The 72,089-nt window shown below is 37.0% G+C and overlaps 4 protein-coding genes across 8 annotated transcripts; 3 read left to right on the plus strand and 1 right to left on the minus strand.

Moving 5' to 3' along the window:
- The first annotated feature begins 5,650 nt into the window (after window positions 1-5,650).
- Window positions 5,651-6,724, plus strand: LOC131022891 (uncharacterized). The gene is made up of 2 exons (XM_057952435.1): window positions 5,651-5,777; window positions 6,111-6,724. Exons 1-2 carry the CDS (start codon window positions 5,651-5,653, stop codon window positions 6,722-6,724), a joined length of 741 nt encoding a protein of 246 aa, XP_057808418.1.
- Window positions 6,725-25,737: 19,013 nt separating this feature from the next.
- LOC131022369 (protein kinase STUNTED-like) lies at window positions 25,738-29,646 on the plus strand. Its single transcript, XM_057951820.1, has 9 exons — window positions 25,738-26,101; window positions 26,367-26,446; window positions 26,949-27,714; window positions 27,794-28,042; window positions 28,134-28,300; window positions 28,380-28,459; window positions 28,538-28,685; window positions 28,895-29,044; window positions 29,123-29,646. Exons 1-9 carry the CDS (start codon window positions 25,885-25,887, stop codon window positions 29,360-29,362), a joined length of 2,097 nt encoding a protein of 698 aa, XP_057807803.1. The 5' UTR covers window positions 25,738-25,884; the 3' UTR covers window positions 29,363-29,646.
- A 1,861-nt stretch (window positions 29,647-31,507) lies between these two features.
- On the minus strand, window positions 31,508-41,720 carry LOC131022370 (protein CHROMATIN REMODELING 24). Its single transcript, XM_057951821.1, has 25 exons — window positions 41,495-41,720; window positions 41,295-41,396; window positions 41,089-41,187; window positions 40,522-40,602; window positions 40,269-40,382; window positions 39,281-40,167; window positions 39,062-39,192; window positions 38,901-38,955; window positions 38,290-38,418; window positions 38,074-38,181; window positions 37,904-37,959; window positions 37,720-37,810; window positions 36,955-37,077; window positions 36,787-36,864; window positions 35,998-36,204; window positions 35,845-35,916; window positions 34,909-34,989; window positions 34,714-34,832; window positions 34,081-34,192; window positions 33,571-33,639; window positions 33,093-33,187; window positions 32,834-32,962; window positions 32,531-32,596; window positions 32,305-32,434; window positions 31,508-31,900 (listed from the first exon to the last, which is right to left on the minus strand). The coding sequence occupies exons 1-25, from the start codon at window positions 41,586-41,588 to the stop codon at window positions 31,775-31,777; spliced, it is 3,354 nt and encodes a 1,117-aa protein (XP_057807804.1). The 5' UTR covers window positions 41,589-41,720; the 3' UTR covers window positions 31,508-31,774.
- A 12,671-nt stretch (window positions 41,721-54,391) lies between these two features.
- LOC131022371 (probable folate-biopterin transporter 7) lies at window positions 54,392-59,367 on the plus strand. Of its 5 annotated transcripts, none has more exons than XR_009101248.1 (4): window positions 54,395-55,049; window positions 56,930-58,004; window positions 58,341-58,447; window positions 58,728-59,367. XR_009101248.1 is itself a non-coding variant. In XM_057951824.1 (3 exons), exons 1-2 carry the CDS (start codon window positions 54,794-54,796, stop codon window positions 57,985-57,987), a joined length of 1,314 nt encoding a protein of 437 aa, XP_057807807.1. In that variant the 5' UTR covers window positions 54,395-54,793; the 3' UTR covers window positions 57,988-58,004; window positions 58,728-59,367. The 5 variants fall into 5 exon arrangements, 3 of the variants coding, with proteins under 3 accessions (XP_057807805.1, XP_057807807.1, XP_057807806.1); XR_009101249.1 differs by having other exon boundaries at window positions 58,731-59,367; XM_057951824.1 differs by lacking the exon at window positions 58,341-58,447.
- The last annotated feature ends 12,722 nt before the right edge of the window (window positions 59,368-72,089 follow it).

Raw genomic sequence — 72,089 nt, forward strand, 5'->3', positions numbered from 1 at the left:
TAGCCAAAATGGATCATAAAATACAAATTATGGCCACTCATTGAAAAAACATAAATTTTGACCATTTTTATAGCTTTGGGACGTTTTTGCCCTTAATTGGGCGGACTGGGTAGGGTCAGGAGCGCGGGTCGCGTGCCGGGTAGGATCAGACACGCGGGTCGGGTTAGGCACTTATGACACTATTAGTGCCATAAGTGCCAACGAATTTTTTTTTTACTCCCCCTGCCCTGTCTACCCCCCAGACCCCCGACCCCATCCACCCCCAAGCCAAAAACAAAAAACAATTTACTCCCACTAGATAAAAATAAATCAAATTTTACTTTTGTTATTTTATTTTATGGCACTAATAGTGCCATAAGTGCCAACGAAAATCCAAAATAAAATAAAGTAAAATGGTCTTTTTAGCACTTATGGCACTATTAGTGTCATAAGTGCCAAACATGCAGAACAAATATAGAAACAACAGCATCATCTAAACCCTAAATGGAATATTTAAACCCTAAATGGATAATCTAAACCCTAAATGGAATATCTAAACCCTAGGGAAAGTGTTTAAAAAGTTTCTTTTGGCTTAGGGGTGGGTGGGGTCGAGGGTCTGGGGGGTAGACAGGGCAGGGGGAGTAAAAAAAAATTTCGTTGGCACTTATGGCACTAATAGTGCCATAAGTGCCTAACCCGACCCGTGTGCCTGATCCTACCTGGCACGCGACCCGCGCTCCTGACCCTACCCAGTTAGCCCAATTAGGGGTATATTAGGCATATTGCCTAATTAATGACCATAATTTGTGTTTTTTCAATTAGTGGCCAAATATTGTGTTTGCATGTTCAATGTGGTCATTTGACACCATTGTTTCTAATTATAATTATAGTAAGTACTCACCGTGCTATAAATTTTTGAAGATATCGATCAAAATCCAGCACTAGTAAAAGAAATTAATAAAATTTAGGACGACATAACATTAATTTAAATAATAAATATATATATTAATCTTTAATTATTGAATAGGTACTCGCAGGAACATGTATGCATGTTACAATTAATGGATTAACAGTCTCCAATTTAACACTCAAACAATATTATTGCTACCCAAATTTATTTTATGAAATATTTGTTTTATTCCTCAAAATTCATTGGCTCATGAGCTCCTCCTCCGTACTTAACGGATTTTCCTTCACAATGAAACCTGCATATTTAGAAATTTAATCGTCAGTCATCATATAACACAAAATTGTAAATAAAAATAAAATAGTTAACTGTGTGGTAGCATATATGATTATGAAATATATGTATGTATATATATATATATATATATATATGTAATTAATAAAATAAAATAAATATCGAGACTAACTTCCGCATTTGGAGTCAACTGGGAGAGGGCTATTGCAAGTTTTGGCGACGCGAGCGACATTAGTAGGACTAAATACTTTCTCACTATTAGTATTTGGTATAAAAAAAGTTTTGCAAAATTGTAAAACATCCACTTTTTTAAGACTTGTGCAACATTTTTCATTGGGTTTCAGCATTTTTGGTGAGCTTATATGCATATATAGAGCGCAATCCTTTATGAAACCGAGCATGTCGCTAAAGGCGTCCCCCGCCGCCACCGGCGGCAATGCTCGCCGCGGCACCGCCGCCGCAGCCGGCTCAGCTATGATTCCGGCGATCATGAGGGTCGTTGCCACCGCTATAAGGGGAATATTGGCCATTTGTGATATTTGATTTAATTAATTTGTTGCTTTCTTAGGGTTTTTAATTTATAGAGTCGGATTAGATATATGCATTTGTGTTTTGGCAATAATCAATATGTCAAATTTTCATATGAGTGAACTCAAGTAAATAGAATTTAAGTGGGCTTTCTTGAAAATCGTTGGATATATATTTGAGTAATTTTAGTAGAAGGATCGAAGCAATTACGATCTCGTTCGTGTACGGTAAATTTTGTATACGTAAAAACGTAGATTAATAATTTAATATGATTATTAATTCTAGCTGTTTCTATATGGTGGATAATTTAAGTGGAAACTAAAGTGGATAAAAATCAAACGCTCTATTTCTCAAAAATAAAAATAAAAAAATCAAACGTTCTAACCATGATATATATATATAAGAGTTATTGCTTATAGCCCATTAATTTATTTTTATTTTATTTAGAAAATAATAATCGGACATATTGACTAAATACTCACAATTATAATGTATAATGTTAATTATAATAAGTGCCAAATTTCAAAATTTAGTTCCATTTGTTATTTTTAGGAGTCGAATTTTAAACCTATATTCATGAAATTTATTTTGGAGTCTGTTCTTTAAGAGGTGGTCTTGGGTACATCCGGGTTGACCCGTATCCAGATCATGACTCGTATCCTGATTCAAACTCGCATCCTGATTCAAATCATGTAAATGACGCTATTCGGTTATACAAATGACATTGTCTGTAATTGACATGTTATACAAATAACACTACGTATAAATAACACTATAACATTGTAAATGACATTGTGTCTAATTGACACTATTCAGAAATATAAATGACATTTTCTGTAATTTACACTATAAAATTATAATGACACTATAATATTTTAAATAAGACTATAAGATTGAAAATGACAATATAACATTTTAAAATGTTACAGTGTCATTTATATAATTGAATAATGTCAGTTATAATCAATGTCATTTGTATATATAACTGAATAGTGTCATTTACACGATTTGGGTCATGATGCGAGTTTGGATTAGCATGCGGGTCAGGATGTGGGTACGGGTCAACTCGAGTGTATGATACACCTGGGTGTACAGGAGATTTTGTGATTCTTTAAAACTTATACTATCTTGATTGCCTAGCTTGTTCCTATGCTCATCGGTTATTTTAAAATTAAACCCAGTTTGTGATCGTGTTTACCGACGAAAAATGGAAAATACCGACGGAATATTTCGTCGGTAACCGCCCAGTTTGTTGTAGTGATTTTAGAATAAAAATATTTTTATTTAGTGCTGCAAAATGGAAAATACCGACGGAATATTTAGTGTTTCCAAATTAATTTATTTAACCAACCTATTTATTTAGAATATTAATTATAAACTTTTGATATTGATGGTTTAGTTATTATTTGCTTAAAATAAGATTACTTTATAATTATTTGTTTTACAATCTATAGTAATTATTAACATATTATATTATGAATATGTGTATATATATGTGTGTGTTTGTGTGTGGGTGTAAATCAATGTTGAATATATAAATATACTATGACATTAATTGAATATACGATGAAAATACTTAGGATTATCGAATTTAGTAGCTTTAAAATTAATAAATCAACAGTAAATGAATTGATAAGTTGTCAATCTCTTCACTATAGAAAAAATGGAGAGCGAATGGAGAGAGGTCAGGAGACGAGGGAATCCGGCTATTCATACCGAGCACGCCCCGGCGAGGAGAGGTTCCTCCATGGACACCAGATTTTCAAAACAAGGAGGGTGGAGAAGCTCTGTTCGATGGAGACAAGAAGAAGGTGGAGTACAAAGATCCACAGCTGGCAAGTTTAGGAGGCATGAAGTTGATCTTAGCAAAACAACCACATTTTTCTTCAACAATATCCCGGATGATTGTAGTATAGATTTTCTTAAACGAAAGTTTGGAGCAGTTTGGAGAGTTGTCGATGTCTACTGCCCAAAGAAAAAAGATTTAAAAGGAAAATCTTTTGGGTTTGTGAGATTTGAGAATGTGACTCATAAGCAAGATTTTTTACAAGACCTGAACAAGTTATGGATCGGTTCGTATAAGATTAGGGTTTATGAGCCAAAGTTTGGAAGGGACAAGGAGGAGAAGGCTCTGAGGGACACTGACAATGGAAACGTTGCTTTGACAAACCAGAAGGTGAGATTCGCAAACAACAATAGAAAAGAAGGTGTTACTTTCAAAGAGATTCTTACTGGTAGGAAATCAAATGAAACTCCGGAAGACGAGATTTTACAGTTTCAGTCTGAGGAAACCGAAAAAGAATGGTTAAAAGGAGCTTTTACAGGGTGCTTAAAAGCAGAATTCTTGTGGTAAGAAGTTGGAGGAGAAATAAATTGTGAGTGTGCAGGGAAGTTAAAGGTGGTTACTCTTGGAGGTAATTTGATTTTGATTCAACCAACAACTACATTATCAGTAAAAGAGGTTCTGTCGGAGCTTGATGAATGGAGGTCATTTTGGCTTGAATGGGCTAGACCTTGGAGGTATGTGGATGTACACCAACAGAGGATCGTGTGGACCAGATGGATCGGGGTTCCACTTCAGGCGTGGAACTCCAGATTCTTTCATCTCGCAAGTGCAAAGCTGGGTAGAGTTCTCAAGCTGGAGGAAGGAACGAAAAATAGGCAAAAGCTTGATGCAGCGTTCGTCCAAATTTCAACTGGTCTGCACTCGATTGACAATGTTCTGCAATGCAGAATCGACGGAGCCAATTTCCAAATTAGGATTGAGGAGATTCCATGCCATGATGATTTACCCTGGGAAGAAGACAAAAAGTGTGAGGATTTTCCTTCAGATTCGGAGTGGTCGTGGGAAGAATTATCATCGTCTCCGATAGTTGCGGAGATCGGAAGTCTAGCGGCCTCCGAGGATCAGGAGAGTGACCCTTCAGTTGCTCAGGCATGCATCGTTTCGAATCCTTTGTTGGATTCTGTTAGGGTTCATGGTCCCGAGGTTGATTTGCTCAAAAAGTCGGCTGAATGTCCCCCCACTTTTAATGCAACTCTTTATCCCGCTGAAAGTCCGGACCAAGTGGCGAAATCAGGGGCCCAGTTTGAAAATGAGGCCCAAATTTTAAATCAAGGTATTGAGGAAAATGAAGGAAAAGGGGCTGTGTCAAAAGAGGCCCACTGTCCTTGTTCCGGCCCAGTTCAAGAGGACTCAGAGAGAGACTTTCGGGAGGTCAGAGAATCCATACCCCAGATACCAATTCCAAGTGAAACCCGTGACCTCTCTGGCTCTACTCAGAGTTCCATCCCGCCGACTCCACAATCCGGCGAGATTTCTTTGATTTCGAAAGAAAGAGAGACGACCCAAAGAATGGTGTCTTCGCAGGAGAATTCGGAGAAGCATGAGCACAGGAAAAAGCTTCCTAGGACAAAAGGGATTCAAGATAAGTTAACGAAATTTCAGAAAAATTGCCAAAAGTTCTCCAAAAAGCAAAGAAGAGCAGATATTAAAGGAAAGGAAATACAGAATTGGGGAAGATTCATTGCCGATTTAGAGGAAGATGATGCCGTCGGAGTGGATGCAGTTTCAAACGAAGATCGTCAAGTTGCGAGTCCGGCTAGAAGGAGGGCAGACGAGATGGAAGAAGGGGCGAAAATTTGGAATCTTGGAAAAAATCTGGGATTCTCTAGTGACCTTCAAGATGAGGTGATAGCAGAACAAATTCTCTCACAACAATTAAGGAAAAACGATGTAGGAAAGCTGGGAGAGAGGAGCAAAGTTATCTCATGAAGATCCTTTCATATAACATAAGAGGGCTGGGAAGTGTGGCGAAACAAAAGGAAGTGGGAGACCAGATCAGATTGCAGAATATTGATTTATGCTTCGTGTAAGAGACAAAATTAGAAACCTCCTCCTTTAATTTTTGCAATGGATGGTGGGGTTCAAATAATTCCGGGATGGCTTTTCGGAATTCTGATGGGAGATCAGGAGGTATTTTGAGCATCTGGAACAGAAGGAAATTCACAGCTTCAAGTTGTTGGGACATCCCAGGAGCGGTGATTGTCAACGGTACTTGGGTTTCAGGTAATCAAGAGTGTTGTTTTATTAATGTTTATGCACCGATGGTTACTTCGGAGAAGTTAGTGTTGTGGGACTTGATTCGATCGATTGTGGAGCAAAATGGAGATAAATGTGTTTGTGTTCTGGGGGACTTTAACGCAATAAGGGAGAAATGGGAAAGGGCAGGGAGAGGGGGGCCTTTTTGTGCTTCTGAAGCAAGAGCTTTCGATTCCTTTATCCGCGAAAGTGAGATGGTGGAATTAAGAACTCAAGGAAGAAAATTCACTTGGTATCAACCGAACGGAGCGTGTAAAAGTAAATTAGACAGATTTTTGGTTAATAATTGTTGGCTCACAGTTTGGCCTGCTTCTTACGGTCGAGGGCTGCAACGGTCAATCTCGGATCATTGCCCTATCCTTTTATCGACTGAAGATGTGGATTGGGGTCCAAAACCGTTTCGATTCATCAATGCCTGGACTTCCCACGGGGAGTTTTTGCAAGTGGTTCAGAAAGTTTGGGAAGAGCAGAACCTTTCAGGGTGGAGCTTTTTTGTCTTCAAAGAAAAATTAAAAAGGGTGAAGTTGGCCCTTAAAGAATGGAACAAGTGCACTTTCGGCAATATTGATCACTCAATCATAGCTCTGAAGGATGAGCTTGAAACATTGGATTTGATCGATGATACTCTTGGTTTAGATGAAGGGGAATACATCAAAAGGAATGAGATCAAAGCAAAGTTGATTCTGCAAGCAAAGAAAAGAGCCAGCCTGCTACATCAAAAAGCTAAAACCAGTTGGGCAAAAGAGGGTGATTTGAACTCGAGGTTCTACCACAAAGCCATCAATGGAAGGAGAAAGAAGAATGAGATTGCTGGTATGTTTTTTCAGAATCAGTGGATCGAGGATTTGAGGGAGCTAAAGGAAAAGGTGAAAAGCTATTTCGAGAATTTTTTTAGAAGAAAGAACAGGGTCTGACCGTCATTTCCTCCAGATTTTGTGTCCAACAAACTCACAATTGAAGATAAATCTTGGCTGATCCGTCCCTTCTCAGAAAGGAAGCAATCTGGAGTTGCGATGCAAACAAGAGTCCAGGTCCGGATGGCTTTAATATTCATTTCTGGAAAAAAACATGGGAGATTATCAAGACGGACTTCTTAAAGGTGATGAATGAGTTCCATTCAAATGGCAAGATACCTCGAGGAGGCAACCCATCCTTCATTGTGCTCATACCCAAGAAAGAAGAAGCAAATAAAATCGAGGAATTCCGACCAATATCTCTAATTGGTAGCTTGTATAAGATCCTTGCCAAAATTCTTGCGGAGAGAATGAAGGCAGTGATGGACCCGATCATCTCGGAGAATCAAAGTGCTTTTATTAGTGGCAGATTTATTTTAGATGGGGTCGTTGTCTTGAATGAAGCTATTTCTGAAGCAAAGAAAAAGAGGAAACAAAGATTGATTTTCAAAATCGATTTTGCGAAAGCATATGACTCGGTGGAGTGGGACTTCATTGACATATTGTTGGAGAAATTTAATTTCGACCCTAAATGGAGATGTTGGACCAATGGCTGCCTGTCTTCGTCAACAACGAATGTTCTTTTAAACGGTTCACCAGCGGGCGAGTTCAAGCTAGAGAGGGTCTCCGGCAGGGGGACCCCTTGTCTCCTTTTCTGTTTTTACTTGTGGCGGAAGGCCTACATCTTCTGGTGACACGAGCGGTGGAGAGGGGTTTCCTGTCACCAGCGGAGATCGGGAAGGATAAGGTGAAGGTGTCAAATCTCCAATATGCGGATGATATAATTTTTATTCTAGACAATGATGAAAGAAATGTGGAAACAATCAAGCACGTTTTGAGTTTTTTTTCAGTGGATTTCGGGTCTGGCCGTTAATTTCAATAAGTGCTCCATCATAGGGATCGGGATTGACGACGAACGCCTTCTGCAGAAGGCAAGTTTACTGAACTGCTCAGTTGGCACAATCCTATTCAACTATCTGGGAATAAAGGTTGGAGGACAATTGAACAAAATAGTTGAATGGGATTACTTGGTTGAAAAAGTTAGGAAGAAGATGCAGGGATGGAGGGATAAGAACCTTTCGTTAGCTGGTCGAATCACCCTTGCAAAGGCGGTGCTTCAGGCAATACCTATTTATCAGCTATCCTTCTCCCCAATCCCAAAAGCAACGGTTAGTATGATTAACTCTCTTTTGGGTAATTTTTTGTGGGGAAGAGGTGAGTCTAGAAGTCAGATTACTTGGGTGAAATGGCAAGATGTTTGTCTCCCAAAAAGAGAAGGGGGACTTGGTTTGAAAAATATCAAATGATTTAACAATGCTTTGATTTTGAAATGGCTTTGGAGATTCCTTGAAGATGATGGATCTTTGTGGATTAGAGTTATCAAGTCATTATTCGGTGAATTGAAATGGGGAGAAGAAGGGATGCTGAAGAGAGGAGGGCGGAGAGCGGGTGGAGGGTGGTGGCCGAAAATTGTGGCTCTGGGAGTCGGGGAAGCAGGAGCATGGTTTGGAAAAAATTTGAAAATGAAGATTGGAGATGGAGGAAATACTAAATTCTGGTTTCATGCATGGAAGGGGGAGCAGCCTCTTAAATCCTTATTCCCACGTCTTTTCCTTCTCAGCAATAAAAAGAATGGGAATATCTGTGAAATGGGGGAGTGGATAGATGAGAGATGGGTTTGGAATCTCAATTGGAGGAGGGAGCTCCTTGACAGGGAGGTTGAGGCTACTCAATCTTTGCTCAGCCATATTTCTGGTTTCTATCCTTTAGAAGGCTCAGCGGACAAATGGATTTGGAGAGCGCATAAAGAAGGAGTCTACACCGCCAAATCTGCATTTCAAGCAATTAGGGAGCAAAGAGAGGAGAGAATGGCAGAACCGGAGGAGATGAAATCTTTTGCAGACTTGTGGGATATGCCAGCCCCTCAGAAAGTTCGAGTGACAGCATGGAGAGTCTTCAGAAACCGACTTCCAACTTGTGACAATCTAATTAAAAGAAATGTTCCAGTAGGAGAAGTGGAGAAGTGTTGTGTGGCCTGTTTTTATTTGCAGGAGTCGGTGACTCATCTGTTCTTTGAGTGCCTAAAATCCGAAATGATTTGGGATCATATTCTTAGCTGGACGGGATTCAGCTGGGCTCGACCGCAAGGTATTCTTGAACATTTCTCTTCCTTTGTGTTTCTGGCAAATGGCAAGAAGAGTTCTCAGTTTCTGGGTGATTTGGAGAACGAGGAATGTTTGTAGATTCGAGGATAAGGTGTGGGAGTTTAAGAGCTTGATCATGGAGATTAAGACTAGAATGTGGAGTTGGAATAAGATTTTTGATTTTTTTGCTTGGGAACCATCCTTGTTGGAATGGTGTTCACCAAAGCTTTTTTGCTCTCTTCTGTAAGCTGTTCTGGTACCGCTGGTACCGTTCTCTTTTTTAATAATATGCCTTTTCTGATAAAAAAAAAAAATTGGTTAACATAAAAAAAAATCTCGGATTGTATTCTTATCGTAATTTTACTTTTTTTCTTTATAAATTTAATTATTAGTATGTACTCATTAAATTTAATATTATATCTATTGAATTGATAATATCATTATTATACACCATTTCAAGTAAAATAATGTTTAAATTAACAGAAATTGTTTTTTGTTATCAATTAATATAACTCATAATCATAATGTTTAATTTGATGTTTTTACATAATATGCAAATTTTAAAAATTGTAAAAAATGCCCTAACCATGCATAGCACAGGGAGGTTTCATAAGTAGATTGATTTAGGGTATTTGTCTAGCCTTATATGTCTTTTTTTCTTTTTCTTTTTTTAAATGTCTAGCCTTATGTAACTACTATATGTAAAAATTATTCAAGAATAAGTTAACTTAATTGTTCTGATGATAAAATTTTAAGTTACCGTTTACAAATAACTTAATTTTAAGCTGAGGCACCCAAAGACTCTCCTTTATTAGAGGTATTGGGTTCAATTTCGCCTGCGTGCGGTGATATTTTCCCATTTTAGGTGGTGTTGTATTCCCGCATACGTGCGGTATTGTATTGTTTGGTGTTGAAGTCCCACACGCAGGGCGTTTCTCGCCTGAGTGCGGTGATATTTTCCCATCGTTTGGGTGGTGGTGAGATCGCACCTGCGTGCGAGTTGCATAATTAATTATATTCGGATACCTCTTGTAATTTCAAAAAAAAAAAAAAACAAATACTAAAAGTTGTAATGATAAAACTAGTAGGATATGTTTCAAATTATCTCTTTCTTGAAACAAGTTTGGTCTTTTTCAAAAACATCTTATATGGTCTTATAACCTCTTATTTATAGAAACTTGCATTGTTTTTTATGATGACTATTAAAACGCTTCCAATGAGTATAAACTATTTTACTAAGTATACAAATATTTCATCAAACACCCCAAGTCACGACATCACTATAGTCTATAGATGCTCGTTGATGATGCAATTAAGATAGAACCCCAAAAATTCAAATGAAAAATAACAATGAGATCTGATCCAATACTATTTGGACTTCAAAGGCCTGCATTTACTGGACTATGAGACTTAAGCCCATTTGGTGGATTCTAAATCTCTATATAACATTTTGTTGTAGTGCATGGTTGATGGCTTTGGAAATCTATTTTTGATTTATAAAGTGAAAAATTAGTAATGAAATATGTTAAGATTAAGTAATCTCATGGTAGATTTTAAGTTTTTAAGATCATATTTTGAGCTAACTATGTGTTGGATGGTTGTCTTAGATCTAAATTAAAGGAAATAATCCCTCAAAAAGTTCCTTAATTAGGTTCAAAATCAAAGAGTTTGAACAATTAAATCTCGAGAGCTTTAAAGTTAGTTATGTTTTTCCAGTATTATGACAGAATTTAAAAAATCATCATTAATCAACAAGTGCACATCGCACTAATTAAGTTTGCAAAAAATAATCGAATTTCATATCGATCAAATCAGGTACTACATATAAATTATATTAATATTTATTGAATAGATATATTCGCAGGAACATGTTACATTGGATTAATTAAAGTTCCCTCAAACAATATTATTAATGCTGTCCAAATTATATTGTTTTATATTCCTCGAACTTCATTGGCTGAGTTGCTCCTCGATACTTAGCGGATTTGCCTTGACTTTGTAAGCTGCATTTAGCATTAATAATAATAATAATAATAATAATAATAATAATAATAATAATAATAATAATAATAATAATAATAATAATAATAATAATAATAAATAAATAAATAAATAAATAAATAAATAAATAATAGGTAGACTTACTTCCGCATCTGGAATTGACAGGGAGAGGAACGTTGCAATATTTGGCGACGCGGGCGACTTTACGAGGACTAAATACTTTCTCAGTATTTGGTATAAAGAATATTTTGCAAAATAGTGGAACGTTCACTTTTTTAATACTTGTGCAACATTTTTCATTGGGTTTGAAAAATCTTGGCGCTGTTATATGCATATAAAATGCGCAATTCCTTAAGAAATCATACATGTTGCTAAACTGTTGTTGGACGCCTCCCGGAGACGGCACCGGCCCCGGCCCCGACACCGGCGGTGATGCTCGTGGTGGCGGTGATGGCCGAGGGCGTGGCGCCGCCGCTGCCGCGGGCTCACCACTCATAGCTATGATTCCGGCGATCATCACCACCGCCAAATGGAAAGTAATTGGATGAATAGTAATGGCCATGTTAATTTGATTGATTTTAATTTGTTGGTTTCTTTTAGGGTTTTTATATAGTTGGATTAGCTATGTCTATTTGTAATTTGGCAATAATCAATATGTCACATTTGCATGTTAGTGAACTCAAGTAAAGAGAATTAAATGCTAATAGGAAAGTGGGCTTTCTTGAAAATCGATTAATGGAAATTTTAGGTAAACAATGTATAAAAGATGTTGTCTATGGAAACCAAGTGGAGAATCTGAGGAATCCAGTGCGTTATCTAAAAGGGATAATGAAAGTTATTGCTTTTAGTCCACTGATATATTTTAATTTCACTTAGAAATAATAATCGGACATTGTAACGTAACTATTGAATAAGAAAAATAAGTATAGTACTCTAATTAAAAACTTTATTTTTGTCATCACTTTAAGGAGCGAGCCTAATTATGTTGTAATATGAAAGCTTTAATTCAATTGTTTGGATGATAAAACTTTTAAGATGCGAGTTATTATACTTAAAGTTGCAACTGATCAAATGATTAAAACTAGTAGGATTTTTAATTAATTAACTGTTTTCTTGAAACAAGTTGGGTCTTTTTTTCAAAAACAACTTATATGCCCCTAAACTCTTATTTAATTTTAGAGCAAATAGTAATATATGGAGTATTTTTTTTTTATATATAGGATACAATATTTTAAAAGATCGCGTGTTGTGATGCACGGATTCGCGCAAAAATAGCACATTGCAGTATCAGATACGCGCAGAGGGTGGGTGCGGGTGCGATTCGCGTGGGATTCTTACGGAATTATTCGCCATGTGGCGAATCTCCCCAAATTTTTTTTTTTAAAAAAAAGTGAATTCGCGAATCGAGTGTGCCAACCTCACGAATCCGGCTGTGGCGAGGAAGGTGACGATGGCGTGACAATGGACTCGAATCTGAGACTTTTGATTTCAGACATTAATCACATTATCGGCCACTAGGCCACCCACATGTAATGATATACTTCATGTTTTTATATGTGATAGGCTATTGGGTGAATCATGAAATTCTTGTTCCTAACTATAAAAATAAACTATTATGTCATTTACTTATATAGTCTATTTTTATAGTTAGGATAGGATAAATATGCATTACCAATTTAAGACAGCTCCGCTACAATTTCACACTTAGTCCATATTTGGTTTAATGTCTTTGAAGGTTGGAAATAGATTCAATTAATTAATTCCAGTATTTGTTGTTTGGTTTGAATAATAAGTTAAGTATTACCATTACTTGAGGGTAATCCAATCACCCAAATTGTTATCCTTCAAGAGGGGAAACAAAAGAACGAAAATTCTTACTAATTAATTAATTAAATATAGCTTTATTAGAAGAAAAAAAAACCTAAAAGAAAAATCATTGAAAGCACAGGAAAAGCAGATTAAGGGCGGAGCCTCATTAAAACTTTAGAAGGGAAAACTCGAAAGGAAAACCCCTAAAGAGAAAAAAGAGTATTCGTCTAAAGGAAAAGAGCCAACAAAAGAAGGAGAGCGGAAGAGACAGCTTCAGAAGCTCCAGCTGAACCATCGCCCCTAGACCGTCCCGGCTCTTGCTAACAAGACTCCAAACAAAACAAACAAGAAAATAAAAAACAACATACCAAATCCAAAGGACATCAGTAGAAAGTAATAAAAGTAATAATTATTGTTACCATTCCACCCCGGGGACCCGACCCTGAAGGAAAATTCTTTCTAATTATTCATTTTCATTATTAAATCAAACACTCAATAAACGTAATAATTATTGTTACCATTCCACCCCTTTATTTAATTCCATTAATTTCTTTTCCATTCATGATCTACTTGAACCAAACTAATACTTAATTTTTCTAGTTTATGTTTCTCCACTTTCCTATATATATATATATATATATATATATATATATATATATATATAATATGCCAAGAGATCTATATGAACTAACTATTGAAATCTCTCAATTCAATAACCTTTCAACAACTGATTTCTGATTATGTTTAATCAGTATAATAAGGCTTGATAAAAGCTTTTATTTCTCTTGGCATTAATGCTAATTAATTAGTGGAGAAACACGTACGGAAACGGGGACGATGAAGGAAGGGAATTCACGACGATACTTTCCAAGAAAAATCCTAACTATTTAGGTTCCTTTTCCTACGAAAGGATTAAATTAGTTAAACTTCTTAACTAATCTTATCCTTTGTTCACCCATCGCCTCTCATTATATGCATGCAATCCACTAGTTTTTGGAGCAAATATTTCGGTTATTCGTATAACCGTCTTTATATAATCATCCCGTTTAACTGATAAACGAATATCATTCTTGTACAGCCGACCGTTCATCGCCCCTAAATTCAACACTCTAGTACAAATCTCAATAGAGATTATATTTCCAACTCTAAAGCTATTAAGGGAGCAGTTTCACAATACCATAAAAATAGGAGAATTTAGACAGTATATTGGTAGCATCTATACGAGAAAAATAGATGAATTTACTATGGTCCAACAAGGAGGCTGATCAGTCTCCAAGGGGACACCATCAGTTTTTTTTTTTCCAACATTAATCCTCAATTGCAAATTAGTGTGTCTTTGTCTTTCAAAAAACAATTAGTGTGTCTTTGTATATTTTTCGTAATTAATGAGGACTTAGCCCACGTTTGGTTGGGTGTTTTTAGAGGTTGGAAAGGGAATCAAGTAAGTGAATCCATTACTTGTTGTTTGGTTTGGGTAATGAGTTAACCATTACCCTTACTTGAGGGTAACCCAATCATCCAATTTGTTACCCTTCAAAATAGAGGGGAAACAAAAGAAATGGAATACCTTACTAATGATTCTTTTCCATTGTTAAACCAAACACTCAATAAAAATAATGGTTATTGTTACAATTCCACTCCTTTATTTGATTCCATTCCCTTTCCATTCCTCTACTTGAACCAAACGAGCACTAAATTGTATACAATTAGGGAATGTAATTATTTTTTGGCATTTAATTTTAATATTTTAAATTAATGATTAATAATTATTAGGGTTGATTATTTTATATATAATTAGGACATATCATTTTTTAAGCTTCATTTTCAGTGATTAATGTAGATTAACAATTTATAAAAATATGTTATTAATATAATAAATTTAATATTGGAATTTGGAACACGAAATACAAGATTTTGGGCTCTAATATAACTTGGGTCTGAATTGAATAAAATGATAAACGGATAATTAAATTTTGGGCTTGAGATTCATACCGGCCCATTAGGTGACTTTCAAATGGACTGGAATCTGCCACAACAGCCTAAGGGGGGCTTAATCCTCCACCAAATATTTTTTTATATTATTCTTTTGAATCATCAAATTATAATTATTTTCTTGTATAATAATCACCACCACTTAAGTAAATAGTAAGATAATTGTCTTTTAAAAATCTTAAATTCAAAGTTTACAGTCACGTAGAAAATGAAATATGTGGCACACTCCTATGAGGAAATGGCATGCTGCAATTTTAAACCTTAATTATGAATGAATAAATTTTAATTGTGGATTACTAAATTCTAATTAAAAAAGATATAAGTGGACACGAGTGAAACACAAAAAGATGAAATAGAGTTTCCAAAGTGCAATTAATGCTCCTCCACTCTAAACGTTGTTTGTTTTCGTCCTATTATACTCCACCCATCTTCAAATAAGTGTCATAATTTAGAATTTTTGTTATTCCTTTTAATATGTCATATCGTAAAATTTTAGAATAAAATTGAGTTAATCAATAACTTCGCACAATTCACACAACAAATTGGATTTGATAGCAAATTCATGCATGCAAATGGAGTTGGACAGCGCAAGAAAAGCGTGAACAAACTACTCTTTCTCTTTAAAAGAATATACCGTGGTATACTACAATCTCCTCTTATAATATAAAATATGAATTACTATCATAATATATATATATATGATAGAGAGAGAGTTTTGTTAAGTTGTGGCAAAACATGCATTTATAAAGTATAAAGTTACTCCCTTCGTCCCATGAAGCATGACACAGTTCTTTTCGACACGGGAATTAAGAAATTGGTATTTTGTGTGTTAAGTGTGGTGGGTGAAAAAGTTAAAATATGAATAAAGGGTAAACTTTTTGTCATTTTTAGAAACATGTCATTCTTCGTGGGATAAATCAAAAAGAAAATTGTGTCATGCTTCGTGGGACGAAGGGAGTAATAAAAACACATGATTTATAGGGGTAGAGATATGTGCACATGGTGGCAATTCAAGAAATGGAGGAGAACAAGCCACAAAACGACACCCCACACATGGGTTAGGATTCATTAATTAAGTGACATAGATCTCAGTAACATGGGCTACCATAGTCAAATAGTATATGTTTCATCAACTTTCCTTTTCATTACCACTTATTCCTAACCATATATGCTTCATTGTCATCACGATGGATCAAATGCTCCCTTTTCTTATTTATAGAGTAATCGGATTTGCCTTTTATTTACTTGATTTTGTGTTGGTCTGATATGATTAAACAAAAAAATGCTGAAGAATTATATTTGGGATGTCACTTATTTGATAGCATGTGTTCGGTGTTGATCTTTTTTCAATTTATGTCATTAGCAAATTGTCATATAGAAATTGGAATTTTTCGAGAATAGGGAGAATAAAAATTCGCCACTACTTTCTTTTTTTTTTCAATTATATGATATTCCCCTGTCCCACGAATCTTGACACGTTTTCATTTTGGGTTCTACAACTCCTTAATTTACGTGCCGAATCCAAACGTGCCAAGATTCGTGGGACGGAGGGAGTACATCATAAGGAAAATCTAAATGTAACTTTAATAAAATTGAGATGGGGAATTAGACGGTATAATGGAGAGCCCCTTTAGTCTTTAGAGGACTCTGTAGAGGTGGACCCCTCCTTAAAGTCACCCCTCCACAATATGGGTCATTTATAGATTTTAATTTTATTTTTTAAAAATCAAATTTTAAATATATATTGAATATTAAAATTTAAAAATTTAAATTTGAAAATTACAATAAATTAGAAAAAATGTATAAATTAAAAATTATAATAATAAAAATAGAAAAAAATAGAAATAGAAATTACAATTAAAACTATTTGGAAACATACACTTTGAGTCTCACATCGAAAAGTGTAGGCTTCTCTATAGTGTGCAATGCACTATAAAAAGAAAAACTAAATTAATTTGATTTTGTATGGAATCTCACATCGAAAAGTGTAGACTTCTCTACAATGTGTAGTACACTATAAAAAGAGAATCTACATTAATTTAATTTGATATTGAGTCTCATATCGAAGAGTGTGAGATTCTCTACAATGTACAATGCACTATAAAAAGAGAAGCTATATTTAATTAAAATTTAAAATAAAATTAGTTTTTTTAAACATTTTTTTTAAATGATATTTTATTTTTTTTCTTAAAAGAAGCGCATGCATAGTGCGTGTCTTATATTAGACCCTCGAGCCGGGCTCTTATCCTCGTGCTTGCCATCAAGCCCGTCGAGGCTTGGCTCGAGCCTCTCAGTCGAACCCAGACGCAATTGCTCTTAGCCCCACTAGTGCTCATATCGTCATACGTATGATTTTCATCATGATAGTGAAGATGTAAATATATGAAAGTTAAATATTTTTTTGTCTTGGCTTCTAAAATCTAAATAGTTTTCTCGAGGGGCTATCTAAGAACTTATTAATTTTAATTTTATCATAACAAAATGAGAGTTATATATTGTGTCATAACAATAATCTTGCTAGTAGGTATATCTTGGCACGAATGCGTACGTTCTATTTGAGAAAATGACGTTTCGTGGAGCCCTTCTTTAATTTGTTTGTTTTTATATTTTGTGGGAATATTATTTATAACACGACAAAAGTATGAAGTCTATAGTTGAAAATTGAAATCCAATCTCCTTCTCATATAGAATTATAGATAGGGCGGGGGTAACTGTTAATAATTCATTAATTTCGACGTGATTTTGATTTTACAATATTTTATAACTTATTTGTCAGCCAATGCGAGAAAAGAAAAATAAATAAAAAAAAAGAAAAAAATAAATCACACAACATCAATTTTTTTTATCATCTAAAAACTATGAGTATGAGTGTGATTAGAAGTGAGCAAAATATTTGAAATTGAATAATCTATCAGTTCAAATTGAAATATTAAAATACAGTTTGATTTTTTGTTTTTTGTTTTGTTAATTTAGTTTGGCTTCTTTATATTTTTTTAAATAAGTTTTCTGATTTGATTTTTTGTCAATCAGTAAAAATAAAAAATTTAATTATATTATTCCCCCGTCCCACTAAAAATCGCATGTATTTCATTTTGGGTGATCCCGTTAAAAGTGACATGTTTCCATAATTGACAATATTTAATCCTTCAAAAAGTGTCGGCCATATCACTTTTAATCAATTTACACATTTTCTTAATTTGTGTGTCCAAAATTTTTATTGTCACTTATAATGGGACGAAGTGGTATATAATATTTTTTTTTTGATCGAGAAGTGGTATATAATATTAACATATATATAATTAATGTACTCCCTATGTCCCAACTTTTAGTATCCAATTGAGAATGTCACTAATTTTAATAAAGTGGTTGGATGTATTGTGGTGCAATAAGAGTCTCATCTTTTATGTGAGTGTTAACATAATTAAAATGGAGTAAGGGTCCCACATACTTTTACTCAAACTAGAAATGTATGTCGGCCATAATTTTTGAGTGTTAATAATAAGTCGACAAAATGAATTACTATTATAAATATAATTCTTTCGTCTCATCTTAGTTGGCCTAATTCTTTTTGGTATGATTATTTAGGAATGTAAGATTGTATTATAAAGTATGTGAATTCATATTTTTTGTAATAAAAAATTATTATCAAAGAAGGAAACATACTAAGTTGAATGGGACGATTCAAAAATTAGGTCAAGGGAAGTAAGATGGAGGGAGTATCGTATAATATTTAGGCATGAAGATTAAGATAATGTGTAATTAGTAGATAAAATTGATTGATATAAATTATTTAAATATGGGGTAATTGCCTGTAAATTCCTAACGTTTACACGGAATTGGTTTTTGCACCTTTTTTTATTTTTCTTCTTTTAAATACCTAACCTTTCATTTTTGTCTGGAATTTGTTCGGTGACCGGTTTTTACTAACACCGGCGCCGGAAATGCCACTGTGGCAGCCGGAATTGATGAGGTGGCAGCCGGAATTGACACCTAAATATATTTTTTACATGTGGCAAAAAAATAATAATAAAAAAAAACAAAAAAATTCCAAATCATCATCTTCCCCAACCTAATTCACCTCTCCCCCCTACTTCCCCTTTCCCCCTACCCGCTGTTGCCGCCGCCGCCGCCATTCACCGCCCTCTGCCTCTCGACGCCGGCCGGATATCACTCCACCGATGTAGACTTTGCAGACGACCAAAAACCCCAGGTCGTGACCACCCGCTCCACTGGATCTCGCTCCACCGCCATGGCATACTCCAGCCGCCCCCTCCACCTCCCCAGACCTCGCCGGCCTTCTCCTCCCCCTTCCCTCTCTGAAATTTCGGCGACAGCAGTGGCGAAGCCGCCGCCATCGTCTCTCCCTCAAACCCCATCTCGGCACTACAACCCAAAGCCCTAAATCCCCAAATCCGACCCCCACCTCGGCACCGCCACTTCCCCCTCCCCCTCCCCAGACCGCAACGGCCAAATTCTTCCTCAACAGACGGGCAACAGTCAACAGAGGCACCTCCGCCTCCGCCTCTCTCCCTCCACACCAGCACAACTCCCTCCCCGCCGGCCCGCACCAACATATCCAAAATCCAAAAACTTAGAAAACCAAAAATTCGAATTCACCATAAAATTGCATAATTTTAAAAACTCAGACGCTGAATTTCGTGCGCCGCGTCGCCGCTGAAGTCCGGATTTCAGAGCTTGGATTCGAAGAAAACAGAGGGGGCTCGACTCTTCTCCCTCAAATTGTGTGCTTCTGTTTGGGAGTGGCGGTGGAGGGTGAGGGAAGGCGAGGGGGCGGCGGTGGTGGTGATGGCAGAGGGTGGGGGAAGGGGAGGTGGCGGCGGTGGAGGTGGCAGGGAGCGGCGCCGGTGATCAGTTTGGGGTGGGGGGAAGGGGGAAAACGGAAAAGACGATTGGGGGGGGGTTTCATTTTCTTTTTCTTTTTCTTTTTAATTTTCTTTCCACATGTATTTTTTATTTTAAATTTCTTTAGATATTTTTTCCTCCACCATATTAATTTCCGGCTGCCACAGTGGCATTTTCGGCGCCAGTGTCAGTAAAAATCGGTCACCGGACAAATTCCAGACAAAAATGAAAGGTTAGGTATTTAAAAGAAGAAAAATAAAAAAGGTGCAAAAACCAATTCCGTGTAAACGTTAGGAATTTACAGGCAATTACTCCTTTAAATATTAAATATAAAAAGAGAATATATTATAAAAAAGAATGAAATATTTATAATGGGACGTTTTATTATAAAAAATGATATATTTATACTGGAACGGAGTAAGTATTTATCAATGAACTTGAAGCAGAGTTTGCGAAAAATCCAGCAAGAAATTAGTAAAATAAGAAAATTTAGCGAAATGCAAAGAGCAAGATTACGAAGCATGATTCCTGTAATTGTGACCGACAATAATAAGAGACGTTAACAGCCGTCCAAATGGTGGGACCCGCCAAGGGAGGGGGGTTCAAGCATGTGGCGCGAAAATGGTTGGCGTCGATTCCGATACCAACCAATTTTTCCCACTCGCATGTGGGGGCCGCCGTCACCGTCAACGTTAACGGCTGCAAAAACAACGTGGGCCTGCCTGTGGGGTGAGGGTGGGGCCCACTGCTCTCACGTAATCTTCATGTCTCGCGTTAATTCGTTTCATTTGCTATTAGTATTCAATTTACGAATATTCAAATTGAATGAGTTCAAATATCTGACACAATACTGATAATAAATACTATGAAATCGAAATTCTGGAGTGATAAAGTCAAACCAAGCAAATGTTTTGGTTTTCAATTAATTATTACTCCCTTCATCCCCAAAAATTTATGTCAAAAATAACGCCACAAATTTTATTAAAAAATAGTAAAAAAATTAAATAATAATAAAATTATATAAAAATAATTTTTAGAAAATTATAATTATATACTTTATTCGTCCACAAAAAGTGTGGACACAGATTTTAATAAAAATATTAAAAGATGTGATTTTAGTGTTAAATGGTAGTATTGAACTCATCAAATTATAAAAGTAAAGAGTGAGTATTTTGTAAATATTGAGCGTGAATGAGTTTTGAAGTATAATGGAGGCTACTAAAAACGAATGGAGTAATTAATAGTGAATCATGTACAAAATAAAAACTAAATAGATAGAGACAATTTTTTTGGGGACATATAAAGTATGATATTGAAAATCTATTACTACGATTTTGGCAAATTCGAAATCATAATTGAAATGAGTCGATGTGGATGCGCAAAGAGTTCATCATTCTCTAATTAATAACCACTCTGTCCATTAAAGAACTTTTAAGAAATGAGCGACACGAGTTTTAAGAAAAAAATTATGGAGTGTATTAAGAGTAGAAAAAAAATTGTTTAGTGTATTGAGAGTGCTAATTTTTTTTTTGAAATTATAGTCCAAAAATAAGTTCTACAATTTTTATACTTTATCAATTATCCACTCCAACCTAAATATTTTTTTTTCTTTTTCTATTATTATCATATATTTTTAATTACTTAATGTCAAATGACATCTTTTTATTTGTTTAAAAAGGGTTATGTTAAACATTGGTCTGTACTCTGAAGACACAATCGGTTATCACCTTATCAATATTTTCTTTGTTTAAAATTTTTGTCTCATTCTCACAACCGATTGTGTGGGTTATGAATCAATATTTTCTTTGTTTAAAATTGTGGAGAAAGGGGGAGGAAGCGACGATAGATGGTTCATTGATCACCTTCAACACAGTCTCGGGGATGGGATGAATACAATGTTTTGGGAGGACGTGTGGGCTGTTAACAAACCTCTCAAGTTCTCTTTCCCGAGATTGTATAACTTGTGCTCGAATAAGAAAGCCCTCGTCGGAGAGAGTGGGTTTTGGGAAGGAGAAGAGTGGGTGTGGTCGGTGAATTGGAGGAGGGATTTGAGGGAAATAGAGAATGGACAGGTGGAGGAACTTTTGAGACTTGTTGCTGCTTTTGTCCCTTCTACAGGTTTAACTGATGGATGGAGTTGGAGGGCAACTACGGACGGTAAATTCTCAACAAAGTCGGCTTATGATTTGGTGGCGGCTTCCAGTGAGGCGCAACAAACTCAACCGGCTGAGATGGCTATGGTTTGGGAGGCTCCAACATCGCACAAAGCCAAGGTGACAGCGTGGAGATGTCTTAGAAATCGTTTGGCTACCTGTGACAACTTAAGAAGACGACAAATTCAAATTAGCTGGGAAGAGAGAGGATGCAACGCCTGCGTCGCTGGAGAGGAGACGACGGAACATCTGTTTCTTCATTGCCCGAAAGCTGCGGCGGTGTGGGACCAAATCTTCCAATGGATACACATCAAAACGGCAAATCCTAGAGGTACTCTCCATCATTACACTTCCTTCATCTCTGCTGCCAAAAAGAAGAAAGGAAGAAGATTGCTAAATGCGTTATGGGTGGGAACGGTTTGGACACTATGGGAAAAAAGAAACGAGAGTCGTTTTCAAGGAAAGATTTGGGATATTGAGAGACTTGTTTTACAGATCAAGGGTAGACTTTGGAGTTGGAATGAGGTCTATAAAGTTTTGGAGTTGAGAATCCCTTTCACCATGTGGTGCTCAAAGGGTTTCAATCTTTCCTTCTTGTTTTGATTGGCATCTCTGGTGCCTTGCTTTTAATCTTAATAAAATTTTAATTTTACCGATCAAAAAAAAAAAATGAATAAACATATTCTAACTATTTTAGGAGCACATACTGAGATTTGAGAGAATAAATGTGACTTTTAAAAATAGTTTTTTTAGGGTGTGAGCTGTTAAACTCAAGAGTGTAGTGTCAATCTTCTTCAACGCTTCCTTCTTGTTAATCAACGTTAATTATAAGGTCTGAGCTTCTTTATTGATTTGTTAAACTCGACTATCTCCTACTACGTCAAGATCGTCGCAATCTGGGCTTGACTCATTCATAATCTATCAAGATCATTAAGCCTCACTAAAGTAAACAATAGATTCATTTATACTAATGGGCTTTTAGGCGCAACAATCTTGTTTTTTTTTCGAATGAACATTATCCCACTTTAAATGACCCAAAAAAATTAGACACGAAGATTAAGAAATGTGTGATAAAGGTGTAAAGTGGTGGTGGGACAACCCAAAAAGTAGTGTTAAATACCTAATTTTATTTCTAAATTTGGGTTGAGTCATTTGAAGTGAGACAACCTAAAATAGAAATTGAGTCATTTGAAGTGGGACGGATGGAGTATCTTTTATGGGCTGCACGAAACCATTGATATCAGCATGGAAATATGATTTTGAACACAAAAGAGTAGTGTTATTTGGACAAAATATGTTTGGACAAAAAAGGTTAAATACTTTAAAAAATTATTTATTTGTTCAAATTTAAAAAAGATTTAGTTAATTTTATTGTTTTCTTCGTATTGTAGTTTTTTTTGTATTTTTTAATTTTATTATGTTTTTGTAATTTTTGTACTTAAAAAAAGTAATTATTAAAAAAAAAATTTAAAAATTACAAAAAAATTACAATATGGAGAAAAAAAAAACTAACTAAACTCTTTTTTATTTTGAACCAATTTTTTTAAATAAATCAATTTTTTTAAATATTTAACCATTTTTTTTATCTAAACATATTTTGTCCAAACAACATTATTGAACATATAAAACCATGATAATAAGTCTAAAAGATAACAACAATCATTACCTAATTAAGGAAGATTATAAATGATTACGCATCTATAATATGATATCTACATCGGCTGATTTTGATCGAAATTACCAACCACCTAAAATCGTGATAAGTATGATAAATTGACAAATTTTTATGAATTCACTATAAAATACAAAATCGGTTTAGGTTTTTTTAATTTTTTGTTTTGTTCTCGGGTTGGGAGTTGTCAATATCATAACAATAAATCTATGCAGCCACATTGTGGCCACCCACACACTAATATAATAAAAACAATCTCGATTTATTTAATTTATTTTTTAAAATAAAAATATGATTTAATTATTTTATTATATTCTCTACATTGTACTTATTTTTTTATTTTTTTGCACTTTTTATTTTAAATTTATTTTTTAATAAAAATAAAAAAAATTGCAAAAAAATAACTACAATGTAGAGAATATGATAAAATAACTAAATCTTATTTTTATTTTAAAAAATAAGTTAAACAAATTAAATTATTTTTTATTTAGGTAAATTGTGGATGGCCACGATGTGGCGTTTAGCATTACTCATATCATAATAGTAGATTACTAAAACCTATGCTATCAATGTATACAAAATAGCTAACAAATGTGGGAAACTTTGTCATAATTGGTACACGAATTATCAAACGAAAAAGAGTTTTTTTGAGTAGAGCAGGATGAGGATGAGGATGCCTTGCTTTTATTCTGTGCTAATTATTATACTTTATGGAACCTTTGTTACTTGATCCACGCTCATGTCCATCGAATAAATGAATAAAGTTACATAAAAAAGGCAAAACAATTCACTAAAGGAAATTAATGAAAGAGTAACAATTACTGCAAGTATTAAAATATCCTTTTTCCTCGTTTGGGCATCATTATTTATCACCATCTTCTTCACACTACTCATAATTATATAGCTACCTTTTGTATTGCCATTCATTCTTATAATATTAATTCTTTATAATATTAATTAGATTTTTTAGTATATATTATTTTATTTACGATAACACAATATCCATTATTCTCTTATAACAAAAGTATTAGTAATTGATATTTGAATAGCTCACACACAACTTTATTTGTTTATTGCCCTATTTCTATGTAATTGTTTTGCCTACCTTTAAGATAATATATAGTACTTGTTAATGTATATTTATAAAATTGCGGTGGATTAAGCTTAGCTTTAGTGAACGGAGAAATGTAGTTTGAATTTAATTATTGGAAAACGACGTTTCTTTTTTTTCTCGTATATTAAAATAAAAATAACAGAAAAGCAATACATGCATATTTATTTGGTTGTTGACTTATTGTATGCTAAAACAAATCCAGAAGCCTATCAACCAAATCCACTATCTAAATGACGATATTAAAATAGTATTTAGGCGTATTAGATTATGAATACGTTGTTTCGACAGAGAGATAATAATAAAAAAATATTAATCATCAATAGTTTATGGTAATTCATATATGATGAAAACATCTTTTTGTAGAATGGTAACAACTATGATATGTGACATATATTCTCCCAAAATTTTATTAGAATGTCCATTACGTACCAACTAAGTGCCTAAATTTAAGATTAATTGTCATAAAGAATATATGAGTTGTAGTTTATTTTGTAACTTTAAGACGGTTTTAAATTTTCCTCAAAAAAAAAAAAAAAGACGGTTTTAAATTACGACAATCAAAATACGAATTCCCATTTATTTCGGTATATTTTTTTTAGGGGAAATCGGTGATTAATATTGAATTGGTAAAATTTGTTTTAGCCAAGTTTATTACAACCAAATAACATTGCTCGACCTTTTCATTGAAAAATATTGAAAGTTTGTATAGTAATTTATTTAAATTCAAAAATCATATTTTAAAATGCAACTTACTTAATTGATATTTTGGAAAGGAAATAATTACCCTTTTATGTAATTATAATACTTACTATATCATCTCACATAATATATAAAGGACGGGCAGTCTCTTCTCTCTTTAGTTTTTGATCAAACAATTTAGTTAATTTGATTAGAATTATTGTCTAAATCAGCTTCGGTATAAGTATTAAAAAGAAAATTTGGTAATTTGTTAGTTAATTTTTTTAAATGACTTTCCCAACTCCCAATTTTTTTTTATTATATTCCATTAATTCATCGTATTTTAATTCTTTCATTAAGATTTGAGTGAGTGAATGTTTCTATTTTCGGACGGTAGAAATTCGCAAATGCAATACGGTCCGGAAAGCAGATGTAATGATTAAGTAATTAATCCGAGTAATTACCATCTTTAATTATTTTTAATTTTTAAAACACAATTACCTGTTTCTTCGTCACATTTATTATTTATTGAAAAAAATCCCCAAAAAGGGAAATGAGAGGTCTAAAGGGATAATAAAACCTCTACTTTTAACAGGGCAGAGAGAGAGTGAGAGGAGAGAGAGAGAGATTCCTGAGTCTCTTTCCTGTTAGCGAGAACAGCCTCATCTCTGGCTTGATCTGCGTTTTGCACGACAATGAGGCTGCCGGCCGAGAGTTCCGGAGTGGTGGAATGCAGTGGCGGCGAGAGTACTGCGGCGGCCGGCGAAGACGGCGGCGGCGGCGGCGGCGCTGTGGTGGTGGTTGGAGTGAAGGTGGACTCTCGGAGTAAAGAGTTGCTGACTTGGGCGCTGGTGAAGGTGGCGCAGAGTGGCGATCGCGTCATTGCTCTTCACGTGCTGGATCCCAACGTCGGTGAGAAATTTTACAGTATCGCTTCCGCTCACTATGTGCGCAATGTTTTTCTAAAATCTCTACACATATTTTTGGTTTTGGAGTGGTTCAACTTGTGTTAAAAATGCTGAATTCGAGCTGTCTTCTTTGGTGAAATTGTGAAAAACTAGTATTTGTTTAACCGTCGTAATTTGAGGCTCTCGAAATTGCATAGCTGGATAATTGCATTTCCGAGTTCGATATTTTAGTTTCTAATTTTGTTGCGGTTTAATTTTGGGTGGAGAAGAGAAATCGGATTTGCTTTCGCTGGTGAAGACTTTTGATTCCATGCTGGCTGCTTATGAAGGTTTCTGCAACCTAAAACAGGTATTTCTGCAATCCTCTTCTGATTCTGTATTAAATTTCACGTCTGCTGTTTCTAGCTGTATTGAATCTAGATGTGCATATTTTTCATTTTATGTTTTGAGTCGTATAGAATTTCTGCTACAAGTTCCTTTGTTTATATATTTGCTTTTAGTTTGAAGGTATTTATATATGTTACTTGTTTTACTCTCTTCTATTGATGCTGATTTAATTTTTTTTACTGCTTCTTAAAAGGTGATGTCAAGTAAATTGAATCGCTACAGGATTTTTCCTTTGCTGCTTCTTTTGTTTATATTTATTTATTTAAATTTCTGGAGTATCATGTGTTGTGTTTTACAAATTTTAGGTTCAAACTGTATCTATATGTTTGGAATTTAGATTTCACTTTCGTCATTCCTGCATAATATTTTGGTGGTGAGTGCGAGCTACAAATTCATCGGTCGATCTTGACAGCCTCTTTATGCACCATAGCCTCTGTCTTAATGAAATTAGCAAATTTGGGCAGGTGGATTTAAAGCTCAAGGTCTGTAAAGGTTCTCCAATTCATAAAATCATTCTCCGGGAAGCAAAATCATGTGGAGCAACAAGTATAATTCTTGGCGCTTCAGGAGTTGATCACAAAATTAGATCAAGGACCTCAGTTGCCAAGTATTGCGCCAAGAATCTTCAAAAGAATGTATCAATTATATGTGTTAACAATGGCAAGATTGTTTTTGGAAGAGAATCAAATGCTTCTTGTGTCTCGTTGCTTGGAAGTGTTGATGTCAGGCGACCAAGATCAAGGAAGAGGAAATTGTCCAAAAGCCCTCTAAGTCTGCCACCCCAGAGACTTCTAACATCATCCAGCGATGAAACTCCAAATGTTTCAATGGCTCTGGTACCCATAAAAACTCGCGAAATGCCTGAATCTAAATCAGGTTGGGCAGTATTGCGCAAGTCCTTTTTTCATGGACTTAGACTACCCGAATCTCCATCTTGTAAGAAGTCATCTGTGATCCGATGGATATTGAGATTACCGAGTCGACAATCTGATGCAGCTACTATTTATCCTGATCAGAAACAGACTACTACATCTGATACATCTGAATGCATTACAAATTCGGACCCAGAGAACGGAGCTATTGTACTGTACTCAGTTGATTGTAACTCTAATCTTTGTTCATCTAATATCTTCTCGGAAGGACTCAATGCTCTTACAGAGAAGTACTCAAGTGCATGCCAACTGTTTAGCTACCAGGAGCTCTTGTTAGCTACGAATAATTTCTTACCTGGTTTGTCCTGTCATTGGTTCACTTATTAGTTCACTCTTTCTTCTCATGTGTCAATTATTGATGTATGCTATCTTCTCAGAAAATTTGATTGGAAAGGGTGGAAGCAGCCGGGTTTATCGAGGCTGTCTACCAGGAGGTCAGGAATTAGCTGTCAAGATACTAAAACCATCAGAAGATGTACTGAAACAATTTGTTTCAGAAATTGAAATAATTTCGTCTTTGCGTCACAAGAACATAATTTCTTTAGTTGGCTTCTGTTTTGAGGAGGACAAATTACTACTAGTTTATAATCTTCTTTCTAGAGGGAGCCTGGAAGACAATCTCCATGGTACGCATATTTGTTTCTTCCTGCTTATCATGTGTACGGTTTAGCATCATTCGATCAATTTGTAACATTATCTCTTGATTACTGCTTTCAGAATTCGATGCTGAAAAGTCCAACAAAAAATTTGGTTGGGACATGAGGTATAAAGTTGCTTTGGGAGTTGCAGAGGCACTAGACCACTTACATAGTTCAGCTGAACCAATTATTCACAGAGATGTGAAGTCTTCAAATATTCTTCTTTCAGATGATTTTGAACCACAGGTATTACAAAATTCAACTCACTCATTGCCTTGATTTGATTTCTGGTGTACTACTAATTCTGCTACCGTTTACCTTACAGTTGTCGGATTTTGGCCTTGCATCATGGGCTTCAAGTTGTTTACAGCATATGGGTACCTCAGATGTTGCTGGCACATTTGGGTTAGGTTTTATAGCCTTTTCTCAATACATAGTTATTGGCTACAGAGGATACAGTTTAGTAATATGTTTATTTTGCAGCTACTTGGCTCCAGAATATTTTATGAATGGAAAGCTAAACGAGAAACTTGATGTCTATGCATTTGGAGTTGTACTTCTGGAGCTATTATCGGGAAGAAAGCCGATTAATGATGGATCTCCGAAGGGCAAACAAAGCTTGGTGATGTGGGTAAGCATGCTTTTACCTGAAGTCTGGATGTGTTTACCTTGTCTTTTAGTTCAAATCACATCGGAATGTTTTCAGAGACCTGTTCCTTTTCAAATTGGCTCCAAAATGATTCCTCTTTATTTTCTTTAATACTAGTTAGTTTCTAAGCAACCGAGAAAAGACAAGCATGTGCAACTGATGTGGCTTTACTTAAAACTTTCTTAATTCAGGCTAAAGACATTTTGAAGGAGGGGAAAACCTCAGAACTCGAAGACCCAGAGTTGGTTGATGCTTATGACCAAGAACAATTTGAGATTATGGTCTCAGCTGCAACCTTGTGTACCAGACACGCACCACAATCTCGTCCTGAAATCAGCCTCGTAAGTAGTATTAACTCGAGTTTTTTGTTCGAGAATGGTTATATCGGTCATGATTCTTTGACACTCTGCTGAAAACAGGTCCTCAAACTCCTTCAAGGCGATCCAGCAGTGGTCGAGTGGGCTAGGCAGGAAACCAAGACTTGTGAGGACTTAAATGTAATCTATAACGAGCAATCGGCTACAGAGATCCAGTCCTTCATTAACCTTGCACTTCTTAATTTAGAAGACGATTCCGCGTCTACAAGCAGCACCGAGCTGAACATATCCGTGGAGGATTATTTGGGGGGCCGATGGAGCCGTTCATCAAGCTTCGACTGAAATGTAGAGCATAATGGAGTCGGAGTGTGTACATAGATATAGAGGCTTCATTTGTTGTGTATTGCGAGGTATTGGACGAGAGGATCTCTATCCCCCAATGGTTTTTGACCTCCTCCTTGCCTAATTTTTCTAGTCATATACAGTGTTTAGGTTACATAATTGGCAGCGTCAAGGAATGCCAAACTATTGCAGTTTATGGGTATAAATGTAGTGCTTACTAAGTGGATGTTGGTTGTTTATTGTGTTTAGATTCATTTCAATTACTAGAATTTATTAATTCCCAATTAGGGTTTACTGATGTGGAATTAGGATTAGGATTTAGAGAGTGGTGGTTTGATCTTGACCATATTTGTGGAATCTGATTCTATGCTAAGATTGTTTGTCCTTGTGTGCTTGTCTGGTAAGGGTTGGTGAATGTTGAGACACTTTGAGTGATTAGGTGAGTTGGTGTTCACTTATACGAGAATGTACACATGTTATTACCAACTACTATTCCGAATAAAAAGGTTTTTGTCGTTTGAGGGTAGAGAGAGAGAGAGAGAGAGAGCCCCACCTCATAAGTCATACACAATCTTCTTTTTCTTCAGCAAATAATCCACTTTTTTGTCGGCATGTACAGTACAGTAAAAAAATGTCGGTAACTAAACACTGGATCTCCACAACCCATCGATTTACAAAATCCTGCTCAATATAAGTTGCTGAAATTTTGTACAAGGAAATAATAAAATTGAAAATTTGTGCCAATGCAAAAACTATCTAAAATAAAGGACATGTGTCGAGCATCCACAGTGTTGAGAGTGAATATCTTGAAAGGGGGGCAACGCCACGATCACGATGGTAGGGTAGAATGTACCTTATTGACTAATCTAGAAATGAAATAATGTTATTTTTTTAATTATGTTAAAAAAAATTATATATTTGAGGTGTCGAATGTCAAAAGACAATAAATGTGTAAAAAGATATTGCTACCTTTGGTACGTTGCCTTGCCCCAATGACTATTTTTTCAAACAAAAGAAGTTGATTTATTTAATTTATTTTTTAAATAAGTTTTTGATATTTTACTGTAATTTACATTATAGTTATTTTTTATTTTTATAAAAAATAAAAATTATCAAAAATTGAAAACAAAAAAAAATAGCTACAATGTAGACAAGATAGTAGAATAACTAACTTTAAAAAAAATTAATAATTGTTTTTCTTCTTATTTTACTCCTTTGTGGACAAGTACAGTGTGTCTATATAGATTTATTGTATCACAAATGCATGAAATTATATAACTACGTATCGCCTTCTACTTTCATAATTGAATATTTCTAATTATTTATGTATTTGTTCACTGATACATACTTGCTCATAATTTGTCTTTGGTTTGGTGTTACCTGTGTCGCTGTCAGTGATAAAAAAATTCATATATTTTACTAATTTTCTTCAACCTAAAAAAAAGGTACGATTTTCTCAATGAATAAAATACTATCGACATTTTTCTATTTGCCATAATTTTGTTACTTCGAAATCAATGTACTACGCATTCACACACCAATAATACACCCTTGTAATTACATATTTACATGGCAATTTCAATTGTCCCCAAATAGGAAACCCTAATTTAGACCATGAAAAGGAAGTGCTACCATATGGTTAATTAGTTTAAAATGCACACTCGCCTAGTGCAAAATAACATAAAATATATGTTTGCCAAAAACATAATAAAAAAAAAAATACCAAAAGTTTGATTATATTTCTATCACTTAAGCAACTTTTGCTTGATTCGTATTTCTCATTAAAAGAGTGAGATTAGAAAAATCTTATTTAATCATTTATCTTATCAATCATGTAAAATAAACGCCCTCTCAAATTTATAATGCTAGTTATTGCAACCTGGATACAAGTAAAATTGATAATAATATCAAAATGACAGATAACCAAATCTAAGCTTAATATTTATCCACCTTTGATTCCGCAGCCCAATTATAATCAATTATTACTAATAATATAAATTTCTCTATAAATGCCTCATTTTCTACGAAAGTAAATTTCACCATTTCTTATTCCTTCTTTTCACTCCTCTCAGGATAAATTTATCAATCAAATAGAATACTACACCTACCACTTTGATTCCATTGGAACGAGTAGAATACAGGTCATGCACTAAAATAAAATCATCATCCACACAATTTAACACAAAAACTCGAGTGAAATTCAGAAATAGTTGCTAGAAAATAGCAACAGCTTCAAAAATTCCCCAAAATTGGCCCCTTATAATGAAGGCATTTTTTGTTGAGTTAGTCTCTGGCCTATACATAGGAAATTGATATTACTGAGCTACAATGCTCATGGTGCCATGGAAATTCATACTTAAATGATAATACATGGCATATGAAAATTCAAATTCAGATTTACAAAATAGAATACTATGTCAACTCGATTACGTTATCTTTGCTCCCTTTAGCCATCCGCACCTTGTTAAGCTGAACTTTCAATGCAGCTATTTGCTTGTGTATTTTCTCTCCTTTATCAGGTAGTCTCGAGACTGCACCCTGGATAGTCAAAATAAAATAAATCAAAATAATTAACAAGACTATGCTCCATGCAAGTTTAAATTGAATCAATCAAGCAGATGTTTTGTTCACAAATTTAGCAAGTATAAGTCCAACTATCAATTAACCAAGCACACATGTTCATACACATAAGAGGAAAACTTTATCCCGAAACTATGCATATTCGACTAATATCACATATTATTCCCTGAATATGAGAAAGAAAGAAAAACACACACATTTCTGGACAGTTTATTGACTAGCTTCCACAAAATATAATGAAATTTACGAGAGAACTAACAGAAGCCATTCTGGATACGAGAAATATGCATGCCCAAGGTGAAAGTCAAAATTAGCCACTTCAGGTAAAACTCGTGTAATTCACAAATCACAAGAATGCGTACCATATTTGAGAAGATCTGAGACAAGCGGTTTATTCTCTCTTTGATTTCAGCTTCAGATGGTTCACTAACATCAGGACTTGAGTTTCTCTGCACTTTCCTTACATCCTTGGGGTTAAATGCATACTGTGCTCTGCATAAACCAAGTGATGTATGAATTCATTTTACGAACAATGAATTTTCATAATAAAGCTCAAGAGCTACAACGAATATTTTTCTCAAGAGTTACCCATCAACATTTTGTTCAAGTGATGATCGTGTAGATGCATTCCCCATGTATGTAGTTCTTCTTGACCTGCGTTGAAATTAGTGAGAATTTTCGTCCAAATAAATGAAACACGCTAGGAAATCCATATCATGCTTCAAGAAGTCACAAGTCCCAACAACAGGGATCGACTGATGTTTTCTCAAGGTGACCACTTGATTTAACAAAAATTCAATTGTAATGGGCACTTTTAAAATTTAAAAATCATGAGTTTGCAGTAAAATTAAGACAGCAACCCAGAATTATGGATCCGGTACAAGGACTCACCTTTCCGGTTCCTCGAGTATCTCAACCTCTTGTGAAGGGGCTGCCTTGGAAAAGAGCAAACTGTGCTGGCTAACTCCGGCTATGTTGAGAGTTTCAAGGAACTCCACATGGGCTCTAATAGATTCTTCCCTGAATAAAGCATTAACATTAGAATTTGAGAAGTGAGAGTTAAAAGAACCAATATGTTCTAGAAATTCAATCTTTTAAAGCTACATAAACTATTTGTACAAAAGAGGATCACATAGAAACAAGTAATTACATAGTATGTTCCCGATCATGTTCTTCAAGTAATTGTTGTTGTGTGGGAGAAATGTCAAATCCTAGTTTGGGCACAGTGAAAAGATCCTTCAAGTCCTGAAAATACAATAAAACAAAGGAATACTGTAGGCACAAAGAAAGATACTAGTATAAAACTTGACCACACAAAGATAATTTTCCAAAGATATCTGAAATATACAAAATAGCATGTCGTTTGATTTTCACACCAGGTACTCTTACCATTCACCTGTACAAAGTATGCAGTAGATATCTGAATGAATGCTGTAAAATATTAAATAGATCAATTTTCAGGATAGCGACTTAGCTTCTAAGAAGACATTAGATATCTAAATGAATGACTGTTTAATATTTATAATGAGAAACAAATAATAAAATATTCCCCACCAAAAAGATAAACACCATTTGGAGCATGGTCAGAAGTCAGAACATATATAGACATTTTTTCAATCCTCATATACCTGTTGGCTGAAATAGCGGATCTGTTCTTTATGTTCAGTTGCACTTCTAAATAATCCTCCTTTGAATACCTGGATCGCATATTAAATAAATAAATCATATATCTAAAAGTAAGGGCTTAAAGTTCACCATGAAAAATTGTGTTACTATGTATAGTGATGGACTATAAACAGGTTCTTTCAAGCAAAGGAATCTTTTTGGCTTATTTGTAAGTGAATGCACTTAATAGAAGAAGATGGTTTTATGATTGTGTTTTAAAAAGGCGCATTCAGCTTTAGTAGTATAATAAAGTACAAGGGGGCAGTGTTACAACCATTCTCTGATAGAACACTTGTGATACCATAATCTAACATGGAAAAATTGCTAAGATGAAACCCTAGTGCTCTAATGCTACTGGTCGTTAATTCTACTCTTGACCTCCATTAATGAATCAATTTTGAAGTTTGAGATATCGCAGACAGGAAGTCCCCATCATTAGGAAATGTCTAACTTGAGAGAAGCATATTACAAACCTGCTTTCTATAAATTTTCTCTTCCACAGTTCCACATGTCATCAATCTATACACAATGACATCCTTCTTCTGCCCAATTCGGTACGCACGGTCTACACTCTGATTGTCAGTGCTGCAAAATTGAGAATGAAGTTAACTATTATCCTCGAAAATAGGAAAGAATTATGAACAAATGTATAGCTTATTAAGGTTTAGTCCATCATTTATTCATTCTTGATAGAGAAGAAGAAAATGCTCCCTCCATCCCCCATATTTATGCATACCTTTCCTTTTTTGTATGGTCCCCAAATTTATGCACATTCTATTTTTGGACACTACCCCGCACATAATTTTGACAATTTTAATCTTGTAACTTACACTTATTTACCCACAATCTACTTAACAATACCCTTAATGTGGGACCCTTTCTCCACTATCAATACTGTAAACAACTTTTCATTAAAACTCATGGCGAAAGCAACTATGTATATCTATGGGGGGACAGAGGGACTAGCATTTTTATCAATTATAAGGAATTTTTCTAAAAGATAGGCAATAACTAGTACAGCCATTGAGTGTGTTCTTAGACAAATCAATAGAGACTTTGCACGCATAAAGCATATCCGAAAAGTGCAAAAGGGATTAAAAATGCACCTCGGGTTCCATGCTGGATCAACCACAATTACACGATCGGCATTAGTGAGTGTAAGGCCTAATCCACCAACTTGGGAAGTCAAGAGAAAAATTGGAGCACCACGACCCTCTTGAAAATCCTTTACAAAATGGCACAAACATTAATATTGGAGATAACTTCATATTTATTCAAAAAAATCATTAACAAAAGCATACCTTTACAACTTTAGCTCTATCCTGGACTTTGGTAGTACCATCTATTCTCATGTACTTATAATGATTAGACATTAGCGACTCCTGATAGCAATAGCAACAAAATTAGAAAATTGAAAACACCAAGTAATAATTTAATGACCTTCCTATGAGAAGGTTTGCTGAAAATTTTCATTACTTTTGACCATCAAATCGCATTTATGTCAAATGGGAAACGATGCAATTAATTCTCTGGTAGGATCTAAAACTCAACTTCCTTTTGAAAAAACTATTGGTACAAAATGGAATTTCACACTTTCTTAAGAGTAACTTGTGACATTGACAAGACTGATTAAAATTAATTATGTTACATATGTATGAGGGTCCAAATACACTAAGATCAATATCACTTACAAGTTACAGTTCTGTAAAAAAGTTTTAACCAATCCTGAAATCGACAACCTCTTATATGTAATAATGTATATGCATTCGAATCCAAATCTCTCTAAGTTTATCTCTCCTATAACTGTCTTGTGATCTTCCACCTAAAGCATCATTCCCCACATGAGAATCTTTGACCCCCTTAGTTCCATCACAGCATCACTTAAATCTAATATTGAGATATAACAAATCCTCAACCAGCAATTCGCAACAGGAAGAATGATAAAAGAGTATTTCACATTTTCCTAATGAGTTCCATACTAAGGGAGTATTATCAGGCCTTCATCTTAAGTACTGTTCTGTTCGAAGGAGGATGCAGAGAAAAAAAGAAACTTTTCATATCGCCTAACCAAAGGTTCTAAGGACAAGTGGTTGCAAATAGGGTGTAGGTGTCATATTTCAGCTTCTTTTGCCTTCAAAACTTACAGACCCCAAACAAGAAGCAAAATAAATCATGGAAAGAAATATCATGTGCAAACAATACCATAGCTGAATATCAACATCCAAACTTAGACTAACCTGAATTAGATTAAGCATCTTCTTGGTTTGAGAAAAAATAAGCACATTATGTCCCTTTGGAATCAAATCTCCCTGTAACAAAACATTAAATATCAGGAGAGGAATATCAACCAATAAGAAATTATTGCATTGTGGTTTAAATCAAGAGTCTACCAATAAAGATAATATGAACGATATTTTGCAAGAGATATTGTGATTCTCAACAATGTCAAATTTCTCCGCAACACTTGCTATGTGCATTGCCAGTTTTTCAGCAACTCGATGATCTTCCTGCTGCGCCATGGAATCCATCCCTTCCAGAAGATCTTCAGCAGCTCTTTTTGTCAATATAAGTGGATGATCACATATTTTTTTCAGGATCTACTTCCAAGAAAAAACAAACCTTGTGAGAAACACGATGGTCCTGTATATAGTGTATTGTACAAAGAATAAACACGTTACAAGCATCACATGTCTAACCTGTTTCACTAGATTGCTAGCTTTTAAGCCAATGTGCAATCAAACTTACAACTCTAAAATGGATTGGGCATCATTAAAAAATGAATGGCAGATTCGCAGTAAATATCAACGCATGGGCTATTCGGTGTAACAGTATTATAACTATGTGTTGACATTGTACACAAGACAATGTCACGCACTTCCATTTCATATGCAGTGAATGGCAGTTAAATTTTACACTTTGGAAGGTAAATTGTGAAATATAAAGGAAGTTTAAATGACACAATGTGTATTCTTGCAGCATGAAAGAATTTTAGTTTATAAAAATATGATCAGTCTCAATGCATTAGAAATCAAGAAATAATTAGTTAGTCAACACAACTTTATAATATGGCACGATGAAGCAATTACTAAACACACACATTTACTGCTATGTCAAAAGCCTAATGAAATACATAAAAAATAAAAAATAAATTGAAAAATAAAATACATAATGGATAATACCGTAAGAGCAGCAAGAGGCGAGCCATCACAAGCTGAGACAACAATCTCACTATTTAAGAAAGCTTCATAAAGTCGCCGCTGAATTTATGAAGATAAATAGCATGGACTCATTAGTAAATTTTTCCCAAAATAAAAACCAACTTTTAATAAAAATAATATGAACATTACCTGACATTGAGTTAACCGTAACCATACAATAAGTTCATTCTTGTTGGAAAGTGTGGAATCATCACGAAAAACCTCACTTTTCATTCTTCTCAAGAAATATGGTTGAATGCAATCTCTCAGTTTCTATCATCATAAGATGCCATTAGATGTGACAAATGACAATGAAATTATTTCAATTAAGCAAACAATACATTTAAAATCTAATTAGGTGCAAAGGTAAAAGATTAGAAGAGCAGCATAAACTTAGCTCAAAGATATAATAAAACAAAAGTTTCACTTAGCAAATTAGAAATTACTGTTGAAATTGGTGATCCACTGAGCCTTAAGTAGTATTAAATTCCTTTAAAGAAGAAATTGTTATCTACTAATAGAAACCAAAATCAGTGCTTCTTGCGTGATAATTCATTAACTTGAAGACGTAGTCAAAATAACAATTTAGAATTATTTGCAACCTAAGTCCATATAATATTCAAGCATTCCACCAATTCATAAATCCTAACTCATAAATCCTAACACCATAAACATTGACATATTCTAGCTAATAAAAATCTAAGGGAATTAAGTACTCTTTCCACAGAAAAGTTTCTCATTACTGTAAAAAGAAATATGATATATCAGTGATTCAGTGGTTCAGGATATGTGCACTAAGCCGAAGGCTTAAGTACAGCAAAAACAAGGTCTCAAGATATTTTAACAAGTTTGATCAATTGTATGTACAAACGCAATTAAATCAATTTTATCCACCAATTAAATATGAACAATCACCTTTGCAACTGATGAACCAATATGCTTTTCCCTATCAGAAGCATTTTTTTCATTTCCTCGATTGATGAAGTACTCATAGTTTTCCTTAAACCTAAAAAAGAAAAAAGAGCAATAGTAGAAAAAATCAACAAATGTCACATAAATTCACCAAAATAATGAAATTGGAGCATGGTAAGACAATTACTCTTTCTTGTCACCTAGCAGCTCAGGACAGGAGAAATTAAATAAAGCCCATAGTTCCTAGAGAGATAGATCTTTCATAAGTATTTTGTTTCCCAATGTTTCTCATATGAAATGATAAAAAAGACACATTAAAATCAAATCATAAAAAGACATAATATTAAATCATGCTACCTTAAGATTGTTCTGGAGTGGTGTCCCACTGATGATGATACGATGACGACAAGGTATCTGAAGCAAGCTTTTCGCCCTTTGTGTACTTGGATTTTTTATCAAGTGGCCCTACAAATTTTATAGTTTGAGAACCTTAATGATAATAAATAATACAAGCAAGTTGATCTTTCTTGAAATATATTATTTTCACATATCTATAAATAACAATATGCATACCTCATCAAGTATCATATAATCCCATGTCATTTCATCTTCTTCACCATCATCATTGTAACGATAATCTCCACATAAGGATTTTGTGTTGTTCCGCACTATATCATATGTTGTGAGAAGAATACCTTTGTCCTATGGTTAACAAAATACAAAATCGTCAATCCAAAATAATAAAACAAAAATTAAGTTAACTTAGATCCGTTTATGTCTAATTTAACAACTTTTGCTAAGAAGTCAATATATTCTTTGACCAAATATTTGAGTCCAGAATGTCAAAAGGTCATGCAATAATGGTTGAAGAATCCCATGATGAGCTAGACACAGAAAAGCACCTTCGGGGCAATGAAAGTAAGACTTGTAGCAGATGCAAGGAATTAAGAAGTAAATTTAAGTTTTGATAGGAGGTAGAAGTTGAAGTATTAACTCTGTATGTACACAAACTGTATGCTTTTCTGGATTATTCGCATTGCTACGTGAAAATTACTTAAACAGAGTAATACCTTCAACATCAGAGCCTACAGCAAAAATATACGAATTCTAAGACAATTACAGTCATCTAAGTATGCAGTTTACATGTGTTTTCTGTTTTGTATAAGCATCATAAGAAAGATAACCTGAAGTACATATTGGAGCTCATAGTGCCTAAGTTTCTGGCAAGTTGCAAAATACCTGTGAAAGTAGCATAGGTTCAAATAACAAATATTCCAAGAGTGAGTAAAGTTAATTAATTAATTAACATCAATAAAGAAAGTGGCTCATGAAGAGAATGTCATACTCTCTCGTCTTCTCTGAAAGTCCAACTGTTGATAGTTCATTTATCCAATGGGTTAACAAGGTCTTTGGTGCAACAACCAAGACTCTTCGAATCAAATTTGAGTGGAATAGCCCACACAAATAGCTACAAATCTGAAAGAATATGTAATTTTGGTAAATCATACACTAGGATACTCTGTTAAAAGGAAAAATAACTATCATCATAAGTATCTTCATCTACCTGCATTGTCTTGCCGAGGCCCATATCATCACCCAATATACCACCCTTACCCTTGCAATGAAGAGACCAAAGCCACTTTAGTCCTTCTCTCTGGTGAGGATACAACATTTTTGCTATTTTACCCGGTAGCTTGTATGTGCCCCTCAGACCACTCAGAGTGAATTCATCTACATGGTTATCAGAGATAGTGACCTCATCAGATTCTTCATCAGATACCTCAATAAACTTTGTTTGACCATCCAGTTTCTTAGTAGGGGGGCGTTTACTCAAAGCCGCATTATCCTCATCTTCTTTTCTGTAACTATAATCTGGGAATTCTTTAGTAGACCCTGACTTTGCCTGCACCCTCGCCGGTTCATTATTTATTAGCATTTCATACTTATCTGTGTTTCTGCTAGGCTTATCTCCATAGCTGTCAACCACTGCATCAGCGCCGCAAGTTTTTTTCTTCTGATATTTATTGGTAAAATTACCAGCACCTTTTGGCTCAGGTGTTTCATCTAGGGAATAAGAGTAAGGTAGATGTGAAGAATCATCAGCCTTATAATCATGGAACTCCTCTTCAATGGTTACATCATGTAATTTACTTTCCAGTGAGTCCTGAAAGTCATCCATGATATCTACTTTCTTGGGAATTCTTTTCTTCTCAATGGAAAGGATCTCAAGTTTGGAGCTCAAATCATTCAGTATATCCCTGATTTCATTACCACTACTCTCACATGTTTTCTTCACCTGCAATGGTGAGTCAAAATCCCAAATATCATCAACACTTGCCTCTTCAGCACTAATAACGTTTTCCCCTGCACCAGCGTTGTCTTCATTATTCTCTGAAATTTTGCAGAGGCGACGCCTGCCTTCAATTCTAACCTTCTTTTGCTTCTCTTCTCCTGTTGAGTCCACAAACCATGTAATGATGTAAGTGAAATAAATTGCAGAAATTGCTTGCTAAGGTAATCAATATGATGGGTTCAAGAAGATTAAGTAATACGTGGGACATCGGAATTATCAGCAACACTAGATACCGAAGACTTTCCCTTTTCAACATTAACTTCTGCAGATATTTTACTACTCTCCAGCTCAATATCGTTGAGATCAACACCAACTGCATAAAGCATTGACATAATAATGTCAGAAGGACAGAAAATAGTATATGACAGACACAGGGGAAATCACGATATATGATTCATCAAATTCTTAGAAAAATGCAAATGCTTTGCCTGGAAGACCAGTATAGTGTTCACCTGATTCAGAAGTAGATGAATTCTTCTTAAAAGAACTGTCCTCTTTTTCGGTTGTCTTGCGACTTTCAGGTGGTTGGGAGGCTTTAACAATTTTCAGAATATTCAGAAAAATATTAGTTTCTCTTGAAAAATAAACTACAAACTGTATGCACCATATATAACGGGAAGGGAAAACCATAAATAAAACATATGCTCGCAACGCAGGGAGTAGAAATAGATTCACAGTAACATATATTTCCAAACAGTTTAATAGTTTATGCATTCCTGGTGCTCTACTTAAATTATAATCTGACCCTTTAATCTGCATTCACGAAAGGGTTGAAAAAGGAAATAAAAGAAACTCACATAGCAGCAATAATATATCACTCACATCCCATCATCCTTATTTCTAGTTCTCAATTTTAAATTACACCAATTCAGAGTTTCTCATACCAGTCGTATGCACAGTTATGGTTATTTTAACCCTTGAGACAAATGAATTGCAGAGTACTTGAGAGGATACTTTGAACACTAAATAGCTATTGCAGAAAAAGACATCAAACATAGTACTCAGATTCTGAATAATACCGAGAGTGGGAGATGGCGAATCGAAATCAGCAAAGCCTGAAAATAGCTGGGGAGATGAATCGTTATGCCTGGACACAGGCTCTTCGTCATTCACGTCTCCTGCACAATTTAATAAGATGAAACAACCCGATAAATTCATTATCCTCACATAAATGAAACTCTGTAATCTTTCAAAAAAATAGAAAAACAAGAGTCTACGTAAATACCTTGGGTGGGAGGAGAAGGAGAATCGAAATCAAAATTGAACCGCGGGACATCATCATGTGCATCCGCGGGCTTCACCTTTGATACGGCAGTACTATGATCGACTGTAGTTTTCGAAATCAAACCACGAATAGAAACAGGAAAATATGCGTCAAAGCAGCGCACCATGCGTAAGTAGACGTATGAGTGGGTGAAGGTGTACCTGGTTTATGTGTGGTTCGAGCTTGAGAGGCGGATAGAAATCGATTATGCAGCTGGTTGAGACTCATCGCCGGCTTCTTAGTGTCATCCGCCATTAGAGATCAGTGGTTTCTGTGTTCTTCGCTTCCCGCTCTGAAATGAAAATTTGAAATTTGGAATTTGGGGATTTGGAGAGAAACCCCAGTTTCTATGTAGTCTAAGCGTAGGGGGTGTTTGGATTTGAGGTTGGAGTGATCTGGTTTAAATACTGAGAGTATATGGGTAGCCGTTAAAATTGAAATGATTTTTTTTTTAGGGAAGAAATGATTTTTAATTTCAAATAATATTTTCATTTTCTTTAAATAATTACTTCCTTAATCCACAATATCATTTTCACTTTTACTATTTTGGTTCGTCCACAATTTTGTAGACGTCTACTTTCTTAAAACTTGTATCGTCCGCAAAATGAAAACAATATTGCGGACGGATGGAGTATATACATTGCAACATCAACGTATGAACACGATGACTATTTATTTACTTAGACATATTATAAATTAGATAAATATTATGTATTGTCAAATGATTTGTAGTTTGATCTTTACAAAACGAAATTAAGATTTGATAGAAGATACTTTATTCGCCTGTTAGATAATTTTGGGTAAATGTTACTTTCTGTTCCATCGTTTGACCGAATTATCGATTATATCCCAACTTTCTGATAATATCTAATTGGTACCCAACCTATCAATATTATTTTAATTGTGTCTCGTAAAAATCTTATGATGTTCGAAAATTGACGTGGAACGCCGGAGTTTGACTACGTGGATTGATTAATCTGCTTGGAATTGACGTGGACTTTAATAACAAAAACTCAACATAACTTAATATGATTTATTGGTGAGCATCTTCGATTTGATCCAACCCGTCACTGCCTCATGCCTCCTCCACCCTTTCGTCGGCATCTCCCGTCCCCACGACTTCTCCGCCGCCGCCGGCGATGACGAAGACGACTACCAGAACGCCATCGACGAAGAAGAGAAAGACTTCGAGGAAGAGAAAGACAATGACGACCTAAAAATCAATCCGAATTGGGGCGACAGAGCTGCGATAGGTGGGGCTTCTGAGAGAGAGGTTCAGGCGGAGCGTCGGCAGAGGCGGCAGTGGAGGAGCTGAAGAATGAGGTGAAGCTGAAGCACATGCGGAGATTGAGAATCTGGGGGAAAAGCTCAAAACGGCGACGTAGACAAAAACCGCCACCACTTGAAATCTTCGGCGCAACAACTGTGCTGGCTCCCATCACCTCCAATAATGCCACTCATTGGTAAATAGCCCTCGCCTCGTAACTATCTTTTCCCTCCCCCATCTAACATTCGTCTCTCTCAGAACATGCACAAACCCGAACATCACTATCGCCTTTCTTCTGAAATTTTGGTCAAGGAGGCGACGCCTTCGGCCATCCCCACCTTTCACTCCCTCATCTCACCCCACAAGCACACACGCACAACCACCACTTTCTCAAGCAGCGGCGCTGTTTTCCCCTTTTTCAAATCCTAGATTGAAAGCCGCCACCACTTTCGATTTTCCGGCAACAATAACCCGTGGCCACCCCCAGCCTTGACTCCCTCTTTTCTAAGACAGATGGTGGCAACAAGGCCACCGCAGGCGGATCTCCCTTTGCTCAACTTCGCCCAACAGTAGCTTTTTGCCGCCGCCGTCGTCTACTGTCTCACGGCCAACTACCCTTAGCGTTTGGGGAATTTCTGTAATGCGACACTGTTTTGCCTCCATGTGAAGTGTGTTGTGTTTTTTAATTAAAATGAAATAAAATCGGAGATTCCATGCAGATTAATTAATACACGTATGCAAATTTCGGCGTTCCACGTTAATTTTCGAACGTCGAATTTTTTTTACGGGAGACAATTAAAAAAATATTGATAGGTTGGGTACCAATTAGATATTATCGAAAAGTTGGAACATAATCGATAATTCGGCCAAGCAATAAGACAAAAAGTGATATTTATCCAATAATTTTTTAGGAGGGTGGGGCACTAATTTTAAGACAAAGTTTTGGAAATGATAGAAAAGTGTTATACTTTCTCCATTCCCAAATACCTTTCTAGGAGGGAGAGACACAATTTTTAAAATAAAGTTGTTGGGTGTATTGAAAGTGGTGAAAACGTGTCCGTCCATGAAAAGAGTCCTACTTACCCTTTTTTTTCCACGAAAAAGAGTCTCATTTAACTTTTTGAGCTATCACATCATACATTTTCTCTTATATTTAACTATAACTTGTACTTTTATTCTATTTTTTAACTAATAATATACTTTTATTCTACTTTTTTACTAATATTATCCCTACAAATTGTATCTTTATTCTACTTACAATAACTTTAAGAACTTTATTAAAATTCGTGTCTATTCTTAAACGGGACTCTATTTCGTGGACGAAGAGATGAATTAGTATTGAAAGTTATGAAAATGTGTTATAATTAAGAGTGGTGAAAAAGTAAAAATAAGAATAAATGAGATATTATTAATAATGGCGTAGTGTCTAAAATAAATAAGAATTTATTTGAGAATAATCCAAAAAGAAAAGATAGTAATTTTGTGGACGAAGGAAATATTTATAAAAAAAAACATTGTGTGAGGTTTATCAAGAAAACATTGAGTGAGGTTTCGTCTATATAATTCTTTGATGACCTTTTATTTTAGGTTTCATAATTGGTTGATGATACGAATCTGTAAACGAGCCGAGCCAAGCCGAATACTTGCAGGCTCGAGCTCGGCTTGAGCTCAATTCTAGCTTTTATCTTGATGATCGAGCTCGGCTTGTCGCCCACTTACCAAGCTCGAGCTCGGTTCGAGTTCGGCTCGGGTAATGCTCGATAATGTCGAATTCGAACTTTAGCTCGAGCTCAGCTCGTTAGATGTTCGTATATATGATGTTCAAGCTCGAATTTGTTATAAATGTAAGAAAATCTTCTAAATTAATATGTTACTCGAGCTCGAGTTCGACTCGTTTAAGACTCGTGTACTAACTCGATTAAAGGTTCGGCTGAAGGTTTATGAACAGGCTCGCGAACAATCGAATTCGAACATGTTCGCGAGCTCAACGAGCTGAGCACTGTCAGGCTCAAGCTCGGTTCGATAAAAATTTCGAGCTCGAAATCAGGCTCGAGCTCGGCTCGTTTATTATCGAATCGAGCTCTGAATGAGCTTTTTTCGAACCGAATCTCGAATAGCTTGCGAGTAGCTCTGTTTATTTATAGCCCTAGATACGATGAGTTGCATTATTGGATATTTTCTGATAGATTTCAATGGTATAATATTAAAATTAAACAATGAGTACCATATGGGTATGGCCATGAATAACGAATGTAGTGAAACTGAATTGTGATAACCCTCTTTTAACTGATATAGATATACTGGGAAAAAAAAAAGAAATGTGTAAATAGGCAAAATTGCCCACTTTGTTAAGTGTAAAATTAAAAATGCCCACTTCTTATAAAAACTTGATCCTATGCCCAAATTAAAGTGAAGAGTCGAAATTGCCCTTAGATGTTAATGGCTTTGCATCATTTTTTGTATAAAGTCTGACACTATTCTGACACAAGTACAAATATGTAAGAAAAAGTAGTCTACAGTCGGAAAAGTAGATTGCCACCCGAGGTTGCCGTACGGGCGGCAAGCTACTTTTTCGACCGACAAGCTACTTTTTCGGGACAACAAGCTACTTTTCTGGTTGTCGTCCGGAAAACTTAGCTTGCCGCCTAAGTGGCAATCTCGCCCGGGCAGCAAGCTATTTTCCGACAATTGACTTTTTTTTTTTTATCTTGCAAGTACACTGATTGAGGTATTTTGGGCATATAATTAAATTTTTATAAGAAATGGACAATTTTAATTTTAAACTTAACAAGTGGGCAGTTTTATTTTTCTCTCAAAGGAAATTGTATTGTTAGATCGAGAAATTTTAATTATCTACAATTTTGTTTTAAGTGGTGTAATACTTCCTTCGTCCCCGTCCCATAAAAATATGTATGGTATGGGTTAATACGGGTGTTGAAAAATCCTGAAAAAAATATGCATTGATTGTGATGTTTAGTGGGAGAATTATTACTATAAATGAGCTATGCATATTTTTTATTGGATGGACGAAAAATGAAAACTATGCATGTTTTTATGAGATGGAGAGAGTAAAAAAATTGTTATTCTCATATTCCTTTTTTCGAATCAATTTGAATCAAAATTTTATGCGTGGTATCAATTAGGGGAAGTCCGCTTGCTAGAGTGATTGTACGGTGCAAACTTATTATTTAGAATGATGCTTTAATAATACGCAAATACTAAACGGGTAAATGTCACTTTATATTCTATCGTTTGATCGGATTATCAATTATGTTCCAATATTTCGATATTATCAAATTGATGTCCAACTTATCAATATTTTTTTAATTGTGTCCTGTTAAAAAAATTCGGCATTCGGGAATTGACGTGGAACGTCGGAGTTTGAATTCTTGCAATTATCAATCTACTTGGAATTGCCAGGTTTATTATATTTTAATTAATAAAAATCTCAACATAATCCACATAATTCCCACATTTCCTCCCTCAACATCACCCTCTTTCTCTCTTCCTACCCCTCATTCTCCACATTCGATTCCTTCATCTCTGCAACTGGCATCACCGCCGATCTCGCCTCCCGCTCCTCTCTCACCGTCTTTGCCGTCCCCAACTCCCTGACGCCCTCCGCTACCACGTCCTCCTCAAGTACCTCTCCCTCCCCGACCTCCTCCACATCCCTCGCTGGAAAGCTCGTTGCCCCCAGCACGCTCATCAACGACCACAATTTCAACAATCAAAAGATTTATAATCTAATAGTAGAAAATTTACACATTGAATGATAGATATAAACATTTTCTACGTTAAAGTACATTTAAGCACCAAAAAATAGCAATTTTCTTGCAGATCTAAAATTACAACATCACTTGCCGACATTCATAGAAGAAAGTTTAACGTCAGAGAGAAAAAGAAAAAAAAAAAACGTTGAAATCGTGACCGTTGATGAGCGTGTCAGTGATGTTGAGCCCTAGCGGGGGGCGCGTCTTTGAGGCAGCGAGTGTTGAAAGGAAAGAATCCTTCAGCAAGATTAAATGATCAATCTCTTAATCAAGATCCCTGATTTATTGTTTCCTATTATTTACTTTCCTTGTACAATATTTTTCCAACCCTATAAAAGGGTGGCTGTAATTCTCAGAAATATAGCAGGCAATACAATACAGTTCAGCCTCCTAAACATGTCTTCAACTTATACAATTATGTTTATACCATGTTCTAACATGACATCAGAGCATGGATGATCCTATGAACTCAGAACTAGATCATCACTGGACAACCATCACCACCAAAATCAACGGATCCAACCTACTATCAATGGGAAGAAATAGATTTGTCAGTATTCTCATGACTCACACAGAATATGGAGGGGCGATTAGTTACCAACTTCGCTCATCGTCAAACCGCCAAGGCCGTGTGGGATAGCCTTGCAATCACGTATGGGAGTGGAGCAGATCCATTCCAAATATATGATTTGAAGGTTAAAGCAAATAAAGTCAGTCAAGGGCAACTTACTTTGGAAGATTACTGGAATGAACTACAAGCTATATGGCTCACGATTAAGGTGGGCCCCAGCTCTCTTTCCCCGAGTCCGAACTCGAACGAGTCATAACTCGGAGCTTCCCAGAACTTGCTCCCGAGTTCAGATGAGTAGGACTCAACTCGGACCAACTCAGTCACCAGCTCACCCTTCAATCCCCCGGAAGAAGATCCTGAGTCATGGTGCAGCGGAACTCGGCCTCGTCGTTGAAACTATCCAGAAGATTATCCCAGAGCCACTTCACCTTCGGGGAGTACGTCTCCAGCTCCGCCTCCACCAACTCGTCCTGCCCCCTCTTCTTCTCTTTCAAATCCTCCATCGACTGAAACAAAAAAGAATCCCCAAAACTGTGACATTGCCACTGCTCTCTCTCTACAACTCATCGAAGCCAACTTCTGTGACATCGCCGCCTACTCCTTCAACTTCTGGCGACGTCGCCGCCGCCCCAACACCATAGCCGACATCTATTTACTTTTTCAATTTTTCTCCAATTTTTTTATTCCCCTCTATCTCTCTATTTTTTTCTCCTCGGTAGATCTATGCTGTGGGTTGAGGCTTCAACAATCGATTTGCACACAGGAGCCGAGCGGTAGGCGGCGACGCCATTAACGACGGCGGTGCCCCAAATTTTGGAGGAGATTTCGAAGGTGGCCTGGAATTTTGAGAGGGGGGAGGGGTTTTCTCATTTTTATTCAACAGATCTGCTTTTTCACTATAGGTTTGAGATTTCTGTTGTTGTTGTTGGCGGCAATTTTCTCTATTTTCCTTGATTTAGAGAGGTTTTTTGAAGTTTTTCTGAAATTGGAGGTTTTGAGGAGGAATCTGTATGACTTGAAGAAGACCGGCGATGGTGATGGAGGAATTTGGTGAGATTCCGGCGATGAATGGTGATAGAATTTGGTGGCCTGGAATGGTGATGGAAGAAGACCGACGATGGTGAGATTCTGGCTCGGCGGCCTCTTTTGTTGGCGTCGACCTTAATTTTTTAAAAAATTATTTATTCTAACAGTGTTAACGTCCGTTAAGTAGCGGGGGGAATTTTGTGCGATTTTGCCACGTTGAGGTAGTAAACAGCTCTAACCTTGACTATAGGGTCCTGTACGCGATATGGACGCCATCGATAGGGGAAATTTGGTACTTAACCCTTCTTTTTATATTGGTTCATTTTATAACTTTTTTTTTAAAAAAAATTGATATAAAAAATAAAATAAAATTAATATAAAAGACTTAAAGAAAAAATTATAGTATGTTCAACATTAAGAAAACAAAAAATGTATCAGTTCTAAATTTAGTTTTGATTATTTCTACATTAAATTAAAGATTTTGTCGTAATCTATTCGTCTTAGTCCTAGGAGATCAGTGGGGCACGTATCTCCTGTTCGCTCCACTTCTCATGTACATCATTCGCATCACTCCACTTCTCGTGTAGAGCAGCCACTGCCACATCGATCCACTTCTCCTGTAGAGCACCCACATGGCTCTCCATCTCCTGTAGAGCATTTTCCTGTGGAGCACCCACATGGCTCTCCATCTCCAGTAGAGCAGCTTCATCAGTCCCTATCTCATGTACTGACTACTCCAGTGCAGCCGGTGCTTGAGAATCTATTTCAGGGTGATGAGCATGCTGACGAAGAGGAGGAGGAAGTTGGAGATACTTCAGATGAGCATGTAGATGATGTTGGTTTAGGTCAACGTGTGAGTAGACCCTCTGCTGCATTGAGGAGCACATTCGCCCCCATTACTCCAAATGATATGAAGAGAATCAAAGATGCCTATAGAAAATTCAGAGCTTCGGGTCCTGATTCTTCTGTGACAATCAAAGACCTTGGTCACATCCTTCCACAAGCATATTTTGACGATATAGAGAGCTTCAGTAAGGAGTATGATTATGAGGTAATAGTTAAATTTTTCATATTCGTTTAGTAAATTAAGGTCTATAAGCTTATATTATAATTTCGTTTCTCAGGTGATTGATCTCTACATATTATTTATGAGACACAAGATCCAATCTCGTAGAGGTTTGAAAAGTGGTGTGAGTTCGACTAAGACGATCTTATTGACTACCTATTTCTTTGTAAGTATGTGATATATACACAAATATTACTAATTTTATTGTTAATTATTTTAATTTCAATTTGCTATTTCATTTTTTTTTTTGTCTTTTAGCATACTTTAGATGTTGAGTCCAAGAAATTGAACTCTGATGATTATCTTGATTGGGAAGTGCCGGAAAGCCTTAAAGATATTGTACTTGGCACAGATCCCAAATCATCGACTCCATGGACGAATGCCACTCATGTAAGTCTAATTTCGTGTGTTTATGTTAGATTTGATTAAGTTTACTCGAGAATAATTTATGATCACTACACGATCACTACACGATCGAGTACTTGATCGTGTACTCGATCGAGTACTCCATCGAGTAGTGGTCATACAATATTTTTTTCTCATTTTTCTTCACTAAATATGTGTTTTGTAATGTAATGTATAGGTCATTGCAATTTGCAATGTTGAGCATCACTGGGTAACTATATACATTGACTTGAGTGCGTGGAAGGTTCATTTATATGACTCATTGATGGATAAGTATCGAAAGGGTTCAGTGCGGAACACACAGCTGAAGTGTGTCACTCATCTTCTTCCTCGTCTATTGGACGCTGCAGGCTATTGGACACAGAGGCCGGATCTGATGAAGAGAACCGATCCACTGACACTAGTGAAAGTGAAAAGTAGGCACCAGTTCAAGCAATTGGACTCGACTAGTTGTGGTCCATACTCATGCATGTATGTGGATCGTCTCATTTGCAGCCTCAATGATCATAGGGGACAAGATTCATCGTTCTCTATCGGACCCAAACCAATTGCAAGAGGAAAGATTTTTTCATTCCCGTCCTTCGTGACAGCAACAAATAATACGCCTCTATTTCTTCCCTTCAGATGGGTCCCATCTACTACAATAATCGGCCGTAGAGAGCTTTCAAATGCACGAATACACTGACCAAGGGCAACAAACATGTGGAGGAACACATCTTCATGAGTCGTTTGATAGTCATATATAGTCCCAGGGTTACGCTCCTTCAACAAGTACAGATACGACAGGATCCTCTGATATGACTTTTCGAAGTCGCCATATGTCATGTCTATAGCTAAGCTCCGAGTTTGCAAAGCAAGGCTATACATCATTTTAATCCCGTGTAATCGAAGCATCTCATCGACCATCTTCTTCGGCCTCAAAACACACCCCTCTGCAACCAATCTGCGAGCAAAATAACTAGCTGCAACTTTTGCAGTCACTTGTCTTGCAACCCTTCGATCCAAGTCCGTATAGCAACTATGATCCAACGTCAGATTTGTAATCCTCCACATTGATTCACCCTTCCTGGCACGCATCTTAAACGAACAATCTTCGCTATGCTTGCATACGAATGCCAAACGTGTCTTGCTAGAACGTTGGGTGGCATATTCCACTCGATTTTCCATGTGATAGATTCCTACAACAACAATCAACTCATTCTTGGACCGAAATAAGGCACCCTTTACAAGGCTTCCAATGTCTGGTGCAAGAACTTCTTCCCATCCTAGTGTTGGCACACTATCAAGTTCTGGAACCGGAATAATCCAATTGCGCTGTATACGCTCTACACTGTCAGGATCCTCTCGATTAGCCTGATCATCAGACGAGAAGTTTTTCTGGGGTGGCTGGCGCATCCAATCGTTATCTTCAGTTTGCATACTCTGAAGCAAATCAGCACGACAATTAGCTTCCTCATCTTCGTCTGAAGCATCAAACTCTTTGTCTGGAGTATCTGTGATTAAATTAGATAGAAAATACAACTATTTAGCATCAACGAATAAAAAAAAATAAGAGAAACTGTTTCTAGTAACTACTCGATGGTGTACTCGATCGATTACTCGATGGAGTACTCGATCGAGTACACCATCGAGTAGTGGGCAGTCCACCAATGATTGGTGACTCCATCGAGACAGCAACAATTAAACATAACACAACACAAAATCACATTGTCTCACCTGATTCAGAATGTGGCGTTGTGTCATGTAGGGGCGCCGATCTGCTGCCTGCCACGTTCACATTTACATTGGGTAAAGAATATTCATCTCTAATGGTGACGTACACCATTGGATTGTCCTTTTGCTCATAAAGTAAGCGAAATAAATCTGTATCACTTTGCAAAGAAACCTTCAATCTTTCGCCGTCAGTGTTTCCTGTCAAGTAAAACACCAATAAATCTGCACTCGACGAACGACACATATCATCCCTAATCTGATGCATAAGACGATCACGACTGATCTGATCCACTGCCATGAATACAGCAACAATATCTCCATTTACATACTCCGTTCCATGCCAACGACCACTGTGTCGTATAATAATACGTTGCCACGACGACATCTGTAATTAAATTAGATAGAAAATACAACTATTTAGCATCAACGAATAAAAAAAACAAGAGAAACAGTTTCTAGTAACTACTCAATGGAGTACTCGATCGTGTACACGATGGAGTACTCGATCGTCTACTCGATGGTGTACTCGAGTGGTGAACTCAATCGAGTACACCATCGAGTAGTGACAGTCTACCAATGATTGATATTACAACACAAAATCAAATTAAACAAATTGTCATCAAGTAATCAAAAACTCGATCGTGTACACCACCGAGTAGTGAAGAGCAACACGAAATTTTTCCAATATTATCACAATAAACATTGTTTAAGTACTTATAATCATGCTTTTGTAAAGGTACTTTCATTTATGAAATACTAAAACCCTTTTTTATTAGCGAATCATGTATTCGTCACGTGGCTTCTATCGAGTAATGAAGAATCCCGATCGAGTATACGATCGAGTACACGACCGAGTAGTGAAGAAAAACCCTATTTTTTTTCAATATTATCACGATAAACCTTTTTTAACTACTTTATAATCATAATTTTGGAAAGGTATCTGCATGTCATCAAATACTAAAACCTTTTTGTCATTAACAAATCATATATTCGTCATGTGACTCCTATCGAATAAAAGAACTCGATCGAGTACACGATCGAGTACACGACCGAGTACTGAAGAACAACCCTAGGTTTTTCAATATATCATCAAGAAAGAGATTTTTTACGTACCTTTGTAAATTCTTACGAGAATAGTGCACTAAGAGGGAGTATTTGCTTCTATTTTATACAAATTTGAACGATTTCTTGAGAAAAAACGAAAGAGCTTTTTTCATAGTTTTCTTTCTTCCTTCTTTGCATGAATTTGAAGTATGTCTCCAACAACTCTCTTCAACTACTCTCTTCCAAGAAATCAAGTAAAAGGTGGCTTCATTTATATTACATTCACTCAATCAAGTATGTATTTCAAAAGTAATTTGTTCCCTACAAAAGATATAGCTTCATATAGCTATTTTCGTAGATGGACATTAATGGTGGTTCATGGGTTGGTGGAGAGAGAGAGAGAGAGAGAGAGAGCAGAAGAGAGACCCGAGATAGAGAGAGATGTGGACGACGACGATTGGTGGCGCGACTGCTGCTGCTGGCGACGACGCGGACGGCGGCGATCGGTGGCGCCGACTGCTGCTGCTGGCGGCGACGCGGACGGCCGTTCGGTGGCTGCTGCTTCGCCGCGACTGCTGCTGCTGGACGGCGACGTGGTTGTTGCGGCTGGCGGCTGTGGCTGACGGCGACTGGAGTGGACGCCGACGATGACTTGGCGGCTGGCGGACGTGAATTACAAACGTCACTTTGGTGTGAAAAATCCCAGCCCTATTAATATGTTGCAGACGTGAATGAGAAGGATGAAAATTGTTGATTTTCTATTGTTTTATTTATATATAAAGTTTAAATAAAAATATAATATAAGTATGAAATAAAAGTATTGAAAAGTCAAAGGGCACTCTAGTCTTTTAAGTTAAAAAGGGTTGTTTAACTTATGTTTCATAAGGAGGGGCTATATAAGTTATGTTTTTATGAAAAATGGCTAAAAGTGATAATTCCCACAATCTTTAAATCACATTCTTATAATATCATTGAAATTATGTAAAGTATAGAATTCTATTTGCTTTAAAATTTTCAATAAGGAAAAACATTTTTTTTGCTTTTCCAGGGTGCGAATCAACATAACTCTAAACTCAAGAATTATATTAAAATCCTTATTAAGGAAAATTCGGGGTATTACATTATAAAAGAATAATAAGAGATAGAAAATAATGAGTTTGAGATTTCTAACTTTCATAATATTTTTTATTTAAAATTAATTTTCAATATATTATATATCAAATTAAAGCTTTTTTCGTACTCTTTAATTTGATATGTATATTGAATATTTTTTTATTAATTAAACTACATAATTTTTAGAAAGAAATAAAAAAATAGATAAATATAAGATTGAGAGTTAAAATAGGAATTGTTGTTGTGGAAAGAAAAAAAAAACTGAATTGTTGAATTGTTATTGTAGAAAGAGAAAAACTGAATTTGCGTTTAGAGAATAAAAAGTGGAATTTATTTTCGGTTAATTTCATTATTTCTTCTTTCTTCTCTCTCCTCTCTCTTTACATTATAAAAGAATAATAAGAGTGAGAAAAAAATGAGTTTGGAATTTCTAACTTTCATTATTTATATTTAAAATTAATTTTCAACACAATATATAACAAATTAATGCTCTTTTTGTGCTCTTTAATTTGATATGTATATTAAATATTTTCATTATTAATTAAACTACTCAGCTTTTAAAAAAGAAATAGATAAGTATAAGAGTTTTTTTTAAAGAATGATATGATATGATAGAGAGTTAAAATAGGAATTATTGGCGTGAAAAAAAAAATTGAATTGTGTGAATTGATATTGTGGAAACTGGAAAGAGAAAAATTGAACTTGGAGCATAAAAATAGGAATTTTAGTTATTGAATTGCGTTAATTGATATTGTAGAAATTGGAAAGAGAAAACTGAATTTACATTCAGAGCATAGAAATTTCAACAAACGAATGTACAAAATGAAGAAAGAGAAAATATGACTATAAAATATTTCCGCTAGAAACTGGTGTTATATATATATATATATATATATATATATATATATATGGAATATAGATGCGCACATGAGATCTGAAGTCCTCTCACCACATGTGCACATAAAAATATCAATCTAATGACGTCGGTATATTATTATTATTATCGCAGGTGCACATAACAATATCAATCTAAAGACGTCGGTATAATTTTGTGTATTATTATTATTATTATTACTATTATTATTATTATTTGAGGGAATGAAACACAAGAAGCGATGAAACTTGATAAACTAGAAGCTGGAAATAAATTCACACAATCAAAATCACGCACATGGCCACCTCGCCACATTCTTGAATTTTCAGAAACTTTCCACCATCGGGATCGCACTTCAATTGCTTCCCCCGCTAAATTAACACCTCTCTGATGCTTCCGCCACCTCTCCATCAAGTTATTGGCATCATCGATCATCAATGAACAATCCCAGACTCACCCAATTGCCCGATCCCTTTTACATCTTCACAAATTTCGGGATTTCTGAGAAATCCTCTTGCGCGGTGACTCACAGCGAGCATTTTCATAATCGAAAGGTCGAGTCTTGAAGAATTCTTGAGGTGCTTTCCGGAGCAAGTCTCGGTGCAGCGATGGTGAGTGAGAGCGAGATTGGCAGAAAGAGGAAATTGTTGCTAGGGATTGGGTATTTTGTGCAGGGGCTGAGGTGCTTTCCATGGATGGGGATGAATTTCTTCCTCAAGGATGGGATGCGAGTGGCTCCCGCCACCCTTCAGATCCTTCAGAATTCGGCCAATTTGCCCATGGTGGCTAAGCCCTTGTACGGCATTCTTTCCGATTCCTTCTACGTCTTCGGCGAGCACCGTATCCCCTACATAGCCTTTGGAGGTATGGGAATTTCCACCTCTCTATACCACTTTTGAGCAACTTATATAAATCATTCAGTTGTCAAGATCAACTGTTTAGTTACCGACGTTTTTTACTGTACATACCGACAAAAGAAGATTGTGCATTATCATTTCTACTCACTCAGTTATTGGTTTTGGATAGGATTGCATAGAACTCTATTTTGATGCATTTTATTGCGTAGATTATTGGGTTTATTACTCACCTTTTTGTGTTGTTCTTGGTGCTGTTAATACATGTAGTTTTGAAATAAAATAATTATCAGGTTGTCGATCTTTGATATGAAGATTACTAAAACCAATTGCCTGTTGTTATAGACCTTTGGAAATGAAACTCTTCGATCTATTGATTGCATTTGTAGATATTTCAGTTTGTCTTAGTTTTATGCAGCACATATTCTAGCAAGCATGCTCACTACATTGCGAGATAATAAGATTGTTTGACATATTCATATTTATATTCTAGTGTAGCGAAAATTTAGTCAGTGATGTGTTTGGTGATACGAGGGAAGGACTACGATAGTTAAAAATACAGTTACTAGGTGGGAAAACTGTGGAGTCTTTCTTCTCCCTGTCTGTATGATGTTATCTGAGAGTTCAGCTGTTGAGACTGCACAAGTTCTTGTCATTCATGAATGGAATGGGAATGTAGGTATCAGTTTGTTGTTGATGCACATAGTTGTGGTGGCTATATGGCAATTCAGTAATGCCTATTAAATTGTATTTAGTTCAGCACGTGAGTAGGAATATGAAATTTATGTTTAATATCTTGGTGTAAGGATACTCTTCTAATTGAATTGTTATTTTAGGCTACAAATAGTCGACCGTGGAGCTGTACGTAAATAAATCCTTTCGTAGAGTGTCTTCATCTAAATTGTCTGAGTTCTTCAAAATTCATTCTTTTTCTGTGCTCTTACTACCTCTTTAGATAATTAATTTTTCAAGGGAAAAAAAGTTGATTTCGGCAAAAAAAAATTACTGCTTATCCTTCGATTAGGAGTTCTGCTCTTTCTCGCTCTGAAATTCTGTCAGTACATAATACGATATTTGCTATTTTAGGAGAAACATGTTGTCCCCTTTTGGATTATTCTTATTATTAGTATTCTAGATATGTTTTTAGAGTTAAACCCATACTTCATTGAAGCATGGAGTGGAACAGATGAGCCGTTCGGTAACACGATCAGTTTCCTGAATTAATGGGAAATATTTTGATTTAATATGCTTAAAAATTTATATTTTGAGCTAAGTTTCTGGAGTTATCCACTGAACAAGAATCTACGTATTTGTCAATTTTGTCAAAACCTAGAGACTTTTTAATTATACATGATACACCTAGAATTTCACATGCCCCGGTTGATTATTTTGGTTTACGTTCGTTTGTTATCTGTACTGATTGCGGAGTTGAACTTTATGTCAATTATCATTTGATACTGTCATGTTTTTTTTTCTGTGGGAAATAGAGATACTACAACTCTTCACTCTCTCTCTCTGCGTAGTATGCACAACATGATTTATGACTATGAGTTGGACATAGTATGGAGTTTACATAGAATGGTGTCTGTAGCAGAATGTGAGCCCTTTGTGGCCCGTGAATGGCAGGTGCTTAGGCGCCTCAGCCCGGTCGAAGTAGAACCCTCTGGAGACGAGCACCTTCCTCGCTCGTTCTAAGGTTACCCGACAGCCTGCAAGAACAACATCTCAGTTTTACTAGGTTACAAGTCTTTAGACTTGGAAGTAGGTCGAACAAGCTCAGAATTGTTCATTATAAAATTAATTGATTACTTCTCTTTTATTTTTATTTTGATACTGGATTTATGATGCGGATTATCCTTTTGCTGACAGAGAATAATGAATATTTTGTAGCTTTTCTACAGGCAGTATCATGGATGGCTATTGCAATCTTTGCGGCATCAGGCATCTCCTTCGCGTCTATTACATTTTATCTCCTTCTTGGAAATTTGGGTGCTTCTATAGTTGAAGTTGCAAATGATGCCATGGTGGCAGAGACTGCAAAACAACCTATTTCTTCTTCCAAAAAACCCAAATCCTCTTCATCTGGTGGGCTGCAGTCGTTTGTCTGGATGGCCTCGTCGATAGGTGGAGTTCTGGGAAATCTTATAGGTGGTATTCTTATTGATCGGTTTCCCCCACGGATGATGTTTTTAATCTATGGCATTCTCCTTTCGTTTCAGTTCTTAATAACCGGACTAATTCGAGAGACCACTTTAGCCCTACCAAAGAGTTCATCCCTAGGTTTTAGGAAGCAATTATCCGAACTCTTTGCTGCTCTCAAGAAGCCGGACATCCTTTACGCAATAATCTGGTTTGCGTTTTCCTATGCTGTGATCCCAGCCCTAACAGGCACCATGTTCTTCTACCAAACTCAACATTTGAAGATCGAGTCATCACTTCTTGGGATATCGAAGGTGGTGGGCCAAGCAGCCATGCTGCTATGGGGTGCTGTTTACAATCGCCACCTCAAGTCAATTTCATCGAGAAAACTGATCGTAGCTGTTCAGGGGACCATGGTGGTATTCATGGTATCAGATTATCTTTTCGTGAAGGGTTTCTACCAGAACCTTGGCATTCCCGACTCCTTGTATGTCATCATATTCTCCGGCTTGCTCGAGGTTCTCTACTTCTTCAAGATTCTACCTTTCAGCGTTCTGATGGCGCAGCTCTGTCCACCGGGTTGTGAGGGCTCCATAATGGCATTTGTCATGTCCGCCATCGCACTTGCATTCATAGTGAGTGGCTACCTAGGCGTCGCCCTCGCCTCCTATTTTGGGGTAAGCGGAGATGATTTCTCGGGCCTGCCGGGAGCTCTTATGGTGCAGGCAGCGTGCACGCTCGTGCCCATCTTCTGGGCGTCGTGTGTTCCAGACGACGTGAAGGCTAAAGGAAAGTCGAAGAAGAACTAGCCGCCGTCGCTAGCCAGGTTCTTATATTTGTTGTGTTTATGATTCATTTCTGTCCTTTTAGGTTTATATGCCATTGATGTAATTTCAAGCTTATTAGGTATACAGTTTTCAATAGAATGAATATATATATGTTGATTTTACACGGTTGTGGAACTTCGGTATTAGTAGTGATAATAAAGCTAGAAAATTTCTTCTCTCCATTTCATTTCAGCATCACAAAAAAGCTAAAGAAAATGATAAGTTCCATGGGGAGTCACTCCCTCCATCGGCCACGTGTATTTCATTTTTAATTTTGTTTATTTAATTCCTACAAATTATAAACTCAACTACAGTTTTTTCCATCTTGCACCTAGGTGCTGGATGGACGACACATGGATTTCTATTCAATTTCATTTCCTTTTATTTTTTTGAACCATTTAACTCAACCCAGGTTCGAAATCGGCCCCCATCTGCCAGCTGGGTATGCTCAATACATTGTTAATACTGTATTTTGTTTTAATTTAAATTTTGAATACACAAGCGGACCCCACTATTATAAAAGCTTCCAAGGGATTTTATTTATTTAGTTTGAATGGATTAAATTTGGGGGGGGGGCACAATTTGTAAAGCTTCCAAGGGAAGCTTCTCATTTGAGAATTCAAAGTTTTTTACTTTCTTTGTTTTTACCGTCTTCTCTATTCGCGCCGTTTGCTCATCTCTCTCCCGGCGATTCGACTTTGACCGTCCGACGTTGTTTTCAGTAGTAGGCGTTGGGTTGGAGGTTGTCTTCGGCTTTGGGCTGAAACACGGAAGTTGTATTCCGCCGCTTGGGCATTCCTCTTCTCTCTCCCGCCGATTCCAGTCGAAGTGCGGAATTTTCGTGTTACGGTTCGGCCGTCCGACGTTGTTTCCAGTGGTAGGCGTTGGGTCGGAGGTTGTTTTCGACGTTCGGCTGAAACCCCGCTGTTGTGTTCCGGTACTTGGGCATTGCCGATTTCCATTTCATTTCGGCGTGATTAGTGAGGTTGTCTTCGACGTTCGGCTGAAACCCCGCTGTTGTATTTCGGCGCTTGGGCATTGCCGATTTCCATTTCATTTCGGCGTGATTAGTGTGTTTCCCATTCGAGGTTAGTGGTTTCCCTTTTTCTTTTAAGATTTTGGGTTTGCATGTCCGATTTGACAATGCGATGATTTTGGTCGTAAGTTTTTTCTGGTGTTGAAGAGAAGCCTAAACTAAGAAATATGAGTAAGAAAAAAAGTGGAGCTACGAAGGCACTTGAGGACCTAGGTTTGGTGTATTTGTTTTGATTTGTTGTTTTGTTCGAAATCCTTGTGCAATATAATTTAGTTTTTGGCCCATTGGCTGTTAGTGTGAAAGAGATATGTGTTTGTTGGTTGGAATGTTAGGGTTTCAAATTTTGCTTTTATAATGAACACTGCTTTGAATGTTAGGTTTGTATATATGCCTCTGTCAGAGCTAGGGTTTTTCGTATTAAAATGTGAAAATGATGGTTTAATGCTTATCTTGAGGTAGAAAAGGAATGTCCCATTCCTAGGTAGTGGGTTTTATATTAGAAAATGCTTATGAAAGCAACAATATAAAATGCATTTATTTATTTGGGTAAGATATAATATATGTGACTAATAGAGCATTTTGTTTTGCCGAACTATGTGCCCTTTATGCCGAATTGAAGTTCTTTTTTTTTCCATCCCGAACTCTGTGGCCTATGGACCGAGCTATGTGGTTGTATTGAGTATATTAATGCCAAATTAAGAAGTTGCATAATAGGTAGAATGTTTTATAGTTTCAACATATCTACATTAATATTTATGTTTGTATTCTGAAAATTTAGTAATTTTGAATTAATATTTGATACGAAGTTTGTCCATCAATTCTAATGTTACGGAATTAAGTCTAGTTATCTTTTATAAGTAAAATCAGTTTTGAAATAAATTTTACTGGGGTAGGTGCACATGTTTCACATGTTTGTGTGCTAACCTTTGTGTAGGTGCACATGTTTCACAGCGAAACCAACCCATGTTGTATCTACGTCGTATATCTCAGCTGTTAGACTCCCACAATCTGGAGAGATTTAGGCAGTCTTGTTTTGGTAGATTTTTAGATATAGATGAATGGAAATTCCAGGGTCAACTCTTGTATGTTATGTATTCATCGATCAATGTAGAGTCTTTCAATAGGAGAAGATTAGCGTTTAGACTATGTGGGCAGGATATAGAGATGGGGCCCATGGAATTTGGTGTCATGACGGGGCTGTCTTTCAAGGGTTGGGAGGAGCCCCCAGAAACTTTTGTGCTTTCAAAAGTCCATTTCAAGAGAAAACCCAAATTTTTTTTAGAGAAATTTATGATGCTTTTGAGAAGCATTGCAAAGAAAAGAAAAGGGCAGGTGAGGATTCTTTAAAATTTGCATACCTAGTTGTTGTCTTTGGTATTTTATTGATTCGCCATAATACGAGTAAGAGGGTAGAAGAAAGGCTCATTCATTTGGTTGACGACTTGGATAAGTTCAACTCTTTTCCGTGGGGGTTGCTTGCGTATGAATGCCTTGTAATAGTTGCTCACAATGCCAAAGCCCGGCTTGATTATCGAAGTAAAAACCACGAACGTCCAACATGTGACGCTCAAGGTTGCAAGTGTTTGCATGAGTTGCTACCCAAGTTTGTGAAATTAAGCTGTGAGATAGGGGATCACATTCGTGATCGGAGCCCTCGCATGGTCCGATGGATCCCCTTTGCCAGAACCTTCAAACTTAATGACATAGAGCCTTTCTTCAGCCTTAGTAGTTCTTCGGACTTGGTAAGTAACAAATTTACGAGTCAATCAACCGTTCAAAATCTTTATCATCTTCCGATTGCTCAATCACGCGGTTTGTTGCGCTGCTTTTCCTTTTACCAAGAACAATCTTCTGAGCTTTTGCATCTGACTTCTCCATAGGGGTTCTTGGTTTTGAAGAGCTTTGGATTTTATATTTGATAGATTTCAAAAGATCTGCGCTTGGCACTTGGCAACTGTAGCTCGGCTGAAGACCTTGCTTATCCAACCAAAACATCTCTAATTGGCTCAACTTCATCGGTTCCTACCATTCAATTGTAAACAATAATAATTAAGCATCACAACAAAGCAACCAATAAATAATGAATACAATAAATTTGATACTTACCAAGTCCGAAGAACTACTAAGGCTGAAGTAAGGCTCTATGTCATTAAGTTTGAGGGTTCTGGCAGAGGGGATCCATCGGACCATGCGAGGGCTCCGATCACGAATGTGATCCCCTATCTCACAGCTTAATTTCACAAACTTGGGTAGCAACTCATATGCAAACACTTGCAACACGTACCAAAGCCCTTGAGCGTCACATGTTGGACATTCGTGGTTTTTACTTTGATAGTCAAGCCGGGCTTTGGCATTGTGAGCAACTATTATAAGGCATTCATACGCAAACAACCCCCACGGAAAAGAGTTAAACTTATCCAAGTCGTCAACCAAATGAATTAGCCTTTCTTCTACCCTCTTACTCGTATTATGGCGAATCAATAAAATACCAAAGACAACAACTAGGTATGCAAATTTTAAAGAATCCTCACCCTGCCCCTATCTTTTCTTTGCAATGCTTCTCAAAAGCGTCATAAATTTCTCTAAAAAAAAATTCGGGTTTTTTCGCTTGAAATAGACTTTTGAAAACACAGAAGTTTCTGGAGGCTCTTCCCAACCCTTGAAAGAAAGTCCCATCATGACACCAAATTCCATGGGCCCCATCTCTATATCCTGCCCACATAGTTTAAACGCTAATCTTCTCCATTGAAAGACTCTACATTGATCGATGAATACATAACATACAAGAGTTGACCCTGGAATTTCCATTCATCTATATCTAAAAATCTACCAAAACAAGACTGCCTAAATCTCTCCAGATTGTGGGAGTCTAACAGCTGAGATATACGACGTAGATACAACGTGGGTTGGTTTCGTTGTGAAACATGTGCACCTACACAAAGGTTAGCACACAAACATGTGAAACATGTGCACCTACCCCAGTAAAATTTATTTCAAAACTGATTTTACTTATAAAAGATAACTAGACTTAATTCCGTAACATTAGAATTGATGGACAAACTTCGTATCAAATATTAATTCAAAATTACTAAATTTTCAGAATACAAACATAAATATTAATGTAGATATGTTGAAACTATAAAAGATTCTACCTATTATGCAACTTCTTAATTTGGCATTAATATACTCAATACAACCACATAGCTCGGTCCATAGGCCACAGAGTTCGGGATGAAAAAAAAACATCAATTCGGCATAAAGGGCACATAGCTCGGTAAAACAAAATGCTCTATTAGTCACATATATTATATCTTACCCAGATAAATAAACGCCTTTTATATTGTTGCTTTCATAAGCATTTTCTAATATAAAACCCACTACCTAGGAATGGGACATTCCTTTTCTACCTCAAGATAAGCATTAAACCATCATTTTCACATTTTAATACGAAAAACCCTAGCTCTGACAGAGGCAGATATACAAACCTAACATTCAAAGCAGTGTTCAATATAAAAGCAAAATTCGAAACCCTAACACTCCAACCGACAAACACATATCCCTTTCATACTAACAACCAATGGGCCAAAAACTAAATTATATTGCACAAGGATTTCAGACAAAACAACAAATCAAAATAAATACACCAAACCTAGGTCCTCAGGTGCCTTCGCAACTCCACTTTTTTTTCTTACTCATATTTCTTAGTTTAGGCTTCTCTTCAACACCAGAAAAAACCTACGACCAAAATTATCGCATTGTCAAATCGGACATGCAAACCCAAAATCTTAAAAGAAGAAGGGAAACCACTAACCTCGAATGGGAAACACACTAATCACGCCGACATGAAATGGAAATCGGCAATGCCCAAGCGCCGGAATGCAACAGCGGGGTTTCAGTCGAACGTCGAAGACAACCTCACTAATTACGCCGAAATGAAATGGAAATCGGCAATGCCCAAGCGCCGGAAAACAACAGCGGGGGTTTCAGCCGAACGTCGAAGACAACCTCCAACCCAACGCCTACCACTGGAAACAACGTCGGACGGCCGAACCGGAACACGAAAATTCCGCACTTCGACTGGAATAGGCAGGAGAGAGAAGAGGATTGCCCAAGCAGCGGAATACAACTTCCACGTTTCAGCCCAAAGCCAAAACAACCTCCAACCCAACGCCTACTACTGGAAACAACGCCGGACGGTCGAAGTCGAATCGCCGGGAGAGAGACAAGGAAACGACGCGAATAGAGAAGACGGTAAAAACAAAGAAAGTAAAAAACTTTGAATTCTCAAATGAGAAGCTTCCGTTGGAAGCTTTACAAATTGTGGGCCCCCTCCCCAAATTTAATCCATTCAAAATAAATAAATAATCCCTTGGAAGCTTTTATAATAGTGGGGTCCGCTTGTGTATTCAAAATTTAAATTAAAACGAAATACATTATTAACAATGTATTGAGCATACCCAGCTGGCAGGTGGGGCCCGATTTCAAACCTGAGTTGAGTTAAATGGTTCAAAAAAATAAAAGGACATGGAATTGAATAGAAATCCACGTGTCGTCCATCCAGCACCTAGGTACATTGCACCTAGGTGCAAGATGGAAAAAACCACACTACATTGTATTGTCTTCAAGGGCAGATCCAGGATTTGAGGTTAGGGGAGGCTGAATTTATTGATCTACGACGACTGAAGACATTTACATGGGGGTTCGGGGGCTCCCGCCCCCGAAGCATTTTTTTTAGCATTCCTTACACTTCATTTTCATGCATTTTTTTTTTAACAATAACTTAATATAATAGATAATTGTTTGCAATCCAATTAATTCAACATCAAGTAGATTGAAAACATACAAAAACATACTTTTATGCTGTAACACCCCAAATATTTAGATTTATTATAGAGAGTGAATTTCTAGTATTTTCTTTTATAGCTTAATTTTTTAATAATTACATGATATATTGTCACGACCGCACTTGCTAAGGATAGCAAATTCGGGAAAACCGCGACTAGGGGAGGGGATTTAGGAGCGGGATTAGAAAAGGGGCATGTTTAGCTTCTTGATGACTCGACTTGTATAAAGAATTCAATCGAAATATCTAGATATCAACGAAGGCCACAAGGGGACCGTACATAATATTATCCCAAAACGGGGTACTCAATGGTTTTAGTACATTATTAAATAATACATATTGTTTGACAAATGACATAATATCTTAACATAATCAGTGTTCGCAGCGGAATAACAATTTGAGTATATGTATGAAGACATATACTCTACTCTGAGGTAATCATCCTAGATCGACAAAAGCTCCGCTTGCACACTACATCCTCGATCACAGCTCAACCTGCACATTTATAAATACATACAGGGCTAAGTACAAGAGTACTTAGTGGACACTTGCCGAAATTTACATACATGCATAATATTTTATTGTCAAGCCTTTCAACAGTAGTAAGATACGAGGGTTTTCCTTTAAAGACTCGTATTTACCAAACATAATATCATTTCTTTCATCAATAACCCGCGCAGGTATTTTATATCATTAATCACCATATCAGTAACTCGTGCCGAGAGGGAGGCCTCCCTCTACGGACACTATGATCAGCCAACCCGCTAGATGACTCACGATCACAAGGTGTACACTAATTCCGAAGGGATTTGCGGTCCCATCCAGAATTCGAATTCGATTAACATCAGATAGGCAATTAATAATAAAACATAAAGCATTTAGGCATTGACAATATCATTTAAATTCATAAGCATAAAGTCTTTAACAATTCTAATATATAATTTTAGTTTATACGTAGAAAGCCCACCTGAATAGCAGACTCACGGTTTAGCTCTAACTCTGGTGCTTGACCTTTAATCCGAGAAAATAAAATAAGATTCTAATTCTCGAAAAATCTCAATAAATGAGGATGCGTGAAATGATTATGCATGACTCATATTCCTTTAATTAAATTATGAGATGCTAATCCTATTTAAGGAATTAAAGCTCGTCTTATGAGGTCGGATTATTAATCTTTAATAATCTACTCATCTTAAAATAATCTAATTCACTTACTAATTAATAATTAGTAAGTCTTAAAATCTTCTCAAATTAAACTTAATAGAATAATTATGAAGGCCCAATTAAAATAAAAATAATCAAGGCCCAAAAGGAATTTAATTCGAGCCCAAATGAACAAATTCGAAGCCCAATGCATAAATAACATTAGGCCCAACATCAATTAAATCCTAGAGCCCAACAAATGAGGCCCAAGATAATAAAATCATGAAGCCCAATAAGTGAGCCCATCATCACCCTTAAAGTAATTAGTAAATTTTAATATTAATCACTAATTAAAATAATTAGGATTAATAAAGAGGCCTAAAATAATAATTCTTATTGGGTTAAATAAATAAATTTCATTGGACTTAATCAATTAAATCGTAGGAGCCCAAGTAATATAAATTCGAGACCCATTATTAATAAATAATAGGAGTCCAAATAATAATTAATGTGGACTGGAAAGAATTAATCTTAGTCCAATAGACAATTTAATCGGCCCAAATGACGAATTAACAGCTGGGCTGAACTAAACAAATCTGAAACAGGCCCAATAGAATTAAATAAATTCCAGCCCAAGAACATTAAATAAATTCGGCCCAGATAGAAATAAAAAGATGGCCCAATGAATTAATCCCCGGCCCAACAAATAAAATGAACTAGGCCCAATAAAAGAGTCAAAAAAAATTCTCCCCATGAGTCTTCACTCTCGGTTCTCTCACTACCGACAATTCTCCTCTCTCTCTCTATCCTCACGATCGGTTTTCTCTCTTTTTTTTTATAAAGCAGAACACACTTTTTCTTTTAATTATTAACGGTACTGCATCTTTTTCTTTCTCAACAATTATTCACTTCATTCTTCAAAATCAATCTCTCTCTCTCTCTTAATTCTCAAGAAAAACACGCTCAAGACCTCTCTCTCTCTCGCTCGATTTTTCTCCCCCCTTCCATCTCTGACTCCGGCGAAGTCTAACATCGCCGCCGCCGCTTGAGTCGACGGGAGCCGCTGGAGAGAGCCGCTGGAGTCCGCCGCCGACTGCAACTGGATTCCGGCGAGTTCGCTGCCGCCTGCTGCTGTTTTCTGGTCTGGGTCACGACCAGCGGCGCTAGGCCTTCGGCCGCGCCATCCCGCTCAGCCGCCTGGAACTGCTGCTGCTCGCCCGGAGTCGCGGCTGCTGCTTCTCCTGTTGCAGAGCTCCGCCGACTGCTGCTGTTCGTGGAGCACCAAGGCGAGCTTCTCGCCTGAAACCGCCGCCGTCTGGAGTTGCCGCCACCGTCGCCAGCTGGAGCCTCGGCAGCCGCTGCCTCTCCTGGAATTGCTGCCGTTGCTGCTGCTCTGGAGTTGACGAGAGACGGCAGAACAGCTGCTGCCGACAGAAGCCAGCTCGCCGGGGCTGCCTTCCTCCGAAGTTGGCGCCGCTGCTGTAGGGAGGCCGGCGAACACCTGCTGCTTCACCCGCGAGTCGCCGCCCACTCGTCGTTGCCACCGCTGTAGTAGGGAGGTCGACGAACAGCCGGGGTCTCGATCGCTTGTCGCCACGGCTTCTGCCTTCTCCTTCCTCGACTCGAGTCCGAGGCTTCCTTCGGCGGAGCCGAAGGTCGCCGCTGCTGTTTTAATTCCGACGAGCAGCGGGCTCTGCTGCCTATGTGTATCGTCGATTGATCTCGCTTGCTCGCCGCCGCTGACTCGAAGCCGAGTCGAGCAGAGCAGTCAGTTGTTTCCTTGGACTCGACTGAACAGGGCGGTCAGCCATTACTCTTCTAACAAGCTAAGTTATCTACTTTCATTCTTCTTCTACTTCAGTTTCTAGTTGTTAAGCGTGGGGGTTCTCATGATTCGCTGTTCTAAGGTGTAGAGTATAACAATGTATGAATCCTCGACTTGTTGAGAAAAGTTATCGATCAAGTATGCATATGTGGTTCGCTATATCTTTCTGTAATATTTCTCATCCTATGTTTCGAATTTCTTTTATATGAAGTGAGGGAAGTGAAATGCATATATGAAGATAGTGAACTGAAAATACCTTGAATGGTTTTGTTGGTTGGTTATTGTTTGAATGAACTGATACTTGAAAATGCTTTGGCAGAGAATGTTGAAGAGCAGTGCAGTCTTTCCTCTTTTTGCTTAGGAACGTTTGTGGAATGGGAATGAGGAGATTATGCTTGGTGATTTCTCGATGGAAGGAGTAGATTTGTTGCTGTGATGAAGAGGGTGAATGAGGATGGCTTTATACTGAACTTATGGAGAGCTGTTTAGTGTGAAAAGATGATGAATAGTACGGCTAAATTTAGGCGTGGTTGAAGAATTTAATGTGATTAGATTTGCTGCTGACAATTTAGATTTGCTTGCTGAAATACTTTCTTTGACTATGTTGGAATGAAATAAAAACTAAGCACGGGTGAGAATAGAGTGGCTGAGGGAGCATAGCGTGCTAGATTTAATACACGGAATAATATCTAAATTAATATCGTAGATTTAATTCTTCACAAGTCGGAATAAATTCACGACTCAAGAAATAATAATAGAAAAATAATTCTATTGTGATTAATAATTAACATGACTTAACTAAGTCAGTTATGAATCTGAAATAAATAATTATTGGCTTACTCAATAATTCTCATCGTGGTTTTACTCACGCGAAGCTAACTGGCTTAGAAATAAAATAATAACCCTGCTTCAATAATTCAGTGTCATAAGCTGAATTTAAATCATAAATAATTACTGAGCTTGATTTACTGAAAGATGAAATAATAATTATCGTATTACTGGATTTAAATATAATAAAAGAGCGGGTTGTTACATACTACCCCTCTTAACAAAAATTTCGTCCCGAAATTTGCATACCTATGTGAAAAGTTCTGGGTATTTTTCTTTCATCTGGTCCTCAAGTTCCCACGTTGCTTCTTCCGGTCCATGGTGTCTCCACAGTATTTTGACTGACGCGATTGATTTATTCCTCAACTCTTGCACCTTTCGGTCCAAAATGGCTTCGGGTTTTTCCTCGTACGTCAAGTCGGGGTTAAGAATCATTTCATCTTGGTGAATCACGTGTTTGGGGTCAAACACGTACCGTCTCAGCTGTGACACGTGGAACACATTGTGGACGTTTCCAAAGCTAGGTGGCAGTGCCAACCTATACGCTACGGGACCTATTCTTTCAAGGATCTCATAAGGTCCTACAAAACGGGGTCTCAACTTACCCTTAACACCGAATCTAACGATCCCTTTCGAGGGTGATATTTTAAGGAAAACCTTGTCTCCAATCTGAAATTGTAGTTCAGTTCGTCGGGTATCAGCATAAGACTTCTGTCTGTCCTGAGCCTCTTTAATTCTTGCTCTAATCTGGCGGATGGTCTCAATCATCTCGCTTACTGCATCTGGCCCAAGGATTTTTCTTTCACCCACCTCATCCCAGTAAAGTGGTGATCTACACTTCTTTCCATACAGCGCCTCATAAGGTGCCATATCAATGGTTGCCTGGTAACTATTGTTGTAGGCGAATTCGATTAACGGCAGCACTGATTCCCAACTTCCTCCTCGGTCTAGCACCACTGTCCTCAACATATCTTCAAGGGTCTGAATTGTCCTTTCTGATTGTCCATCTGTTTGAGGGTGAAAGGCGGTGCTAAAGTTTAATCTCGTTCCCAACTCTTTCTGCAAACTGATCCAAAATCTAGAAGTAAATTTTGAATCTCTATCTGAAGTAATGGATATTGGTATTCCATGTAGCCGTACAATCTCACGAATGTACAGTTGGGCTAGTTTCTCCGATCCATGGGTAATTGGAATCGGTATAAAATGAGCGCTCTTCGTGAGACGGTCTACTATTACCCAAATAGATGTGTTGCCCCTATTTGTCTTGGGTAGACCCGTCACGAAATCCATCGCTATGTGCTCCCACTTCCATTCTGGGATTTCCAATGGCTGTAATTTCCCATATGGTCGTTGATGTAAAGCTTTCACTTGCTGGCATGCAAGGCAACGCTCTACAAACGAGGCTATATCTCGTTTCATCCCGTCCCACCAAAACTTCTGTTTTAGATCTTGGTACATTTTGGTACTTCCGGGATGAGCGGTATAGGGCGTGTCATGAGCTTCACTCATGATCTCGTTTCTAAGTTCCTCGTTATGGGGAACACACAATCTTCCTTCAAAAAGAACTGCGTTATCCGTTGCCTCTTGGTAGCCTCCTGGCGTGCCTGTTCGGATCTTGAGACGAACTTTTTCCAAGCTCTCATCCGCTCTCTGGGCACTGACGATCCTTTCTCTGAGGTCTGGGACGGCTACTAGTGTTGCAATAATTGCTCTTGTCGTTGCCGGTGGCTGAACCACTTCTATCTTCAATTTGTCAAAATCCCTTACAAGCGTGTCCTCTTGAGTGAGAAGAAGTCCTAACTCGGATTGAGTTTTACGACTTAAAGCATCAGTTACTACATTAGCTTTTCCCAGGTGGTAGTTGATAGCGCAGTCGTAATCCTTCACGAGCTCGAGCCATCTCCTCTGTCTCATATTCAAGTCTTTCTGCTCGAAAAAAATACTTAAGGCTTTTGTGATCAGTGAAGATTTCACATCTAACTCCGTATAGATGGTGTCTCCAAATTTTCAAAGCATGCACAATTGCTGCTAGTTCCAGATCATGAGTGGGGTAGTTCAATTCATGTGGCCTTAGTTGTCGCGAGGCGTAGGCAATGACCTTTCCTTCTTGCATCAACACACAACCTAGCCCATTTTTGGACGCGTCCGTGAAGATCACGTATTCTTTATCGGCTGCTGGAACTGCTAGCACTGGTGCAGTTGTCAATTTCTTCTTCAGCTCTTGGAAGCTGGCTTCACACTCTTCGTTCCACTTATACTTGATTCCTTTGCGAAGTAATTGCGTCATTGGTCTCGCTATTTTAGAGAATCCTTCGATGAATCTCCGGTAGTATCCTGCCAAACCTAAGAAACTCCGGATTTCATTAGGTGTGGTTGGTGATTTCCACTCGCGCACGGCTTGCACCTTGGCGGGGTCCACCTTGATTCCATCTGCTGATACGATGTGCCCTAGAAACATTACTTCTTTCAACCAAAATTCGCACTTGCTGAATTTGGCGAACAACTTCTCCGTCTTTAATGTCTCCAGGATGATTCTTAAATGATTTTCATGCTCTTGGTCATTCTTAGAATAGATGAGGATATCATCTATAAACACTAAGACAAATTTGTCTAAGTATGGATGGAAAACTCGATTCATGAGGTCCATGAATACTGCCGGTGCATTGGTTAGACCAAATGGCATGACAATGAATTCATAGTGACCATATCTTGTGCGGAAAGCGGTCTTAGATATATCCTCTGGTCTGATCTTTAGTTGATGATAACCAGACCTTAAATCTATTTTTGAGAATACACTGGCTCCTTTTAGTTGATCGAACAAATCATCTATCCTTGGAAGAGGGTATTTGTTTTTAAGCGTCAGTTTGTTCAACTCTCGATAATCAATGCACATTCTCATGGTTCCATCTTTCTTCTTGACAAAGAGTACAGGCGCTCCCCAAGGCGAGACACTGGGTCTGATGAAACCCAAGTCCAAGAGTTCCTGTAGTTGCACCTTTAATTCTTGTAGTTCCTTTGGGGCCATTCTGTACGATGCCTTTGATACTGGGGCAGATCCAGGTTCTAGATCAATGGTGAAATCTAGTTGCCTGTCTGGAGGTAGTCCTGGCAATATTTCAGGAAAAACTTCTGGAAAGTCTCGTACTATTGCCACATCTTCCACCTTCTTGTCTTCACTAGCTTCCCCGTTTAGGTAGACGAGATAAGCTGTGCTTCCTTCCTTCATCATCTCTTTTCTGGCTTGTAATGCGGATATCACTGGTACTCTTTTCTTCATACCTATGCCGTGAAATTCCGTCGGTTCCTTTCCAGGTGGTCGAAGAGAAATTTTTCGTTCACTACAAAGGATGGTGGCGTGATTCTCAGCTAGCCAGTCCATTCCTAAGATCATATCTACGTCCCACATGAGCAGAATATTAAGATTGTTCGCTACCATCTTAAGTTCTCCTATTTCAAATTCTACGTTCGAGCAAACATGTGTGGTGGTAGATCTTCCTCCTGAGGGTGTAGTGATTCTTAAGGCACACTTAGCTCGTTCTGATTCGATTTCTACGGTATCTACGCAAGGGGCAGATATAAAAGAATGCGAGGCACCAGTATCGAACAGAATCATTATGGAAAAAACCTTTAAGCTTGCCCATACCTGCCAGGTTTCCCTGGTTTTTCTCGGGCTGGTTTTGGGTGAGAGCAAAGGCTCTCGCCTGCTGCGGCAATGGTTGCTGCCGCCTCTGTTGCTGTTGGCGCTGTTGGTGCTTGTGTTGGTATTGCTGCTGGTATGGCTGTTGTTGGCGGGGCTGGTATTGGTATTGCTGCTGGTATGGCTGTTGTTGGCGGGGCTGGTGTTGCCCTTGAACTGCTTGCAGGGGCTGGGCATAAGTGGCCCTGATTGCCGCGCCCTGCTGTTTGTTGGGGCATTGTGAGGAGTAGTGGCCCTTCTGGCCACACGTGTAGCAACTGTCAGTTCCAGCCCTACAGACACCACGATGTGGTTTGTGGCATTTTGGACAAAGGGGAACTTCATTTTGTCTTTGGCTGCCTCCAGCCGGGGCAGGACCCTGTTGCTTCCCTTGTCCTTGTTGCTGATATTGTCTCAACGGCGCATTTCCTTGCCATGGCCTCTTGTTAGTCTGGTTTTCATTTCCTCCATGGTTGTTCCAGTTGCGCTTCCCTTTAAAGTTCTGAGGGCGTGCAGGTGGGTTGGCTGGCGCTGAGGTCTGTGGCGGAGCCAATCTTTCTACTGGCATCGCAGCTTAGATGTCTAGTGCCCTGTTCAAAGACTCAGTGTATGAGAGTCCACCATGACTAGCTAGAGTCATCCGAATCTCGTGCCTCAGACCGGCACAAAATTTCTCCGCCATTTTCTCATCAGTATCCACCTGCTGCGGAGCATAACGCGATAGATCGCAGAA

The sequence above is a fragment of the Salvia miltiorrhiza genome, chromosome 4, assembly GCF_028751815.1.
Source record: "Salvia miltiorrhiza cultivar Shanhuang (shh) chromosome 4, IMPLAD_Smil_shh, whole genome shotgun sequence".
Classification (NCBI taxonomy): Eukaryota; Viridiplantae; Streptophyta; class Magnoliopsida; order Lamiales; family Lamiaceae; genus Salvia; species Salvia miltiorrhiza.

Coding starts and splice junctions, on each gene's coding strand:
- LOC131022891 (XM_057952435.1), top strand. CDS start 5,651: ATGGCTTTTCGGAATTCTGATGGGAGATCAGGAGGTATTTTGAGCATC. Junction 5,778..6,110: donor CAACGGTACTTGGGTTTCAG/GTAATCAAGAGT, acceptor GTTGGCTCACAG/TTTGGCCTGCTTCTTACGGT.
- LOC131022369 (XM_057951820.1), top strand. CDS start 25,885: ATGAGGCTGCCGGCCGAGAGTTCCGGAGTGGTGGAATGCAGTGGCGGC. Junction 26,102..26,366: donor CGTGCTGGATCCCAACGTCG/GTGAGAAATTTT, acceptor TGGGTGGAGAAG/AGAAATCGGATTTGCTTTCG. Junction 27,715..27,793: donor TACGAATAATTTCTTACCTG/GTTTGTCCTGTC, acceptor CTATCTTCTCAG/AAAATTTGATTGGAAAGGGT.
- LOC131022370 (XM_057951821.1), bottom strand. CDS start 41,588: ATGGCGGATGACACTAAGAAGCCGGCGATGAGTCTCAACCAGCTGCAT. Junction 32,963..33,092: donor CATGATCGGGAACATACTAT/GTAATTACTTGT, acceptor TGCTTTATTCAG/GGAAGAATCTATTAGAGCCC. Junction 32,597..32,833: donor ATACTCGAGGAACCGGAAAG/GTGAGTCCTTGT, acceptor ATTTCAACGCAG/GTCAAGAAGAACTACATACA.
- LOC131022371 (XM_057951822.1), top strand. CDS start 54,794: ATGGTGAGTGAGAGCGAGATTGGCAGAAAGAGGAAATTGTTGCTAGGG. Junction 55,050..56,929: donor CCCCTACATAGCCTTTGGAG/GTATGGGAATTT, acceptor AATATTTTGTAG/CTTTTCTACAGGCAGTATCA.